The sequence below is a fragment of the Salvelinus sp. IW2-2015 genome, linkage group LG19 (assembly GCF_002910315.2).
Source record: "Salvelinus sp. IW2-2015 linkage group LG19, ASM291031v2, whole genome shotgun sequence".
NCBI classification, from domain to species: Eukaryota; Metazoa; Chordata; class Actinopteri; order Salmoniformes; family Salmonidae; genus Salvelinus; species Salvelinus sp. IW2-2015.
The window spans coordinates 9,061,661-9,133,639 of record NC_036859.1 but is presented as its reverse complement, the minus strand read 5'-3'; the positions used below and the strand labels follow the sequence as shown (position 1 = coordinate 9,133,639).

At 43.7% G+C, this 71,979-nt stretch overlaps 3 protein-coding genes across 7 annotated transcripts; 2 read left to right on the top strand and 1 right to left on the bottom strand.

The window, feature by feature from the left end:
• The first annotated feature begins 12,102 nt into the window (after positions 1-12,102).
• On the top strand, positions 12,103-14,826 carry LOC111978878 (somatostatin receptor type 5-like). The gene is made up of 2 exons (XM_024009117.2): positions 12,103-12,583; positions 12,666-14,826. The coding sequence occupies exons 1-2, from the start codon at positions 12,177-12,179 to the stop codon at positions 13,318-13,320; spliced, it is 1,062 nt and encodes a 353-aa protein (XP_023864885.1). The 5' UTR covers positions 12,103-12,176; the 3' UTR covers positions 13,321-14,826.
• Positions 14,827-19,569: 4,743 nt separating this feature from the next.
• LOC111979709 (GTP-binding protein REM 2) lies at positions 19,570-39,672 on the top strand. Of its 3 annotated transcripts, none has more exons than XM_024010380.2 (6): positions 19,570-20,062; positions 21,676-21,991; positions 22,661-22,734; positions 32,883-33,060; positions 35,972-36,328; positions 37,487-39,672. In XM_024010380.2, exons 1-5 carry the CDS (start codon positions 20,051-20,053, stop codon positions 36,295-36,297), a joined length of 906 nt encoding a protein of 301 aa, XP_023866148.1. In that variant the 5' UTR covers positions 19,570-20,050; the 3' UTR covers positions 36,298-36,328; positions 37,487-39,672. The 3 variants fall into 3 exon arrangements, with proteins under 3 accessions (XP_023866148.1, XP_023866149.1, XP_070305185.1); XM_024010381.2 differs by having other exon boundaries at positions 35,972-36,333; XM_070449084.1 differs by having other exon boundaries at positions 35,972-39,672.
• Positions 39,673-50,247: 10,575 nt separating this feature from the next.
• Positions 50,248-55,455, bottom strand: LOC111979587 (nucleolar protein 9). Of its 3 annotated transcripts, none has more exons than XM_024010180.2 (11): positions 55,378-55,455; positions 53,764-54,133; positions 53,406-53,642; positions 53,077-53,304; positions 52,886-52,993; positions 52,579-52,720; positions 52,006-52,198; positions 51,507-51,767; positions 51,134-51,346; positions 50,872-50,977; positions 50,248-50,479 (listed from the first exon to the last, which is right to left on the bottom strand). In XM_024010180.2, the coding sequence occupies exons 2-11, from the start codon at positions 54,077-54,079 to the stop codon at positions 50,325-50,327; spliced, it is 1,959 nt and encodes a 652-aa protein (XP_023865948.1). In that variant the 5' UTR covers positions 54,080-54,133; positions 55,378-55,455; the 3' UTR covers positions 50,248-50,324. The 3 variants fall into 3 exon arrangements, with proteins under 3 accessions (XP_023865948.1, XP_023865949.1, XP_023865951.1); XM_024010181.3 differs by having other exon boundaries at positions 53,764-54,129; positions 55,378-55,446; XM_024010183.3 differs by lacking the exon at positions 55,378-55,455 and adding an exon at positions 55,074-55,138 and having other exon boundaries at positions 53,764-54,129.
• Between the last annotated feature and the right edge of the window lie 16,524 nt (positions 55,456-71,979).

Below are 71,979 nucleotides of genomic sequence, written 5' to 3'. Positions count from 1 at the left end.
ATGACATAATAGCCAGGGATTGACCCAAAACAACAGGTGTAAAAGGTGAACGAAAAATCAAAAAGGAAATGGTCTCACTGTGGTTACCAGATACTGTGAGGGTAAAGGTAGTGTCTCACATCTGATACTGGGGAGAAGACTACCATCTAAGGCGAACATGGGCGTGGGTTCCCTAACTGTCTGAGAGGAATTGTCAGTTTCCGAGCCCATGCTTCGTCCATAAAACAACCCTAGCCCCAGAGTCTATCAAGGCACTGCAGGAAGCAGCCGAACCGGTCCAGCGTAGATGGACCGACAAGGTAGTACAGGATCTTGATGGAGAGACCTGAGTAGTAGCGGTCACCAGTAGCCCTCCGCTTACTGATGAGCTCTGGCTTTTACTGGACATGACATGACAAAATGTCCAGCAGAACCGCAATAGAGGCAAAGGCGGTTGGTGATCTCCGTCCCTCTCCTTAGTCGAGATGCGAATACCTCCCAGCTGCATGGGCTCAGTCTCTGAGCGGTGGGAGGAGATGGTTGAGATGCGGAGAGGGGAAACACCGTTAACGCGAGCTCTCTTCCACGAGCTCGGTACGAAATCTACCCGTCGTTCTATGCGGATGGCGAGTGCAATCAAAGAGTCCCGCTGAAGGAACCTCCCGGAGAGAATCTCATCCTTAACCTCAGCGTGGAGTCTCCGCAGCACGCCGTCTCAGAGAGCAGCAGCAGGCCAGGCAGATCCAGTCACTGGATGCAGCAAGAGTGCGAATCTAAAGTAATCCGTTATGGATCGATCACCTTGACATAGGAAACCAGGGCCCTGGAAGCCTCCTTCCCAAAAACTGAACGATCAAAAACCCGTATCATCTCCTCTTTAAAGCTCTGATAAACGTTAGAACACTCAGCCCTTGCCTCCCAGATAGCTGTGCCCCACTCCCGAGCCCGACCAGTAAGGAGTGATATGACGTAAGCGATCCGAGCTCTCTCTCTTGAGTACGTGTTGGGCTGGAGAGAGACACAATATCACACTGGGTGAAAGGAGCGACACTCAGTGGGCTGCCCAGAGTAAATGGTGGGTTATTAACCCTAGGTTCCGGAGACTCGGAAGACCAGGAAGTAGCTGGTGGCACGAGACGAAGACTCAGAAACTGTCCAGAGAGATCGGAGACCTGAGCGGCCAGGGTCTCAACGGCATGACGAGCAGCAAACAATTCCTGCTCGTGTCTGCCGAGCATTGCTCCCTGGAACTCGACGGCAGTGTTGAGAGAATCCATAGTCGCTGGGTCCATCTTGGTCGGATTCTTCTGTATTGCTGCGTGAATGAGGACCCAAAAGCGACGTAATAGAAACAGAGTCTTTATTCCAGTATCAAAAACAATGATTCTCCTGGATATATCAAAGTAAATCCAAAACAGGAAACTGAAATCCTCTCGTCAGTAGAGAGGAACGACTGGAGACGCGACCACAGACTGCAGGTCGCTTCAGGAAGGCACAGGCCGTAGCTGACATAGACACCTGCTCCACGCAGCATCTGAAGAAGGCAAAAACACGACAGGACGGACAAGGACACAGGACAGCAAACATCAAACAAGAATCCGACAAGGACAGAAGCGGAAAACAGAGGGAGAAATAGGGACTCTAATCAGAGGGCAAAATAGGGGACAGGTGTGAAAGAGTAAATGAGGTCGTTAGGAGAATGAGAAACAGCTGGGAGCAGGAACGGAACGATAGAGAGAGAGAGCGGGAGAGGGAGAGAGGGAGGAGGAGAGAGAGAGAGAGAAAGAGGGAAAGAACCTAATAAGACCAGCAGAGGGAAGCACAGGGACAAGACATGATGATCAAAGACAAAACATGACAACTCCTGCCAGTGGAGGGCTTTTTATTCTTGTTGAAATGTTTGCTTTCACATGTTGAAATGCACATGTGTTCAATCTACATGACATTTAATACTGAAATAATTGCTAGCGTTTCATCATTCCATCCCGTACATTTATTGCTTCAGGTGTGATACGTGTATGATACATTTTCATTTAGCCAACCATTACTTACCCTGCTCGGAGTGGACGCAATGTTTATAGTGCACATCAATGTTTGCAAGACTCATGAGGTAGAATTTCTGTTTATGTAATTCAATGTATGGTTTCCTTTGGTCATGTTTTCTGTTAGGACACACGGACCTCTGACATCTGTTAATTGTTTTGTGGGTAATAGGAGCGCAGGCCTCGGTGCGCATAGAACGCTTTGGCGTCAGAATGTTTAATAAGAGAATCATTGTCATGTATGAGTAGTGATGAAATGGCATTCAAAATAATGACGTCTGATTTAAGAGATGGAGCAATGGATGTGAGAATTGCCTTTTACATTGTAGAACCAGTTTATCGGTTGTAATTGTGTGGTCCTTGGGGCCAAGTGCTTATATTATGTAGGCCTAGTGGTTTGAGCTCATGTTGGACAGATTCGATTTGGTTTCTCACAGGGAAGCTGTACAGTCTTGCCCTTTAACTTTTTCCGATCAGATAGCCTCTCATGCTTAACATGTCTAAACTCATAAACTGAACAAGTTCCACAGGCATGTGATTAACAGAAATGGAATAATGTGTCCCTGAACAAAGGGGGGATCAAAATCAAAAGTAACAGTCAGTATCTGGTGTGGCCACCAGCTGCATTAAGTACTGCAGTGCATCTCCTCCTCATGGACTGCACCAGGGATATTCTCTTGAGTGTACGAATTTGACACTTTTGGGTGGGGGAGGGGTATGGAATATTTTTAGGAATTTAGTGAAGTATGTTGTCAAATATAAATCGTTAAGTACAGACACTCCAAAATAACTACTTTAGTTTTACTTTAAAGTATTTGTACTTAAGTACTTTACACCCCTGTGAAATCCCCTGGTGAAATGGTGTTCCTTGTAACATGTTAAATCTTGGCTCAGCAGTGCTGACATAGGATCAGTTTTGCCTTAGATATTTTTTAAGTACGAGCCCTGGTTCTGTAACTGGGTGTTGGAAGACTATTGGCAATTGCTATTCTTTAAAATGCTGAACAGTTGTCGTCTGTTTCAGGAGACCCTCAAACAGGAGCAGTCGAGGCTCCAGCACATCCTCTCCACCCAGAAGTTCACCCCTGCATACATTGAGTTGGTTAACTGAGACAAGGGAGCTGCATCAGACCAAGAGCCTGGAGCTGGCTCAGCAATACATGTGGAAAGAGATTGCTCTGGCCAAGGTCAAAGAGACGGGAAGTGAAGAGAATGTTAGAGTGGCTACTTAACTTGGGTGCATTCATTAGGACATGCTCCTGAAAGTTTTGCAACAGGAAATTCACAACTTTTTTCTCTTCCAATTTAGTCTGTTTTCCTGCCATTTGGTGCCTAATGAAAATGACCCTGGTGTTGCCCAATGCTTATACAAAATACGTAATCGGTATGATTTAATATTCTCCCATCTTGTTTAGGCTGAAGCGACGCTAACCGCGTACAACAAGCTGGCCTACAAACTGAAGCTCATAACTGACTTTGAGATCAGGACCATGACAGAATACAAGCCATCGACTATGGTTCAATACAGAACAGATTCAAGTGTGATTATTTTGCTCACTTTTTTACACCCCTTTTGGGCACTGCGTAGGACCAGAAGCTGTTTTGTTTATTTTACAGAATCCACTGTAGAAAATGATCACTGACCTGGAAGAAGAGTGTAGTCGGCTGACACTGACACTGTTCCGGAACAGTCTGTGGAACAGGTATGAGACCAGTCTGTAACATTTTTGGTTTAAGATGGAACATGCATGTTTCTTCTATTGGTCTGCTTTCAATTCATCTCTTTCTCAGTGCATCACTATCTTGTTATTGTTATTGGCACGAAGTCACTTTGTTTTGGTTTTGTGTTTACTGATCGGTAAGGGTTCGACTGACGGATTGAAGGTGTGTGGAGATGGAATACTGTAAAAATACAGCATGTGAGATGTATTTACATAGGTTGCTAGTCATTTATACCTCAAAATATTGCAACAATTCAGAATTAGAGGTGAGCTGCTGCATACACTTCGAGCTGGTTTTCCAGACCCAGATTAAGCCTAGACTAGTCCTTGACTAAAAATCCTTATTTAAAAAAAAAATGGAAAATCAGTATTGAAAGTGTTTATAGACCAGGATAAAGCTACATTTCGGTCTGGGAGACCAGTGAATATATGAGGTGCCCTACTGGCAGGGCCGGTAGAGCTACGTTGGCAAAACCGGGCAGGGTAATTCATATACCATTGTGTTATGTTTATGGGAAAACAAAACTGTGGGGCATAAATTCTATCTGGGGGGGTCCATGCCTGGCTTTGCCACCCCGTAGAGCCAGCTCTGATTAGACCTACTTCCTTTCAACACTAGAGTGGAAGCATTTAATATACACACACCCACACATGCCATGTTGGAAGCTTTACACATGCATGAGCCCATATAAACATGTGCACGAATGCACACACACACACACACACACCGCTGACATAAGGCAATTGACATAAAGTAGATACCACGTGCGCCCTGCACACACACACACACTCTAACGCACAAGCATGCATGCATGTGCACACACACAAAGAGAGAGTGGTGGGGGGTGACAGTGGCAGATGGGTTATATTGGCGAGGCACTTGACATGGTTGTGTAAACACCAGAAGGCTCATAATGAGTTTATATGACCCTGTGTACCACAGAGTACCATAGTGCGCTATCTCTCTCTCTCTCTCCCCTCCACACCTGGGTATGTTGTTTGTGTTCTTAAGGGTTTCCTTAACAACAGGTGAATCTCATGATCCCAGACTGCCACTGGATTAGTGAGGATCAAACAGAGGATAGAGAGAGGGAGTGATATGGAGATACAGGAAGGTCAGCAGTAGGAGGGGGGATGGAGGGAGAAAATCAAGTGAAACATAATCTGGGAAAGTGAGCGGTGAGAGACGGGAGATAGAAAGGTCAGTGTGTGGGGGGATGCAGGAAGGAATGGGGAAAAAGTAGAAGGGATAGAGAAAGAACAAAGGAGGTTTTCACAGTGGGTAAGATAGAGAGTAGAGAGAGGTGGACAACATGAAAATAGGAGATGGAGGACTATCCTCTCTCTCAGTAACTGTCAATGAAACTGTTAATATAATGTTTTATTGAGGTCAGACAGTGAGATATTGTACGTCAGATTCAGACCACTGCCTTCCCAACTAGCACATAACGTTCTGAGAGCTTGGTGAGAGCATGGTTTTCCTATGATTATTTATTGCATACAACCTTGCCACAAATATCTGGGAATGGTGCAGGCTAGCTGATTTGCTTTGGATTATTCTCTGCACATTTAACAAACCTGACAAAAAAAGTTGTTTAGCTCTTTCAGCTAGGGGGCACTATTTTTATGTTTGGAAAAATAACGTTCCCAAGGTAAACGGACTATTTCTCAGGCCCAGATGCTAGAATATGCATATAATTGACAGATTAGGATAGAAAACACTCTAAAGTTTCCAAAACTGTCAAAATATTTTCTGTGAGTATAACAGAACTGATTTTGCAGGCGAAAACCTGAGGAAATCCAACCCGGAAGTGCCTTTTATTTGGAAAAATCCCTGTTCCATTGCCTGCCCCTCCTCCATTTAAAGGGGTATCAACCAGATTCCTTTCCCAATGGCTTCCTCAGGCTGTGACCAGGCTTTAGACATAGTTTCAAGCTTTTATTTTGAAAAATGAGCGAGATTTATCAAAATGTGTCAGGTGTCCTTTGATTAGTTCATGCGCCCAAGAGTTGTAGCTCGACATTTTCTTTCTCTGTAGTATTGAATAGTTTACCGTCCGGTTGAAATATTATCGATTATGTATGTTAAAAACAACCTGAGGATTGATTATAAAAAACGTTTGACATGTTTCTACGAACATTACAGATACTTTTTGGAATTTTCGTCTGCCCTTCAGGACCGGAACGAGCCTGTGGTTTTCTGAACATAACGCGCAAACCAAATGGCGGTTTTTGGTTATAAAACTAATCTTTATCGAACAAAAATAACATTTATTGTGTAACTGGGAGTCTCGTGAGTGCAAACATCCGAAGATTATCAAAGGTAAGCGATTAATTGTATTGCTTTTCTGACTTTCGTGACCAAGCTAATTTGAGGCTAGCTGTTCTTACTGTTTTGTCTAGTGATTGATAAACTCACAAACGTTTGGATTGCTGTCACGCCCTGGCCTTAGTTATCTTTGTTTTCTTTATTATTTTAGTTAGGTCAGGGTGTGACATGGGATGTTTGTGTGTTTTTTGTCTAGTCTAGGGTGTGTGTATTGTCTAGGYGMTTTTGTAGAGTTCATGGGGTTGTGTTCAGTGTAGGTGTTTATGTAAGTCTATGGTTGCCTGGATTGGTTCTCAATTAGAGACAGCTGTCTATCGTTGTCTCTGATTGAGAGTCATATTTAGGCAGCCATAGGCATTAGGTAGGTTGTGGGTAATTGTCTATGTCTTGACGTTAGTTGCTTGTGTCTGCACTTTCGTATTATAGCTTCACGGTCGTTTTGTTGTTTTGTCTACTTTGTATTAGTGTTCGTTTCATCTTCTAATAAAAGAAGATGTATTTATATCACGCTGCGCCTTGGTCCTCTCTTTCACATAATGACGATCGTGACAATTGCTTTCGCTGTAAAGCATATTTTCAAAATCTGACACGATAGGTGGATTAACAACAAGCAAAGCTGTGTTTTGGTATATTTCACTTGTGATTTCATGATTATAAATATTTTTGGCGCTCTGCAATTCAGCGGTTGTTTACGAAAATTATCCCGCTAAAGGGATCCGTGTGTCAAGAGGTTAACTTGGTATTTCATTACTTTCACAGAATGTTTCCTAAAAGGTCAAACATGGTTCGAGGCAGTGGTGTAAAGTACTTAATAAGTAAAAATACTTTAAAGTACTACTTAAGTCATTTTTTGGGGTATCTGTACTTTAATTTACTATTTCTATTTTTGACAACTTTTACTTCACTACATTCCTAAAGAAAATATTTTACTTTTTACTCCATAGATTTTCCCTGACAACCCAAAGTACTCCTTACATTTTGAATGCTTAGCAGCACAGGAAAATTCACGCACTTATCAAGAGAACAAGTTGTCCTCCCTTCTGCCTATGTTCTGGCGGACTCACTAAACACATGCATCTTTTATAAATAATGTCTGAGTGTTGGAGTGTGAATCTGGCTATCCGTATGTTTTAAAAACAAGAACATGGTGCCGTCCGCTTTGCCTAATATAAGGAATTTTATACTTAAGTATATTTTAGCAATTACATTTACTTTTGATACTTAAGTATATTTTTTGGCCCTTCCTCTGACACCGCCTGGTATAGAGGTCCTGGATAGCAGGAAGCTTGGCCCCAGTGATGTACTGGGCCGGGCCGTACGCACTACCCTCTGTAGAGCCTTGTGGTTGGAGGCCGAGCAGTTGCCATACCAGGCGGTGATGCAACCAGTCAGGATGCTCTCGATGGTGCAGCTGTAGAACTTCTTGAGGATCTGAGGACCCATGCCAAAACTGAAGGGGAATAGGCGTTGTCGTGCCATCTTCACGACTGTCTTGGTGTGTTTGGACCATGATAGTTTTTTGGTGATGTGGACAGCAAGGAACTTGAAGCTCTCAACCTGCTCCACTACAGCCCAATCGATGAGAAGGGGGGCGTGCTCGGTCCTCCCTTTTCTGTAGTCCACAATAATCTCCTTTGTCTTGATCATGTTGAGGGAGAGGTTGTTATCCTGGTACCACACAGCCAGGTCTCTGACCTCCTCCCTATAGGCTGTCTCATCGTTGTCAGTGATCAGGCCTACCACTGTTGTGTCGTCGGAAAACTTAATGATGGTGTTAGAGTTGTGCTTGGCCATGCAGTCATGGGTGAACAGGGAGTACAGGAGGGGAATGAGATCTCACCCCTGAGGGGCCACCGTGTTGAGGGTCAGCGTGGCAGATGTGGTGTTACCTACCCTTACCACCTGGGGCAGCCCGTCAGGAGTCCAGGATCCAGTTGCAGAGGGAGGTGTTTAGTCCCAGGGTCCTTAACTTAGTGATGAGCTTTGAGGGCACTATGGTGTTGAACGCTGAGTTGTTGTCAATGAATAGCATTCTCACATATTTGTTCTTTTTGTCCAGGTGGGAAAGGGCAGTGTGGAGTGCAAGATAAATTGCATCATCTGTGGATCTGTTGGGGCGGTATGCAAATTGGAGTCGGTCTAATGTTTCAGGGATAATGGTGTTGATGTGAGCCATGACCAGCCTTTCAAAGCACTTCATGGCTACAGACGTGAGTGCTACGGGTCAGTAGTCATTTAGGCAGGTTACCTTAGTGTTCTTGGGCACAGGGACTATGGTGGTCTGCTTGAAACATGTAGGTATTACAGACTCGGTCAGGGACAGGTTGAAAATGTCAGTGAAGACACTTGCCAGTTGGTCAGCACATGCTCGGAGTACACGTCCTGGTAATCCGTCTGGTCCTGCGTCCTTGTGAATGTTGACCTGTTTACCTGTTCGGTTTCGATTATTTGGGTTGAATGGTGCAACAACACAGAATAAAATAATTAACAAAAGCCCCATGATGGTAGTGACTGTCCATTACTGCTTATCACTTATTAAGCCCAGAAAAGTAGATGCACAATTGATTATGGTGCTTAATTACTACATTTTATGCACTGAACTAATGTAGAATATTGGCCTGTTGGAAACTACAACTCCCTACTACATCGCACGGTTCAGACTGGATCTGATTTATCTCTAGAGAAACAGCGCAATGTGCACATCGAGCTCACAGAACAAAACCGAACGAAATGGAATTCAATAGCTGGAAAAATAACAGACATTTTGGTTAATCGCTCAGCACTAAAAAACATATCCGTTCCGTTCTCATCATCAGCAAAACTCACTCTATCCTCTATCTTGTTAAGTGTCCGGTGTGTATGACATGAGCCGTCCCCAGCTCGGATAGAAAGTCGCTGTGTGTAAAACCAGTCTATTAATGCCAAATAATACAGTCAGTCCACCCTCAAAACACTATCTTACTAGGGATTGTTTCGTTGTGCAGTGTACTATTTATAGCTATATACGGTATTTAGCTGCTATTTATACACTTTTTCTAAAAATTACACATCAAATAGCCCAACAATGAGAAAAGAAGTAGTCAGCCTGAGGATCAATTCAGCCACTACTTATTGTTGAACTCAGCGGGTTTTGTCTGGCTAATAGCATCCACTAATGGCCTGAAATATTCAACGTCAATTCAATTCAATCAAATTCAATCCAACTTGAGAGACTCCCCTGGTCTCCTGAAGGCCTCCTTTTTTTGTGTGCAAATGATTCACCACGGACTGTTTTCTATACTGAGTATTGCCAACCCAGACAGTCTTTCCTGAGACGTTGTGCATTATACTGTATGCCCATTGCTCTGCACACATTTAAACTCAGTCTTGAAGGATGCATGCCAAGATATACCAGAGATAAAGGACTGTTGAAATTGCGACCACACAACTCAAACACCGGTTCACCAGTATGAATGAAATCGCAAACCGCTTTTTTTCGTTCAAGCCTTCAAGAACTGTTGTCCACCAAAGATGATCATCTGTTTGCATCAGTATCCAGATGACCTGTCCCCAGAGCTTCCTATACACTTCATCTCTTTCCGTAACATGCTGAGGCCGGCAATTAAGAAGAACGGGGGTTTTAATTAAAGATGTTACGGAACTGCTGTATTTGAAGCATTAGGCTCTCGGTCTGACAAGCACGTTTGAACATCTGAGTGAGCTCCACTTATTGCACATGCGCCGTCGTACCCTTGACCGATATTTGTTCACCGATATCCCCTTATACCTTCAATCATAGAAAAAGGTCTAAGGCACTTTTTCAGTCACATTCCTGACACCCAAGAAACAAACACTTAGCTTCCTAGTACATATTGACATGAAAAAAGGTATATTAATTACTTTTTAGAGTGTTACTGTCAAAATGATTGATTAAATAAATAGAAAATAGACATCGATTGCAGGCACACGGGCCCCCAGAGCTCGTGTGCCCCCCTCCCCCCACCCCTTTTGGTGGGGAGTGTGTGTGTGTGTGTGTGAGAGAGAGATAGTGGGAAGCGAGTGAGGGAGGATGTAGGGCAGGACGCAGGTGTGTGCCCTCTTCTCTCTCTCTCTCTCTCTGTCTCTTTATGCAGCAAAGCCACTGATGGTGAAAGGATGACTTCTCCCTGGAGCAGGACCCTGGCCACAGTGAGTGTGACACACGTCTTTAAAGAAAGGTTTTCTCTGCTTACTGCTGCTGTCCTTCACTGACCCCTTTTCTGTTTAGCAATCTTCCTACTGTCGTTTCAGTATGCAGACTCTTGTCTTAATATTCAGTTAAGTTTCCAGCTAGGGCGTTATAGTGATTGAAGACATAATTATATAATGTCATGTAATGGTTAGGGAATTTAATAAGAGCCAATTCCCCTTGGATTATTGGTGCAAAGTGTTAAAGAAACAATCCTGGATAAATGTATGACATTATGAACATGGATACTAAGAGGATTTAATAGCAGGCCATACATTTCTGTAATTCGGTTCAGCTGGAGGTCAATGTGTCTAAAATAATGCACAATTAGTTTATCCTTCTGTTTCCCATTAGCTACGTTTATATTGCTCGTAAATTCTCATGTGCTGCTGTCTTCGTCCCTCTTTTCACCTCATTCCATGTCTTCTCTGTCCTATATTTGGCCACTTCTGTCTCTCTTTCCTTCACTCTCTCTGTAATGTTTGCAGTGTGTTTCACACATTGGTTGAATGGGGAAAGGTACGTATTAAATATGATATAGACACATTCACAGTATTTTTGTCAGCAGCTGCATCCCAGTGTAACGTTCAGATTGAGGCGCTGTAATGATTATTTTCTCTGAGGTGGTTCAGCATCATTTACTAGCATCTCTTTAATGTACATTTATTCAAGCAGAGATACAATGTATCTGTATGTATGGATCTGCCTACAGCGTATCATCGTTATTGAATGTACATGGAGGTTGAATTTGGATTTCATTGTGCCAACATATGGAACAAATACATTTAGGCCTGATCTTTTGACACATCATATCTACAGAAGGGTGATGATAAGGTGTATTCAGAATAGATAAGAATAGAGGTGTGGAGTCGGCAGGGCCACTAAAAGTATTTGTATAAATGACTGGTGTGGATGGAAAGCTCTGTATGAGCTATTTACTTTGGGCTATTTTTTGGACTTTTATTTCCATTTTAGTCATTTAGCAGACACTCTTATCTAGAGCATTTAGGGTTAAATGTCTCCCTCAATGGCACATGGATAGACTTTTTACCGGGTCGGCTCGGGGATTCGAACCAGAGACCTGTCGGTTACTGGCCCAACCGCTCTTAATCGCTAGGCTACCTGCCACCCAACAAACAACAACTTTCCAAATGTCAAGCCCTAGATAGAGTAGTTCACTTCACCCGTCAAGCTGACAAGGTGGTGTACCACAGTCACAGTCTGTTCCCAGCGGTCAGCTCGTTCCTGTTCCCTTCCTCACCTTGCATCTCATTCAGACAGACAATGCTGTGATGCTGATGAGGGGTCTGAACACTGTGTGTCAGTGCTGTTGCTGCACTGCTGCTTCCCCTGAGAGCAGATGTGATGTCTTTTTCAGTTTGTGTGACGACGTGTGCTGGCCTGTGTTGAATCTATGCTCTTAAGGTGTGCTCTCCCCAGAGAGAAAGAGAGAGAGAGAGATAGAGACAGAGTACATGTCGCCACACAAAATGACATCATGTCTGCTCTCAGGGGAAGCGGCACAGGACTGACACAGACTGTTCAGACTACCCATCAGCGTTGTGTGTCTGAACGAGATGACTTGGCCTGCCAGCCTGGTTCTGAGTCATCCCAGCCTGGTTCTGAGTCATCACAGCTGCCAGTTTAAGGGGAGGCCCAGTGAATTATGCAGGCAGGTGATTCACCAACTCAGCACCAGACAAACATAAACTATTAATAGATTAATAATAAAAGGGATATAATAACATAAATTATTAAAACATCTTATTCATCCCTCAAATCAATTTGTGTGCCTTTCTAATTATGTGCATCCCTCTTTCCCACCTTCCTCTCTCAGTCCATCCCCAACGGGAGCAGCTAGATCATACTTCTGTTTCCTCCATCCCTCTCCCACCACCATGCCGGCCATAGTGAACCTGCTCTTCAATACGGTGTCTACCAACACCACCATCTCCTTCTCCCTGGTGCTGCCTCTGGTCAGCGTCCTCTCCCTCCTGGTGGGGGTCGGAGGTCACCTACTCATGTGGCTGGTGCTGATGCGTAACCCTCGGCGACGCTCCAAACCTAGCTCCGTGCTGCTCCTCAACTTGAGCCTGGCTGACATGGGCGCCCTGCTCACCCTGCCCTGCGTCCTACTCAGCGCCAGCTCCCAGGACTGGCAGCTAGGGGGCGGTATCTGTGTGCTGCTGGGCTTCATGACCTCCCTGACGGCCGGAGTGGATATATTTAGTCTGGCAGCCTTGTCGGTGCTCAGGTACCGCATAGTGGCCCCACCTGCTAGACCGCCCGCCAGTCCCACACAAGTGTGAGTACGGAATTAAACCATTCATCTGCACACATTTAGGCCCACCTCAGCTATGTAACCTCCTCTCTCCCCCCTCTCTCAGAGCCGGCATCGTGGCAGTGATCTGGTTAGTCTCTGTCACCATGGCCCTTCCCAAGGTCACATACATCCAGTTTGACAGTGGCTGTACATGGTCTGTGGGGCGTGGCCAGTGGCTGGGCTTCCTGGTGCCAGCCTTCCTGGTCTACTACGTGGCTCCGCTCCTCTGCATTGCCCTCAACTGTGGCCTCATCATCACCCATCTCCACCGCTGCCGGGGTACGCTGACCGCAGACCGCCGCAACAAGAAGGCCACGGCGCTCCTGATTGGCTCCACACTGGTCTTCGCCATCAGCTGGCTGCCCTACTACGCCCTGGAGTTTGTCAATGTCATGTTCCCTTACGTCAGCTTCGTTGCCTCGCCTATCAGTCAACAACCCTCCTCCTCCCTCAACTCGTCCGCGTCCCTGTCCCCACCCACAGAGGGGGACACGGAGGTGTCTCTCCTCTGGGAGGTGGCATCCCTGTCGGCCATCTTGTTGGTGTGTTTGGCGCCCTGCTGGAACCCGCCCCTCTACTTCCTGTTGTCTCGCCCGGCGGTGCGTCAGCTCCGTGCCCTCCTGCCGTCGCTGAGGAAATGCTTGGGAAGCCTGCGACCACCTATCACCCCCGCGCCACCACAACGTTTTCCTCACCTCCGCCCTCTTCCTACTTTGTAACTACACACCACACCTTGCCACTCAGGCTGATCCAGTGAGATGAACACGCACGCACAAACGCACACACGCAATTATTCAACAGATTGTGATTACATACACTCAGTGTACAAAACATTAGGAACACCTGCTCTTTCCATGACATAGACTGACCAGGTGAATCGAGGTGAAAGTTATGGTCCCTTATTGATGTCACTTGTCAAATCCACTTCAGTCAGTGTAGAAGGGGAATGGGAGGAGACAGGTTAAAGCGTCATAAATGTGAAGGTGTGTCATAAAAGCAGAGGCTTAGAATCTTACAATCTTAGGTTTCGCCTTGCAAGTGTCACTTAGCAACTCATACTCCTCACACATAGAGGAATCAAATAAAATCAAATTGTATTGGTATCATACAAATGGTTAGCAGATGTTTAATGTGAGTGTAGAGAAATGCTTGTGCGTCTAGTTCCGACAGTGCAGTAATATCTAACAAGTAATCTAACAAGGAGAGACTAGGTGGGGGGCTGGCAGAGAGACGGAGAGGATAAGAAAAGGAAGAGAGCATAACCAAGACACAGATTCAAGGGTCCTGATCAAGCGGCGTGTGTGTGTGTGTGTGTGTGTGTGTGTGTGTGTGGGGAAAAAATTACATTAATGAAGGCAAAAGGGGGTGAAATATTGTTAGTGTTTCTCCCACAGAGAAAACAACAACATGATTGACAGGTGAGACCCATTTATGCCATTAGTAATTGAACAACATGGTTAATATTCTAAACATGCCTCCCAAATAGGGGAGAGTGAGGTATGTTGAGCCATTTTTTACACTCAGCATCACTACATCAATGGAAATGTAGTATTCCTTCAACAACAAAAAATACCTATATATTTCAGAATGTTGTCTATCCCTGGAAATAATCATGTACACATAACAGTTTTAAAAACATAGCTTGCCCTAAAAATAGGGACAGGGTAAGCCTTGGGGTAAGTGGGTGATGTTGTCTTGTGACAGTGGGTGGTAGTGGTAGGCCTGGTAAGTTTCATTCTTGGAATGAGGGTGTGGTATATTGTATATCTTAAACGTACGCCTACATTCAGATATAGATGCCTCTGTTCAATATCACTTACTCTCCCATATCTTTTCCAGTTGTCGGGGACAGGGATGATGTTTCGATGTGCCAATTCGTAGGCATGTTCTCTGCATTTGAGACTACTAAGCCCATGAAACTGGTGTGCAAAATACTCGATACGTTTAAGCAATCTCAGACTCCAGGTCATCAGATAAGACCTTGTGTGCTACTCTATCGTAGCCTCTCTTTCGAAGAGGTACATGTTTGTTTTTTTTGCAGTAACTTCTTTGTGGTTGTAATATTGCAAATGGCCGTGGCAGTTTCAGAACGAAGGACGTCGTCTTCAATTGCATGCTGTGCATAATCTTAAGGGGAAAATATTGTGTTTTAATTTACAGTATAAGAGTTAAGAGCTATGAATCCAGTGTTCATGTGACTGTTCAATACGTAAACAAAAGGAAAAATAAAATGTGCCTTTGAATGTATTATTGACTAAATAAACTATTCTAAATCTGTTTGAAATGTTACTTTCGAGACTGGCTTGCACATAACACATATTTGTCATGCTTTATACATTGGAGTTCTCTCTAAACCAATCCAGGCCAGTAACCTTTTGGCCATTCCACTAGAACAGTGTTCTCTCTGGGGATTTGAACCAGCAACCCACTGTAACAGCTCATTTCCCCTCCACTCCATCTCACTTCAGGGACCTACACTGCCCAATATATAGGCATGACCTATCCAAGCACTGCATATAGAATCAACTGAAATCCCTGTGGAGCTTTCAATGAACACAGAACAAGATGGCAGTAAAGTGAGCAGTGGATAAGGAAGATATACAGCATATAGCACAGGAGGCCCCTTAATTAGGGAGGACGGGCTAGTTGCAATGGCCGGAGCGGAATCAGTGGAATGGTATCAAGTACATTAAACACACGGTTTCCATGGTTTCCAGCTGTTTGATGTCATTCCATTCACTCCATTCCATACATTATCATGAGCCGTCCTCCCCTCAGCAGCCTCCTGTGGTATAGAGAGTGAGGTTGGTGTTCAGAATAAAATAAGAACTCCCCTCTAGTAGCTAGGTTCTGTATTACATCATATCCACTGGTTTACTGCAGGAAATATAGACCCATAACCCCATTACTAAGCCCTATGACAGACAGGCAACACACAGAGGACAGACACACACACATAAGCACTTACACGCACACAAGCAAGAACGCGCATGCACACACAAACAGCATGTCATATAGGCTATTTGAGGGCTTTCAGTCGGCATGGTAACCTTGATGAAAGACTACCTCGACTTATGAGTGCTGATAGAAAGTGTCTTGTTTTTATCTGGAGCTTGAACAAAATCACCTGTATTTTCCAGGGACAGGAGGAGCAATCCGATCAACACGCGTGGGTCTGTTCTAATAACACAGCACAAAGGGCATCCCATCTATTTAAAGTGGCTTGGTTTGACAAACAGAGGTAATTGGATTTGAATGTTAGGCAATTCATATGGAGAGACAGCAAAAGTCTGTTAACATTCATTGGGAAGTTCAAATTCATTGGGGAAGATTGGAATCACTTGAACTCCCGGCTGATTAGATAGGCTAATCGGTTGTTTTGCATCAGGCTGAGAGAGTGCGTGTGTGTGTGCGTGTGTGTGTGCGTGTGTGCGTGTGTGCATCAGTGTACGCGTGTGTGCGCTTGGCGTGCGTGTTTCAGTTGCACTGAAATTCAGTCTAACAGCGCAATGACATGGAAAACGTACTTACAAACAGGGCCAGCTCCAGGCATAAGCGACATAAGCTCAGTCGGGGTCTTACTGTTGAGAGTTAGAATAGTAGAATACACAAGGTGCAAGTTCAAAATTCGGTTGTGTATTAGCAGTTTTTCAGCAGTCACTCAATTAGCCATGTCAGCTAACAATTTCTAGATGGGTAAATTAGTCTAGCCAGTTATCTAAACTTGTTGCAATCATGGACGAATAGCGACCGGGCCCAGGGGCCCTGACCTCCAGGGGTCCTGACCTCCAGGGGTCCCCTGTTGATTTTGTTATCTCTCATTCAGATATCATTCATTCAATCAATAAAATGTATTTATATAGCCATTTTTACATCAGCAGATGTCACAAAGTGCTTATACAGAAACCCAGACTAAAACCCCAAACAGCAAGTAATACAAATGTAAAAGCATGGTGGCTAGGAAAAACTCCCAAGAAAGGCAGGAACCTAGGTTGAAACCTAGAGAGGAACCAGGCTCTGATGGGTGGCCAGTCCTCTTCTTGCTGTGCCGGATGGAGATTATAAGAGTACACAGCCATTAAGGCCAGATTGTTCTTAAAGATGTTTAAATGTTCTTAGATGACCAGCAGGGTCAAATAATACTCAAAGTGGTTGTAGACGGTGCAACAGGTCAGTACCTCAGGAGTAAATGTCAGTTGGCTTTTCATAGCCGAGCATTCAGAGGTCGAGACAGCAGGTACGGTAGAGAGAGAGAGAGAGAGAGAGAGAGAGAGAGAGAGAGAGAGAGAGAGAGAGAGGGAGAGTTGAAAACAGCAGGTCAGGGACAAGGTAGCACGTCCATTGAACAGGTCAGGTTTCCATAGCCGCAGGCAGAACAGTTGAAATTGGAGCAGCAGCACGAACAGGAGTCATCAGGCCAGGTAGTCCTGATGCATGGACCTAGGGCTCAGGTCCTCCAGGAGGGGAGGGAGAGAGGGAGAGAGGGAGGATACTTAAATTCACACAGGACACCAGATAAGACAGGAGAATTACACCAGATATAACAGACTGACCCTAGCCCCCCGACACATAGACTATTACAGCATAGATACTGTAGGCTGAGGCTGAGACGGGGGGGGGGGGGCACACACTGTGGCCCCGTCCGACGATACTCCCAGACATGGCCAACCAGGCAGGATATAACCCCACTCACGTTACCAAAGAACAGACCACCAACTTACTACCCTGAGACAAGGCTGAGTATAGTCCACAAATATCTCCTCCACCACATGAGCCCGAGGGGGCGCAAAACCAGACAGGAAGATCACATCTGTGACTCAACCCACTCAAGTGACGCACACCTCCTAGGGACGGCATGGAAGAGCACTAGTAAGCCAGTGACTCAGCCCCCGTAATAGGGTCAGGTGCAGAGAATCCCAGTGGAGAGAGGGAGGCCGGCCAGGCAGAGACAGCAAGGGCGGTTCGCCGCTCCAGCGCCTTGCCGTTCACCTTCCTACCCCGGGGACAGACTACACTCAATCATAGCACATACTGAAGAGATGAGTCTTCAGTAAAGACTTAAAGGTCGAAACGGAGTCTGTGTCTCTCACATTGATAGGCAGACCATTCCCCCAAAATGGAGATCTATAGGAGAAAGCCCTGCCTCCAGCTGTTTGCTTAGAAATTCTAGGGACAATAAGCAGGCCTACTTCTTGTGACCATAGCGTACGTGTAGGTATGTACTGCAGGACCAAATCGGAGAGATAGGAAGGAGCAAGTCCATGTAATGCTTTGTAGGTTAACAGTAAAACCTTGAAATCAGCCATATCCTTAACAGGAAACCGTTGTGGAAAGGCTAGCACTGGGGTAATAAGATCAACTTTGTTGGTTCTAGTCAAGATTCTAGCAGCCATGTTTTGCACTAAATTAAGTTTATTTAGTGCTTTATCCGGGTAGCCGGAAAGTAGAGCATTGCAGTAGTCTAATCTAGAAGCGACAAAAGCATGGATTCACTTTTCTGCATCATTTTTTAACAAAGAGTTTCTGATTTTTGCAATGTTACGAAGATGGTAAAAAGCTGCCCTTGAAATATTCTTGATAATTTCGTCAAAGCAGAGATCAAGGTCCAGAGTAACGCCAAGGTCCTTCACAGTTTTATTTGAGACAACTGTATAACCATCCAGATGAATTGTCAGATCCAACAGCAGATCTCTTTGTTTCTTGGGACCTCGAACTAGCATCTCTGTTTTAAAAGTAAAACATCTGCACCCATCCACTTCCATAATGTTCAATCACCAATCTGAATTGTGACCACCATCCAACAAACTCACCATGAGAAAAATAGATTGGCGAGCTGGGATGAACAGAGAAAATTGCAGTCATTTCAGTTTAGTCACAAATCTGCCCAATTTGTCACTTGACCCCTCTAACCTATTTCAGCTGGAAACATGCTGTACGCTATTGATAATCCGAGCAGCCCATTAATATGGAGCAGGCAGAATTTTGTCAGGCTGAGCTTGCCGTTAATGAGTGCAGTTATCTCAGTGATCCGTCTGCACTGTGATTCTCTCACACACACGGCTCTCGCTCTGATTGCTTGATGAGACTTAATTAAAGTCTGCAGATTAAAGCTCAGCTCCACAGGCCCATTGAGGAGTGCTAGCTCGTCTCCCAGTCCCCATTCAGTCCTCATTCAGTCCCCATTCAGTCCCCATTCAGTCCCCATTCAGTCCTCATTCAGTCCTCATTCAGTCCTCATTCAGTCCGCATCAGTCTTCCTCTAACCAGTACATGCTACCTAGCTGCCACTGAGGTTGGGGCCCAGACAGAGAGATAGACAGATACAGGAAATGTCTTTATCAGCAACGTGAGTATGTAACAATCAACCACAAGGAGCGACTAGGGCTCTTGTTCATTATCCCCGGGGTGTAGTGAGTGTGTTGGAGGTGGTTCAGTGAAACGTTGTTCATGTGATGAGTAACTTAACCTCACCTGAGACCTATACAGACCTGTGTTAGCTCCCAGAGAAAATGCCTGCAGGCTTTAGCTTAGTGGGCTAATACAGTCTTAAGGTACATAGACAACCCGGTCTAATAACCAGCCAGATACAGGATCATCACAGATACAGGGTGAGTCATGGGAGTACAAACCACTATAAGGTTATAAGGTCATGGACAGACCCTTGTAGTTAAGCCCCTGAATGACACAGTCATAAATACTATGATCGTAAATTGATGCAGCTTCTAACATCCAACGGATGAGAACCAATAGGTTCATATGATTTCACAGTCACCATATCAGAGCAATTCCCTACATTCAGATGTTGCTTGGAGCATGAAAACGCTATTCCATTTCCATCACAAACATTCTTCAGAAAATTGTACTTTGCCTCCCTCTAGCGGCTCGAGCAATCAACGGCTGCAGATTGTTTTGGGAGAGCGGTCAGGTTGTGCCTGCTTTTTTATGCATGAGTAATGCCGGCAGTGACAGCCAAGACTTTAGTCAAGGACGCGGCCCTGATGCATATTTATTATAGTAAAATAGAGAAAGAGGAGAGAGAGAGAGCAACTCAGGTACACACTGGAGCGCATTATTGGGCGTGGGACAAGAGGAGGGGATGAGGAGGGGGCGTGCTAAAGGTTTTTTTTGGTGCGCGAGAAAAGCCGCTTATTCATAACACCCACAGAAGCAGGTGTAGGGCAGGCCACCTAGACACATGCGTTGCATTGTTCTTAAATTAAAATCTACACATCGAGACCAAGGGGTTTCCGGAGGAATTAATTGCACCGGGAAATGGTTTCGCAATGTTAATTGACATTAGATGCGCTTCTTTTGTTCACCCGCATCTATACTTCCCGTTGTGACTGTCGAGACACACTAGTTAGGTGCGATCGCAAATGACTTGACATAGATAGTGGTGGTCGCAGTTAAACACTTTCTTTCTGAAAAATAGAGGAAGAATTGAACACGATGACTGACCAGGTAAGGTGACATACCTTTTTCTTCCAGCATCACCTCGCTGTTTACGTGCGCCAAACGTTTTCTTTAAGTTCAGTAGGAGATATTGAATTATTACACACAATTGCGGTGTAGGCTACACATCCTCTTTAGTGGAAAGACTCAAGAAAAGAGCCTCGCAATAAGTAGGCTAGCATTCTAGTAGCACGCTGGCACTTTGTTTATGTTCACAACTCACTCCATCCCCCTCGTCTGTCGTCTTCAAAACATGCGGACACTCAGTTGTGAAATGTACAGTATGTAGGACCTACATCAATTAGTCTTTTTTTTCTGTTTTTTAGAATAAATGTATCTAATTAGTGTTATTATTATTATTATGTTGCAGTATAATTACTCTAAATGTGAAATTCCAACACTGCAATTGAAATGTGAACACCAGTGGGTGAAATAATAGTGGGCCTAATTTATTGCACTTTAGGGGAAACACCATAGCAGCCTAGAAGCAAGAGTAGGCTAATTGATGTTCTACAGTGATAATATTAATATAGAAATATAGCAACACAGCATTGCCTTTACTGTACTGTAATAATTGTTATTGCCTCGTTGTCTGTGTTTTACTGTTTACCCTAGTTATCACCTGTCAGTCAGTCCGGGTGAGATTAACTGATGACATGCTCCCCTCACCCTTGTCACACAATCTTCTGTGTCTTTCTTTATCCCTCCCCTGCTTCTCCTTGACCATGATTAATTAATTAGACCCTTTCAATTAGTCTAATTGGTTATGTGGCTGAGTCCAGCAGTACACTCTCTCTCCCTGTGTGTCACTGAGAGGAGTGGAGCTTCTCACTCAGCCACAGGCACACCTGCTCCTGGCTGGTTGCTGGCTCAGTGTGAGTGCTCCACCTAGACTAATTGCTGTATTAATATTGATGGAGGTCATCTGACTGACCTGGTGCTGTATACACACAGAGCGCTCCCAGCAATGCTTTTGTTTAAGGCGGACTGTTGGCAGTGTTCTCCTAAGTGTTATTGTTGAAATCAGAGGGCAGTGAAGTCTCTATACTGTGTGTGTGTGTGTGTGTGTGTGTGTGTGTGTGTGTGTGTGTGTGTGTGTGTGTGTGTGTGTGTGTGTGTGTGTGTGTGTGTGTGTGTGGCATGCAAGGATGGGAGGGAGGAGGGGTCATAGACATTCATGTTTTGACCTATTTTCTGCTAATGCATCCCAGAGTCCCGTCAGTCACTAAGCTGCACAGCAGGGTTTCCTACCGCTACACAGATGATTCAAATAATTAAAGGTGGGTTATTTGAATCAGCTGTGAAGTCATAGGGGATGGCGTATGGGAAGTCCTGCTGTACAGTACCACCCCTTTTACATAGTATATTACCTCTCTCTCTGATCTCTCTCTGTCTCTTGCTTCATCTCTCTCCCTCTCACACACACACTCTCTCTTTCTCTCTCTCCCAGTCCTTGTCTCCGTAGTAGAAGGCCTACTGTATCAACTATTTTTGTCACATGTAACACTTCCTCTCCTGTGTTAACATGCTCTCAGCTTCATTCGCATGAGGGTCATGTCCATTGGGGTGCGTACTCACTACCTTTCCTGTCTTTTACTCACTGCCATTCTTGTCTCTCTCAGTACAGTATGTTTCTCACCACCGCTCCCCCTCTGAGAAGAGGAAGCACACCTCTACCAATCAAGCACCAGCTGAGGCGGGAGGAGGCTGTATCAGAGGACCATGACTGGATACCAGGGATTGACGAACCGGCCACGCTGCCAATCAGTGACGCACTTTGCCGGGATGAATCATTTAGTCAAGCGCCGGAGGGGTATCATGGGAGTGCTATAAGGATCGTACTACTTGGGCAGAATGGGGTTGGAAAATCAGCACTCTCTCTGGCCCTGGCTGGACTGTCAGACAGCTCACTATCTGTGGACTCTGAAACAGCCTGTGGTAAAGTTATTCTGTGGTGTGTGTGTGTCGTGCGTGCTTGCGCGTTGGAGTGTGTGTGCAGTGTGCACATTGTATCTACTTTATGTCAATTACCTAATGTCAGCTGCCACAAAAGAGCAACACCAATCTGAGTCGTGATATTGAAAGTTACTTTTCCCATTTGAGTGCACTCAAGGCTGAGCGATAACAAGACCAACCACCATTCGTCAGCACTGTGTGTCATTATGCTGTCTTGAAGGTCAGGGTAATGATAACACCAGTCTTGGGCCAAATACTCAATCAATCAATCAATGCACCAGAAAAGTGATGGGCACACTGCTCTGTAGGAGGTGCTGCCAGAGACATGTCATGAAGAGGCAGTCCACACAGGATGTAGATCCTAGGCTGCTTGGAGAGTCGAGTTGTTTTCTAGTGTTTACCTCTTTCTGTAACCTCAATGTTTTTATGTGGGCCACCCTACTGTAGTCTACAATAACCTTGTTCCAGATCTGGGACAACTCCTCAGGCTGTCATTGTGTAATACCAGGTATGGGCCCAGGTTAACTGGACCAGTCAAAATGGGCTGAATGACTCCCTGTACTGTATATTCACCTCAAAGCATTTATGAGCTTGTGTTTTGAGTGTCACTATGTTGACGTGTGTGTTTGTGACGAGCATGTTTGTTTCCAGGAGAAGGCTACGAGCGCACGGTGTCAGTTGACGATGAGGAGAGTTCAGTCATCATTTATGACAACTGGAAACAGGTGAGCTATTTGTGGCACACTACACTGCCTGACTTTCTATTCATGTGTATGTGTTGTACCACCTCTCCATACTGTCTTGTCTTGGTCGGTCTGTCTCTTTCTCTCCGAATGCAATTCACTTTGCCTGTATTCCTGTTCACGCTGCTGTATTTTAAATGGAAAAGTCGTTTTTTCGAGATCTTTCAAATGCCAGGAAGAGTGTGTGGGTGCGTGCGTAGGGTTGCAGAATTCCGGGAACTTTAAATGAAAATCCTTGGGCTTCCAGAAATGCTGGTTGGAGGGTACCGGATTTCCAATTTATTCCCTCCTTATTCTGGGAATTTATTGAAAGTTGAAAGAATTTTCCAACCCTACTTGTGTGTGTGGCCACCTTGAGGCAGTGGCAGACAGGTTTTTATATTATCCCTTTTTATTTAAAAAATGGTAACTTTTACAAAAATGTTTAATTGCTTTCATTCCTGTGATTTGATGCAGATATTTGTAGGGCGGTCATGCCAGTTCTCTTCATTTACCTATTACAAACGGCATGAATGTGTGCAATCCTCTCTATAGGCACAATTTGAATGAGATGTTTTGTCGTATTCAGTGAATTTTAATGAGGCCAGAGGAGCACAGCTGCTCTAAGGCTCATCTGTGTTATGTGGTGTGTGTGTGTCACTGAGGATTTCATTATGATGAAGTACACTGTAATAGTTTAATATTAACCATGTAATGGCCTTCTGTGATGATGGTACAGTCAGTGCAGTGCTATGTATACAGCCACGTGACCTAGGGCTCAATTCAATCCGTATCGTGGAAGTTCCGCGCTATAGCACGATTGGAATTTTAAAGGTAATTTCTGTCATATGTAGCGTTTACCGTGAATGCAGACTCTGCGAACGCGGGAACATTGCCTTTACATTTCAATTGCGCTATAGCACTGAACTTCTGCGAATACGGATTGAATCGAGCCCCTAGTCTGTCTCTCTACCAGAAGTCCAGAGCCCTATGGTTTGAGGAGTTAGCTACGTAACTTTTGTCAACTCGGGATAGCAGGTCTAGCTCAGGGCTGACTCCATTTATCCTGAATGAAGTTGTCTGAGCCGAGAGTTGAGCGCCAATAAAATCAGATTCCGTCCCTCTCGCGAAGATTGCGCCATCTTCCCCTTCATTTGAGGAAGACGAGCGATTACATATTTTATTAATCACACGTTTTAAATTTTTTTTTAATAGTGTTGTTAAAATGCCTATCACATTACACATTTAGTAAAGACAGAATGCATTTGAAACTTCATGCACAGTACAACTTTTGTATGACTTAATACAACTATTGTATCGATGGGAAGAAAGAGAGGGGAAGGTGCATTGCTAAGCACACAAGACGGCATTAACCTTTTGACTGCAGTGGGCTAAATCAGGGTCACACAGAGTGATTCTTGGTAGTCTTAAAAAATCTACTTTGGAACAAAAGTATACGCCTCACTCACATGGTTATGGGCTTTAAAAAAAGAAACCTGTACCATGTCAGATCTAGAGTTTAAATATTACATTTTGAATCCCAATATGACACGTTATATACATCACAGAAGACTGGAATATGACAAAACTGTTTGACATAGAAACACTAGATTTGATTAACTATGCAATTATGAAAAGTATTCATGACATTCCACCCATGAGGCCACTAGATGGCGCGTTTGGTCATTGACTGCAGGAAAGGGATCTACCAATAAGTAATAAAATAAAGAAGGCCCTTAAAGCCTGTTTCACACACTAGCCTGCTGAATTTGCAAGATCATTGTTCTTTCACTTAGATTTTGGCACTGACTCGCTCATGGATTGAAGGTTCAGCATTGTCTCAATGAAGAGTTTGGCGTTCAACTAGCCACGTGCGACATGCACACGCAGCTACAAGCGATAGGTGGATGAGCAATATCCACCATCGTAATATGGATGAAGCCTTAGCTGGAATGTGAAGCTAACTGAAGCTGACTACCTTTACAAAAACCCTCAGTAGATCTAGCTTGCATTGTAGGATACCCCTCAGGAGTCCTCCTTGGTTTACTGAGTCTGAATTATTTAAACCTAGCTCAGGGGAACTCCATTTAAAGGCATTTCTCAATATCTTTCACTTCTTTATAACTGTCTGATCTCCCTTTCTCCAGTACCTCTCTCTCTTTCTCCTCACTATCTCTTCCCAAGTTGACCTCTTTCCTACAGCTGTGTTGTCATCTCAAAATCCATCTCCCCCTCTTTTCTCACGCCCCCCTCTCTTTCGTGTTCTCCCTGTCATACTCAGAACTGACCCCTTTTTTGTTCAAGTTAACTCTCTCTGAAAGTCAATTACATTTGTTATTCTCTGCGTGCTAATGCAAGTGCTGGTATTAAGCCATGGCAACATAAGCAAGCCAGCGGGATTTGGAGCCGCTCCAGCCCAGCAGCAGCAGAGAGCGAGAGGGGACTGGACCAGCTCCCTCTCCCCCAACACACACTCATAGACACGTACGCACGCACACACACACACGCGCACTGTCACTCAAACACACCCACCCACACCCTCCTTTCCCTGCTTATGCTTGCGCCACGACAAGCTGCCCATCAAATCAAATGACCCTTGACACTGACAGGAGCAGCAGAGTAGAGCAGTGTGTGTGTGCAGTGTGCAATGACCCCAGAGGATTTTGACTAGCTCCCGAGTCCCTAGCTAGTCCCCTTATCCATGGGTGCCCCACCCTCCCCAGGTTACCATGGTGACCAGTGGACTGAACAAATCCCCCCTCATGGGTCAAATCATGTAGAAGCATTGGGCTACAAAGCTTCTGGCTCCCCGGGGAAAACACTGGTTTTATTATAGCTTCATGTACAGTACCTCTTCATAACCAAGCTAATTATAGTCAACAAATAGATAACTACTGTATATTGTTCCTTGATTCCCAGCTGATTCACACCAGCTGCTACTCAAGTTGCAGCTTCCATGTCAAAGCAACCGAGTCTCACACTAGGCAGCCCTCACAGCCACATCATCACAGAAGATTTTACTGCGTACACACACACACACACAGCGGCTCTCCGAGTTTCTCTTCAGCTAGCCATGGGACTTGGAGTGCTGTTGACGTCAGGCAGAAGAATGGCTTAAATAAGTCATCCAGCTTCCTAAAATAGCCAGCGCATGCTTGGCTGTGACCTGACCGGCCGAGGATTTCCTCTGTACATGTTACATTTATTGTACCGTTGGTCGTTCTGTGTACACCACAGCCAATCAGCCACCATCTATCATGGTCAATGGGAGGAGCCAAGGTGTTTTGATGGCTCTGGGTTGACTCTCTAGGACTTCCTCTCTCTAATAACAGGCTAGTTTCACCTGTATTCACCACCAGGCTTTCTCCATGCTGGAGGGCTGAGCCAGCTGTGAGTGAATGGATCTCAGTGTGGAGCCATTAATTACTACACAAGTCAGCCTCTCAAAATACACTGTCTGTCTGCAGGAGGTGTCCATAATTATTTAATAACTATTAAATAGTTATACTAGAAAATCCTGGATGGACTCTGAGGTCAGTTGTAGTAAGCCAGTATTTACGCTACATTACCAAAAGTATGTGGACACCTGCTAGTTGAACATTTCATTCCAAAATCATGGGCATTAATATGGAATTAATTTGCTGATATAACTGCCTCCACTCTTCTGGGAAGATTTTCCACTAAATGTTGGAACACTGCTGCGGGGACTTGCTTCCATTCAGCCACGAGCATTAGTGAGGTTGGGCACTGATGTTGGGCGATTAGGTCTGGCTCGCAGTCGGCGTTCCAATTCATCCCAAAGGTGTTTGATGGGGTTCAGGTCAGATCTCTGTGCAGGCCAGTCAAGTTCTTCCACACCGATCTCGACAAACCATTTCTGTTTGGACCTCGCTTTGTGCACGGGGGCATTCCAACTTGTAAGTCGCTCTGGATAAGAGCGTCTGCTAAATGACTTAAATGTAAATGTAATTGTCATACTGAAACAGGAAAGGAAGTTAGAAGCACAGAATCGTCTGCAATGTCGTTGTATGCTGTAGCGTTAAGATTTCCCTTCACTGGAACTAAGGGGCCTAGCCCGAACCATGAAAAACATCCCCAGACCATTATTCCTCTTCCACCAAACTTTACAGTTGGCACTATGTATTAGGGCAGGTAGCATTCTACTGGCATCCTCCAAAACCAGATGGTGAAGCGTGATTCATCACTCCAGAGAACGCATTTCCACTGCTCCAGCCGACACTTCGCATTGTGCATGGTGATCTTAGGCCTGTGTGCGGCTGCTCGGCCATGGAAACCCATTTTATGAAGCTCCTGACAAACATTTATTGTGTTGACGATGCTTCCAGAGGCAGTTTGGAACTCGGTAGTGAGTGTTGCAACCGAGGCCATAAAATGTGTATGCGGTTCAGCACTCGGTGGTTCCGTTCTGTGAGCTTGTGTGGCCTACCTCTTCACGGCTGAGATGTTGTTGCTCCTAGCCGTTCCCACTTCACAATCACAGCACCTAAAGTTGACTGAGGCAGCTCTAGCAGGGCAGAACTGACTTGTTGGAAAGGTGGCAACCTATGACGGTGCCACGTTGAAAGTCACTGAGCTCTTCAGTAAGGCCAATGTTTGTCTGTGGAGATTGCATGGCTGTGTGCTCGATTTTATACGTCTGTCAGCAATAGGTGTGGCTGAAATAGCCAAATCCACTAATTTGAAGGGGTGTCCACATACTTTTGTATATATAGTGTATTAGCGGTTTTGTACGGAGACGAGGATGTGTGTGGTTTTTAGATGGTGTGTTTATTTGTGGAGGGCTTTTTGGTGTGTAAAATTGTATTTTCTAGTAAGAATTTTGGGATGTGTTTTATGTCTATATTGAGAGGTCAGTGTACAGTGGTGTGTACAGGTATTTGTGTGGATATATTTGTCTTTACAGTGGTGTGTATATTTGTTAGACTGCACTGTTGTGTATTTATGTAGACAGGTCATTCTGTTGTTCTTTGTGTGTGTGTGTAGACTGGTTGTTGTGACCGGCTGTTGTGCATTTGTGTAGACTGGTCATTCTGCATTTGTTTTTGTTTGTGTAGAGAAGTCGGTCTGCATCGTTGTGTATATTTATCAGTCTCTTGTTGTGCGTATTTGTGTAGTGAAAGATCAGTCTATATCGTTGTGTATTTGTGAAGGGAGGCGGCAGTTCTGCGGTGTTGTGTGACGAGGTCAGTTTGTGGCGTTGTATATTTGTGTATGTAGAGCAGTCTTATGTGTGTCTGTATAGAGCGGTCGGTATCTATTGTTGTGTGTGTGTGTACGGCCGGAGCTGGCCTCTATAATGTCAGCCCGGAGGGGTGTGGTGCCTCTGCAGCCCCAAGAAACCAACTCAGCTCCACTAAAGAGTTACATCCAATTATCAGATTTTGACTCCTCAACCAGAGGAAGGTCTCTGGGCCAATCTATCTCCGCTCCTCTCTCTCTCCCGCTCCATTCATCTTTCTCTTGATCTATTTAATTCTGTCACTATTCTCTTGTGGTGCTGGACGATCTGGACCCTGGACTGATTCTTTTTTTCGTCTTCTTTAAAGAACGACTGAACTTTCTAATTTGGCCTTGTTTCCAAGCTTGGTCATTAAGAAATGCTAGCGGCCATAACTGAAGCCAGAGAGGAAGAGGCGAAGCGAGAGGGTTTACTCCGCCCCAAAATCCTGTTGAGCAGATCATGAATTATTAAGCAAGTGAGGAGTTTTTATATGGGCGGCAATGAGAAAGTCGAATTTAGTCACGCTTACGTCAGGCTTATTTGATCTAATAGAATTTTCGTAATGCTTAGGTTGTTACGAGGGTATTGACATAAGTGTGATGCACATGACATCCCGGCGACCTTGAGGAAAAAACACTTTATCAGAGTTGTCCCTGTTGAAATTCGAGAAGGTCTATCCATATTCATGAGGCTAGCATAGCATCTCACTCTCCGTTGAATACAGGTGGTTGATGTCAACACCCCCCTCATCAAATATTCAAAAAAGTATTCAAATAACGAGATGTGTCAACCAATCCAAAAGAGAGGAATTGGCGGGAGCTTGAGAAGCATCTAGTCATTATATCCAATGTCACTGCTGAAGCCAAACGAGTTGTCTTACGGGTGTTTGATGTGGGTGTTTCTTGGGTTTGTCGTTGCCATTAAATCACAACAAACAAGGACGGTAGTGAGTACAGTGAGGTAAGGTAATCTAAGATAGCTTTGTTATGGAGAGAACAAAGTTTTGAAGTTGAGGACCTTTCCCCTCCTTACTATCTCGCCATCTCAAGATGGTCAGCTACATTTGAATCATTTATCTGATTATCCTGAGCAATTAGCATTAAGTGCCTTACTCAAGAGCACATCAACAGTATTTTGACCTAGTCGGCTCAGGGATTGAAGCCTTGGGTTACTGGCCCAACGCTCTTAACCGCTCATCTACCTGCCGCCCTAATTCAGTTCTATTTGTAGGCTAAAGCCTGCGCTGACTTGGTGTTTAGCCAAGCTGACAGCAGCTAGCTAGCATAGCTTGATGATAGCTGCAGGGTCAAAAGCTTCAAGTTCCTAAGCGTGCACATCACTGAGGACCTGAAATGGTCTCGCCACACCGACATTGTGGTGAAGAAGGTGCAACAGCGCCTCTACAACCTCAGGCGACTAAATAAATGAGTCATGGCCCCTAAGACCCTCTGCAGACGCACCATTGAGGGCATTCTGTCGGGCTGCATCACCCCCTAGTATGGCAACTAGTATTTTTGTTACACTGTTTATACACACACCGCATATGTAAACTCAGCAAAAAAGGAAATGTCCATTTTTCAGGGCCCTGTCTTTGAAAGATAATTCGTAAAAATCCAAATAACTTCACAGATCTTCATTGTAAAGGGTTTAAACACTGTTTCCCATGCTTGTTCAATGAACCATAACCAATTAATGAACATGCACCTGTGGAGTGGTCGTTAAGACACTAACAGCTTACAGACGGTAGGCAATTAAGGTCACAGTTATGAAAACTTAGGACACTAAAGAAGCCTTTCTACTGACTCTGAAAAACACCAAAAGAAATATGCTCAGGGTCCCTGCTAATCTGCGTGAACGTGCCTTAGGCATGCTGCAAGGAGGCATGAGGACTGCAGATGTGGCCAGGGCAATAAATTGCAATGTCCGTACTGTGAGACGCCTAAGACAGAGCTACAGGACGGACAGCTCAATGTCCTCAAAGTGGCAGACCACATGTAACACCTGCACAGGATCGGTACATCCAAACATCACATCTGCAGGACAGGTACAGGATGGCAACAACTGCCAGAGTTACACCAGGAACGCACAATCCCTCCATCGGTGCTCAGACTGTCTGCAATAGGCTGAGAGAAGTTGGACTGAGGGCTTGTAGGCCTGTTGTAAGGCAGGTCCTCACCAGACATCACCGGCAACAACGTCCCCTATGGGCACAAACCCACCGTCGTTGGACCAGACAGGACTGGCAAAAAGTGCTCTTCAATGACGAGTCACGGTTTTGTCTCACCAGGGGTGATGGTCGGATTCGCGTTTATCGTCGAAGGAATGAGCGTTACACCGAGGCCTGTACTCTGGAGTGGGATCGATTTGGAGGTGGAGGGTGCATCATGGTCTGGGGCGGTATGTCACAGCATCATCAAACTGAGCTTGTCATTACAGGCAATCGCAATGCTGTGCGTTACAGGGAAGACAACCTCCTCCCTCATGTGGTACCCTTTCTGCAGGCTCATCCTGACATGACCAGCATGACAATGCCACCAGCCATACTGCTCGTTCTGTGTGTGATTTCCTGCAAGAATGGAATGTCAGTGTTCTGCCATGGCCAGTGAAGAGCCTGGATGTCAATCCCATTGAGCACGTTTGGGACCTGTTGGATCGAAGGGTGTGGGCTAGGGCCATTCCCCCCAGAAATGTCGGGGGAACTTGCAGGTGCCTTGGTGGAAGAGTGGGGTAAAATCTCACAGCAAGAACTGGCAAATCTGGTGCAGTCCATGAGGAGGAGAAACACTGCAGTACTTAATGCAGCTGGTGGCCAGACTGTTACTTTTGATTTTGATCCCCCCCCCCCCTTGTTCAGGGACACATTATTCCATTTCTTTTAGTCACATGTCTGTGGAACTTGTTCAGTTTGTCTCAGTTGTTGAATCTTATGTTCATACAAATATTTACGCATGTTAAGTTTGCTGAAAATAAACGCAGTTGACAGTGAGAGGATGTTTTTTTTTTCTGAGTTTATTTATATACTGGATTCTTGACAGCTCTCTCTAATATAACTACTGCTGTACATACCATTCTTAGTTTATCTTGTGTAAATCCCCCTGGTGTCATATGTATAGATTGCATTTTGATACTGCTGCTATTTGGATTTGTTAATTGGATTTGTTCCTGCCATTCTTGATTTCTTGCCTTTTTTTCTTTGTAATTTTCTTTACATTTTAATTGTTTGACATTTGACTGCATTGTTAGGAGCTAGTAACATAAGCATTTCACTGCACGACTTTAACACCTGCTAAACTGTGTACGGGACCAATACACTTTGATTTGTAAAGACATGTTACTGTGGAAACGGTATCAACTGCCAGTTAAATGCCCGGTCTTGAGTCAGCGCAGCTGTCCTACAACACAATATGCTATAACTGGCTAGTTTGGTCTCGAGACTGACTTCATGACCAAAATGATCCTATATACACTTTGTAGTAAATGTTTACACACCAATAAATGTTTCTGACTCATCCATGCCACATAGACCATTTTCAAGAGGAAAAGTTGGTTTTTAGGGTTAGTTTCTCTTTAATCCCAGTCCCTGTTTGTGTTCCGGGAAAGGGTGTGTGTGTGTTTTAGATGTTATGAGATGAGATTTCTGAACTGATTTCCAAGTTCAGGCTGTAAGCTGCTCTACTTTGAGCTCTGATAACTCATCTTGTTTTTTGTAAAGAAGTGGCTTTAGGGCAAATAGATTTATAGTGCTACAGAGTTTATAGTTTGACACAGGAGGAGAATACAGGCAATGACACTGTCTGGGAGGCATTTATAAAGCAATTACATTATATTATACATGTCACGTTGCTGTTGACGGCTTTTACTCAGGAGTTGAATAATATATGGTGACATACGCTAAGTGACAAGTTAACTGACTCTCACAAGCTCGCCTAATGTTTATGGGTGTGTGCATGTGAGAGGGTAGTACACGTGTGTGTACTCGCACGTGTGTGTGAGGCGAAGGCTGTGTGCCCTGACAGATGGCCTGGGCCGCAGCAGTGAAACAGAAGAGAGAGGAGCTGACTGACTAAAGGAGGACAAACAGTGTTGAGTTAGCAAGCATCCCTCTGATGGAAAGCCCTTTTACGTTGTCACAGTTACTCTGGAGTGCTCTCCGTCATGACGCCGCCAATCGATCTGTGACGTGGCCGTGTTTCTCTTCGCTGCTTACAAAGATTAGTGTCTGTCTCTCCCTCCACAAAGCCTGGTAGTTCTGCTCCCCCTCCCCCTCCTCGTCCCCCGCGCCCAGCCCAGAAGGTGACAGGTGGCCAGGCTCACTTCCGCGCCACTAGCTCCCCTCTCCTCCAGAGAGAGATGGAGTGGGTTCCGGAGACCATGGATTTCCTGCTGTGGGGGTGCAATCCTCTTTGGCTCGTGGGGAGCTGTGAATTTTTCAGGCGGAGACTCTCCAGAGGGCTGAAATTCGTCTTCAGGGTCGTGTGGATGTAGGGCACACAGACAGAAACAGACACAGGCAGACATGGCTGGCTATGGTGGGTTAGGAGAGGGGGGAAGGCAGCTCCTCTCCTGTGTGCCTGAATGAATCTGAGAGGCCTTTCCTTCAGAGCCAAAGCATACTATAAAGGCCATGACTAGAGGGAGGGAGACATTAATGGAAGCCCAGTGAAACAGTGTTTCAGTGGGAAGAGGACACTGCTAAAAGGGTCAGAAGCCAGTTCACAAGGGCAACGTGTTGTTTTGGAATTGGGACAAAGCCCCTGTCAGTCCACTCAGCAGAGTACGTAAATACAAAAATGCACACTGAAAAGTTTCTGTTTTGGAGATGAGGTTTTCATCCGACAGTGACGAAGTGTGTATCATTGTCATTAATGTCTCTCTCTGTGTGTGTGTGTGTGTGTTTTGGTGTTTGTAGGACCTGTCCACTCTGCAGTGTGAGGTGGTTGTCCTGGTGTTCTCTGTGACAGACAGGAGAAGTTTCCACCGCACCGCCCAGCTCCGCCTCATCCTCAGGGAGTCGCTGCCCCACACTCCCATCATCCTCGTGGGCAACAAGAGTGACCTCGTCCGCTCTCGGGAGATCAGCACAGAGGGTAGGGAGGACGCCCTCGTTATACTGTAAAACACACTCCATTGTCACTCGGGAGCCCAGAGTGTTTTATAATGTACCTCCTATCAATCTACTGGTCTCTCCTTTCCACCTTGAACCACCATTCTCATGGGGATCTTGTACAATGCATAGAGATGCAGTATTGCATAAAAATGGATGCAGTACATACTTAGTCGATGCAATGAACACGCCCCCCTCCCCCACCCTTTCCCAACCATTTTCATTTTAAAACCGGCAGTGCCTCGTAACACTCAGCACAGCATGGCTCCCTCGCTTTCCTATGAATATTGGTTTCTGCTTTCTACCCTTTTCCTCTGTCTGTCTTTTGTCATGGCCCACCTAATCTGGGCCTCTGTATTATGCCATTTGTCACCTATAACTATGTTTCCATTTGAGAGCCAGAGCCAGTTTATCTGTGATCACCAAAAATCAATTCCTGGCTGCTGTGAGGAGCATTATGGGAAGATAAATGTTTTCCATTGCAATCTCCTTGTGGGAGAAAAATGGACCCATGTAATTGTTACCGAATGAAACCATAAGCACCAGTTTGGCGCGGCGATTCACTGCGAAATGGCTTCCAGTGGATTGAAAAGCACACATTCTCTAGGGCCAGGGAATTAGGTTGGCTACCTTTTTTTTTTTTTTTTTTTTTTTTTTTTGTTTCTGCGAACCATTGTTCCATTCTGACATGATGCACAAAGTTGATTCTGGAACTACATGAATCTATTCTAGTGTAAATGCCTATGTCTATATCTCTGTAACCTCGTCCGTAATTAGAATGCAAAACTCATAGTCACATAGCCTACAGTAATCAACAGAAAATAGGACACCGACCCCCCCCCAGTTGTTGTTTTCCTTTTATTATTATTATTATTATCCCATCATACCTGTTCACAATTAAAGCAGTGACCTCTAACTACTTTTATAAACTGGGTGGTTCAAGCCCGAATGCTGATTGGCCCACTGAACCCGAATGCTGATTGGCCCACAGCCATGGTATATCGGATCGTATACCATGGGTATGACAAAACATTTGATTTTTACTGCTCTAATTACATTGGCAACCAGTTTATAATAGCAATAAGGCACCTCGGGCAACTCCGCATTGCGTTGTGCGTAAGAACAGCCCTTGCCGTGGTATATTGGCGATATTGCACACCTCCTCGGGCCTTATTGCTCAAGTATACGTGTTTATGGACACGTAGCTCTCCCTCCTATCTCATCCCCTGCAGGGTTACTTCAGCTGTGTGCCTCGCCTCCTGTTCTGTGTTGTTTTTGGAGGCTTCCCCCACTTTATTTGGATGATCTCTCTAGCGCACAGGGCTATCACTATCTTAACGTGTGTGTGTGTGTGTGTGCACGCCTTTCACGTGTACCTCTGCCAGCACGCACACACACACACACACACACACACACACACACACACACACACAGACTCGCACTTAAAAGTACCAGCCGGCAACCACATTCTCACACCTCTCCCTACCCTCTGGGTGGTGTGGGTGACACTGCTTGTGCTGTGTGGAAAGCTGTGATGAGGGGGATGAACCGGGAGGAGAAATGCCTGGAGAAATGTCCATGCTACAAGGGCTGGTGCAGGAGTATGTGAATAAAAGTGATTGAGTGGGGATGGTTGTGTGTGTTTTGTGTGGGGGTGAGACCTATTGTTTTGGGTGAAATCTTAATTTTTTTTTCAGTATAGGTTGTCTAGCCCACCATAAGACGTGGAAGGGTGTCTGTGTTGTGCATGAACTCATGCTCAGTCATGGGTTCAGCATGCAGTCAGAGAGATCGACAGAGATAAATAGAGAGAGAGGGGAAAGGAGAGAGGAGGGTTGTTCTTAGGATACTGCTCCTTACCCATGTACTCAGCATATTCCCCATCTGAGAGAACTGCAATAGTAAAAATGCTACATCTCTCTTACCCTTGCATTCTGACAGGCCTTTGGTATCCATCTATCTATGGTATTCTGAGTCCTGACTCCCTGGCTGATATTTAAGCATGAGTAAGGAAGTGAACTTGCCTGGCTGGTGGACAACTCATCATTCATATTCTGTTTGCGGTTGAGATTGGTGCCGGTCATAAAATGTATTGATGGAATCGCGGTGACATTTCTTTCTCCTGTCACAGTACACAGTATGTTATTCATTCATTTTCCAAGTGAGGGTGAAGCCGTACCGTCTTTGATTACACAATGTCGTTGATTGATATCTGATCGAGCTGCTCTTTGCATGTCGTCGTTGACTCATGACAACCTCGTCTCCAAAACAGAACATTTTCAGGAAATGTAACCTCAGAAGCTATTGTAAATACATGTTATTGGTCAATAAATGTCAAACAAAAAAACGAAAATTGGCACCAAAAAAATTGTTACGAGGTTGTCATCATACTGTGTGCTGTTTAGTCTGTATTCTCTTCCTCCTTTGAGTGCAGGGACAATCTTATTCTCTCGCGCTCCCTCTCCACCCCCTCTCTCCCGCTTTGTCGCTGCACCTCTCTCCCCCTCTCTCGCTCACCTTACCTTGTCGCATCCCTGCTCTGGGAGTCTGCTGTTGGAGTGCTGTGAGGGACACAGAAGCCCTGCTGAGTCATAGAGAACAGTGGCCAACCCTCACATCTCCTCCTCCACGCCAGCCAGCCACTGCCACCGCTACACTATGTTCTCATGTTGCTCTCATCTCATTGTGGCTCATCCCTGCCTCAGCTCAGCTCCAATTCAATGTTATTTTCATTTCACTCTCATCAGGTTGAGACTCCATTCAATCAGTTATATGTAGTAGATATTAGGATAAGCCCAGCTGATCTGATCAGATTTGTTCCTTTCCACTAAACATGACTTATCATGGTATCTCTATTCTCTACATCCCCACCCCTCTATCTCTCCCTGTTCCAGAGGCCCACTCCAGTGCCATGATGTATGAATGCCAGTATCTGGAGCTGTCTGCCTCCCTGGACCATGGTACCACCGAGCTGCTGGAGGGAGCGGTGAGGGCTGCCAGGGGAGACTGCGTTGGGCCGGGCTGGACGGAGGGGGACCCTGGGGCGGGGCGCAGGGAGAGTCTGACCAGCAAGGCCAAGCGCTTTCTGGCTGGCCTGGTGCCGCGGTCCTACGGCCGAGGAGACCGGGACAGGGGTCAGTACAGAGAGATGAGCAGACACCGGGGCAGCAAGATCCTCCGACAGAAATCACGCTCCTGCCATGACCTCAGTGCCATGTGACACATCAGACGGACCGAGATAGAGAGAGGAGGTGAGGTGTGTGAAAAGGGGAGGGGGAAAAATTGAGGAAAACAGAGATGAGTTATGGAGGGAAAAACTGGGACGGGGGATGGTGAGAAGTGTAGCAATGGAGAGGGAGGGGCCGTTAGAAATGAAGCTGCACCTTAGGGAGCGAGAGTGCGAGAGGTGAAGTCATTAGAATAGCAGGATGAGATGAATACTAGTCGACTCATTATGCAATGTAGAGGGGGGGGAAACAGTCACATTGGAGAAAGAATCAAGAAAAAGGGGTTTGGAAAATGATTGTGCAAGCAGGAAAATAATGAGTGTCAAATAAACACACACACACACGAGGCACGCACTGTCTAATTATGTAGAGACTGATAGAGATCTAACGTAGACCTAGGGCTGTATTCAATCTGGATCGCTGGAGCGTTTCAGATTGCGCGCTACAAAATGTATTGGTCATTTCCGATTGAGCCGACAGATGCAGCGCTTACCGTGAATGCAGTCTCCGCTAACGCGATACGGATTGAATAGAGCCGACTTATATAGTCCCTGTTTTAAAAGCATGTTGTTACACAGTGAATAGAGTTGCAGAGAGAGAGGACTTGCCCCCGTAGGCTCATATAATAATAACAATGTCTTGTATTCCCATATTGGCCGGTAGCTACAGTATACTGACCCCCCCCTGTGATCTCCAATGCAAGGCCCTTTATAAAAGCCTCATCCATACACTTTTTATACTGTGGGTTCAGAACAGATTTCATGTCGCTGCATAATCCCTTTAAATCAGGTATAGATTTGGGATATTTTTTTTCTACAGCAACCCCACAGAGAAGAGAACTTGGTTGGAGCGGGTCATGTTACAGTAGTTATTCTGAAAGTAAATGTAGACTCAGGTCTTGCGGTTATATGAAATCTGGCCACCTATCCCACTACACTCACCTTTACACTGACTCCATGGTAAACATCCCTGCACTCAGTTATGATCCTATAATAGGGTCTGGAGTTTTTCCTCACCAGGAAAAACTCCAGGCCCTACCTATATATGCAGCTACTGCAGAGCCTAGCGATAAGTAAATAGCTCTAAATGAAAAGAAGCAATACTTGTAACTAGGGCCCAGAGTTTTTCCTGTTCACATGACTTGAAAACCTAACCAGGGAAAACTCTGGTCCCTATGTGCAGACACAGACTGGCAGAACCCACTCAACTAACTCCTGGCTGAGTCCGAGCACGTTGGGTTGCTACAGGAAGACCGACAAAGATGAGGGTTGAGGAGATGACGAGAGACTCAACTACCTGTGGCTGTTTCATGTTATATTGTTTTTTTTTTACCTGCTGAAATTGTATACACACACTACATACATACAGGACATTTGCATATACGGATAACTACCAAAATAAAGGAAACACCAAGATAATAGTGTCTTAATAGGGCATTGGGCCACCACGAGCCGCTAGAACAGCGTAAATGCGCCTTGACATAGACTCTACAAGTGTCTGGAACTCTATTGGAGGGATGTCACATCGTTCTTCTACGAGGAATTCCATAATTTGGTGTTTTGTTGATGGTGGTGGAAAACGCTGTATCACTGATCTTGGTAGCCAAAATAATAGTAGCCAAAATAATGGTCATGTATAAAAATGTGCATTTTTATACTAGCCCAATGTTGTAGTTGAGTCACTAAACCTGTGAGGTCGAGTCTTGAGTCCCTATGGCTGAATTCGAGTCCGAGTCACCAATGGTCGAGTTACGTCCAATTTATAATAGGTCTTATTATGCAAGTATTTCTAGTCACCACCAGATGGCAGTATATTGCCACTCCCTCATGTGGAAACCCAACTAATGTACTATTCATCACTACCTCACAATTTCTACTCAATACCTGTGTTTCACTACTTATTTACTACATAAATGAATGGTATGTCAGGCTCTCAACTACTTTTTTTGTTATCGCCCACTGACATTTGTGTAGGTTTTTTTATTGCAGAGTGAACTGAAGGGAGACTGGCTATGGGATACAGGGCGGAATTTGAGAGGGTAGAGCAAGATGACAAATTCAAAGACGGCCTACGTTTCTATAGTCTAGGAGAGAGAGAGACAAAGAGCTGGACTGTTTTACTATTAAACTCAATACTATTGTTTTCAATTTGGTAAAGCAGACAGAGCTAAATAGTAGGCTGGTGGTTACAGGGAAGCAAGAGACACTTGCGCGATGTGTAGCCTATGAGCGGAGCCTGAGCGGAGCCAGAGCGGAGCCTGACTGCCCACAAACATCGCTTGCTCCCCCGCAGCTCACAAGCTGATGCCTCCCACTGCTAGAGAGCAGAATCCTCGCTGCTCTGCACACCTAGTGCCACTTATATTCTGCTTCTCATAGTAGCCTATCCAGTCCAAGTGCAAAGTTACAAGAAGGCGAGTCCAAGTCAACAATGGCATCCTGGTCTCAGATCATTTTGTGTTATTCTATATGTAAATCTGAGACTCCCCATTTAGTATGCTATGTTACGTTTCATATGGTATGTATTAATTTTTGGATGCCCATCCAATTCATATGATATGTTACGAATTCCAATTTGTTGTGGCTAATGTTAGCTAGCTGGCTAATGTTAGCTAGGCTATGAGTTAGGGTAAGGGTTGGGTTAAAGGGTTAAGGCTATGGGAAGGGTTAGTTAACATGCAAAGTAGCAAGTCGTTCAAGTTGCTAAAATGCTAAAGTTGTCCATGATGAGATTCGAACACACAATCTTTGAATTGCCAGACTTTTGCGTTATGCACCCACCCATCCACCCCGACCAATCACCGTCCTTTCATTTTTGCCTTAAGTAACCTTCTGTCTCATGTAACCATACCTAACATATCATACTAATTTGAGTGTCTCAAATTTACGTTTACTTTGTTACGTCTAGTCTATGAGACCAGGCTGCCAATGGTCGAGAAGTTGAGTCCAAGTCCGAGTCACCAATGGTCGAGTCCAAGTTGAGTCACAAGTCATGAAAATCGGACTCGAGTACTACAACACTGACCCTAAGCATGATGGGGGATATTAATTGCATAATTAACTCAGGAACCACACCTGTGTGGAAGCACCTGATTTCAATATACTTTGTATCCCTCATTTATGTAAGAGTTTCCTTTTATTTTGGTAGTTACCTGTACATGAACTACCATAGAACAGAGCATTACTGTGGGGGCTGGCCACACAGGCAAACACAACAATAAGCGTTCTGGAAACGTTGCTTGGATGTCTTGTCAGCGTGTGGCAACTACATTGACATACATTAGCTACATATGCTCACTCATTTGTCACTGTCTATTATTACACACTCTTGTCTTTCGAAAGATAATAAATTCATTTTGTTTGACGTCATTGATGAGTGTTATATGTTCTTGTCTCATTTGTTTCACACAATAGTGTTAAACTAACGCAGGGATGGGCAACTTTGATTGGGGTGGGGTCCACAAAAAAGATGAACTCATCTTGCGGAACTAAATGAATTATACCAGTAGCCAGACATAGTCTTTTAGGGGCCCTAAGCGAGATTTGGTTGGTTCCCCCCCCTATACCTCGCTGGCAAAACATTTTACTGGCCCCCGTCTTGAAGGCGGAGAGTTAATGTCTACACATTTGCCATGGGGCTTTGAGAAAATGTTGCATCTTTAAAGCAAATGTTGCATCTTTTTTTGTATTCTACACATTTTGCCATAGGGTGGAGATTATTTTCTCTCTCAATTTATACCAAATTTCATGCTATTCTACTAATTTTGCCATGGGGCAGACAGAAGTATTAACGTTTTACAGAAAATCTTCTGCAATTTTATAAATTTTTACAATTTTAAAACTAATTTTGTGAAATTCTACACATTTTGCCATAACTTATGCAACGTTTATATGATAACTGAGTGAGGGTGACTAACAAAATCAATGGGGTCAGGAGGTCAGGGCCCTGGTCGGTATTCGGAATATGATTACTACAAGTGTAGCTAGCTGGCTATACTAACTTACCAATGTAAATCATTTTTGCTGACATGGTTATTTGAGTGACTGTCAGTGACTAACTGACAATTGAAAAACCGCTGATCCACAACCAAATTTCAAAATTACACCTTGTGTATTCTACTGTTCTAACTCTCAACAGTAAGTTGAGACCCCGACTGAGCCGCCAGTTGCCCATCCCTGATCTAATGTTTAGTAATGTCTTTGTAAAATAAAGTCATCCTAAAAGCGTATTCTGTAAATATTATAAAAAGGCTATTGAGGGCAGGTATGTGCCCTAGTTACATTTTCTGCTGTGTCAGTTCTTCAAGCAAAAGTACAACCTCAGCACTTTGGGAGATAACTCCAATGTCAAAATGTTGTACTCCTCCAGAACTTTATTGGCCCATTAGTCTTCATCAAGGACAAGTGTCTTGGCATTTGCCACTGTCCCATGGTGTACCAACACTTACAAAAGCAGTGGAGTGTCTCAGAATTGAACAGGGCTTTCTGCTTTACCCTTGTTTGTGGGCAAAAATAACATCATACATCATGTCCCCTTTCCGAGGGGAGTACACAGCCAAAGTCACAGACACAGATCTATTGGTGAAAGATAAGTTAGCTACTGATGTTCATGGATGCTAGCTGGAGTATTTCAATTAGCTACAGATGTTCATGGATGCTAGCTGGAGTATTTCAATTAGCTACTGATGTTCATGGATGCCAGCTGGAGTAGATCCAGGTGAACTCTTGATGGAGTGGGAAGATGGGGGAGGGGAGATGGGGATGGAGGAGTGACGGTTGCTTGGAGACTGTTGTCAAGGAGACAAGGAGTCCCAGAGTCCTATGGCATCTGTCTTTTTATTTGTTTTAGCATCTTTTGGAGTAGGTTGTTTGTTGTCTTTCTAGAAGACAGAGGGACAGGAATAGCTAGCAGTGAGGTGCAGTCTGTGGTAAAGTAAAAGTAGGCAGGAAAAGGATAAGCACATTTTCAGCCTAGGGCTAATGAGAGCTTTTTAAATACACACATCTCTCTCAAACATTGACTGTGCACACACGCCTGAACACATTCAGAAATATACACTTGTGAAACATCACATATACATTAACATATCAAAATCACACCAACTTAAAAATACCTGTGGATCCACCGTCACACTGAACACACACGGCATAATGATAACCTGCAATTTTAGACTACACGGGTGAAGCTCAGAGGGGAAATAAAAAATGAGACATGATTCTTCACTGAAGCCCTGCTCAGTCTCAAATCGTGACCGATGCCAGATACCTTCTCTCCCTCCTCTGCTGACTCATTCTCCGGGCATAGCCCGAAACAAACTGGGCAAATGAGCAGGAGGGATGGGGAGAGAGAGGTGTAGTACTATCTATGCCAGAGATCATTTTCATTCTGACTAATCTTAACAAGTAAACAACTTTTTAGTCAATTGGAGTACTTCTAAACACGCTATGCATATGTGTGTGTGCTTGTGTGTTATGAAAGAGGTCATTTAGCACGAGGGGGATGGATTACAGATGAAGGCAGCTGTACTATGCAACTAATAGCTGCCATGTACTGAAGTAACCAAGACATTGAGTAGCATTGAGTGATGCAACACAGAATCCCAGGGGAATGGGTGGGATTTAAATGCACGGAGCACTGCCTCATTGTACCCCAAAGGTCAGTGTTCTGCCGTCTCTCATCAGTGCATATAGAGCTGATTTAGGAATACACACTAATAAACAACACAGAGCTCCTGAGGATAGAGGAACACACCACTAAACCCAGTGCACTGTGGCTGAAACAGGTTATTCTTATTCGTGCAGATGTMGTTGCATAAGAATCGTGCCCCACAGAGTAGAAACAGCTCATCAGGCTAAGTGATTGCATTGTGGGAGCAACAGTGGCAAATCAACCTCAGTATAGTCTGAATGCCCACTAAATGGCCACTAAACCCCCTTAATGTTGATTAATAGCAGGTCAAGAGGAAAGAGTACAGCCACGTGGTTCTTAAGCTCTTTTTGGCTAGAGAATTCAGAATGGGTTTACGACATTAGTACTGATTTGAATGGTTGGACATTTGTTGGGAAAAAATSGTACGCAATATGAAGGGAATGAACTAAACTGGCCGTATTTATGTAACCAGGTCAACATTACAGTTCATTGTTTGAAACTAGTCCAGGACCTCCATCATAGAGAACAAAGCTTTGAGTTCAAAGTCAATAACATATCATTTATTTTACCGCCAATGCCATCAGCCTATAAGCCCAATAGTAGACGAAAATGAACTCACAGTTACATGATGTACACAGTATTATCCATACAGATATGTGCTTTAGGAGCTGATTAATGGTGACGTCAATGCATGATCTGATTATTTGCTATCACACTGCCATCTAGGGGAGAGTATAGAACATTGTGTGGTCATATTGTTCTATTCTTCAAATGCTGAGCTGGAAAGAAGAGGCCCTTTTTACCAGACCTCCATAAAACAATCAGGTAAGTGCTCCCAGTTCCAGTTGCAATACCATTATGACAGGTGCTTCCAGTTGGAATACCATTATGACAGGTGCTTCCAGTTGCAATACCATTATGACAGGTGCTTCCAGTTGCAATACCATTATGACAGGTGCTTCCAGTTGCAATACCATTATGACAGGTGCTTCCAGTTGCAATACCATTATGACAGGTGCTTCCAGTTGCAATACCATTATGACAGGTGCTTCCAGTTGCAATACCATTATGACAGGTGCTTCCAGTTGCAATACCATTATGACAGGTGCTTCCAGTTGCAATACCATTATGACAGGTGCTTCAAGTTGCAATACCATTATGACCAAGCACATAGTGGAACATCATTAGAATGACAATGGTGGAGGGAATGAAATTGATTAACCAAAACATTTATTGATTCTTAACAAAAATACATTTAAATAAGCATGACATCCTTTTCGTGCAGATTTGATGCAAGTATAATGCATTCACATGAATCATGCAGTATTTCTTTGCAATTAAAAAGCTCCTTCAAAGAGGTGCTTCCATAGATAGTTAAATCTAATCAAACGTGCAGTAAGTCAAATCAATTGCCTATTTTAGGGAAACACTGGGTGAAATAAAAAGTTTAGTGTTCAATCAATCTCAAGTGACAAAACAGTCCTTTCCTTCATGCCTTATCGACATGAGTTTGCAGATGGCTCTTCAGCTGATCTCTCTTGACAAAACCTTTTCCACYTCACACTGGTGTGGCCTCTCCCCAGACGGAGTCTTCTCATGCCTTCTGAGGTGTATCAGATGGGTGAAGGTCTTCCCACATTGGGTACAGATGTGTTCCCTCTCRAGTGTGGCCCAGCTGGTGGCTAGTTAGAAGGACTCTCCACATTGAGCAGTGGTAGGGCTTCTCCRCACTGTGGTGCTATTGGACCTTCTTCAGGTACGCTACTGAACTGAAACTCTTCTCGCAGTCAGGGCAATCGTACAGCCTTCTTTCACTTTGGTGATWCCGGACATGGAGTTTGAGGTTGTTGGTGAGCTAAGGGTTTTCCCGAGGTATGGACATTTGTACTCTTTGGAACCGGAGTGGAAGTCTTGGTGTTTCTTGAAAGTGTATTTTCTAGTGAAGGTCTTGCCACACTCACCACAGTGAAATGGTCCCTCCTGTGGAGTGAACGATCTGATGTGATTTCAGAGTACTAGGAGTTTTAAAAACGATCCCACGGTAATCACAGCTGTAAAGTCTCTGGTTGGCATGACTTTTCTCGTATCATTTGAGGCTGTCAAGCCGTTTTGAAGGTCTTTCCATACTGCAGAAAACAGAAGGGCCTGTCCTCGGAGTGAGTTTTCCGATGGCTCTTCAGAGTGGTTGAGTTTCGGAAACTCTTCTCACATATGGGGCGGCAGGTAGCCTTGAGTTTAGAGCGTTGGACTAGTAACCGAAAGGTTGCAAGATCGAATCCCTGAGCTGACAAGGTAAAAATCTGTRGTTCTGCCCCTGAGCAAGGSAGTTAACCCACTGTTCCTAGGCCGTCATTGAAAATAAGCATTTGCCTAGTTAAATAAAGGTCAAATATGGAACACCTGTATGGTTTCTCCTTGGTGTGGCTATGGAGGTGTATCGCCAGAGCAGCTAAATCTGTGGTGGTTTTTGAGAGAGCTGAACATCTTCTCACATAGCTTCTCTCCGGTGTGAGTTCTCATGTGTGATGTGAGATGAGAAGGTGGAAAGCTTTCTCACATTCAGAGCACTGAAACGCTCTGTCTTRAAAGTGTAACATCTGATGTGTAACAAGCTCATGTATTCTTGTGAGGTCCTTGCCAAATMTTTAACAGTGGAAGGGTCTTTGTCCAGCATGTTTGCACATATGATACTCAAGGTTGGACTTTCTGTTGAATGTTGTGTCACACAGAATGCAGGAATACAGACTTTCTCTAGTGTGAAGAAATGTCTGCTCCTTCAGATGGGTTACAATTTAGGCACTGATGAGGTTTGCATCCACTGTGGGCTCGCTCGTGGTTTTTCAAGCCACTCTCTTGGTGAAGCCCTTTCCACATAAAGTGCTGTGATACGGCTTCTCACCTGTGTGSCTTCGACCATGATACAACAAGGCACTTTTCTTTGTGAAGCCTCACACTGTAAGCAAGGAAACAGCTTCTAACCAGTATGTCGCACAATGAAGCACAAGGTCATCCTTATTAGCATAGCTCCTCCCACATGTGGTACAATGATGAGGCGTATTGCGTTCATGGGTGCGTTTGTGAGCCTTAAGCTCACTTGTGCTTCCAAAGCTTCTCCCACACTGAGCACACGTTTCTGACTGGATGTGTCTTATCTGGTCTYGTGTCTGGATACAGCTGACCTTTGGTGACTGAGATTCTCAGTAGTCTGGACCTGTGCTTGTTGCATCTTCYTAACTTGCTGTATGGGGCTGGTTGAGGTTTTGGTAATAACAGGGGAGTTGGAACACTTACGGATCTTTTTTAGGCCAACTTCTGCCCCTTGTTCCATCTTAATCAGACTAGAAGAGAAGAGAATAAAGAGATGTCATAGACAAGACCAGTAAAATGCTAAACATAGAGAACAATGTAGGAAGAGGAGACATATCCTACTTCGACGATATTAAGAGTAAATATCCACAAACAACATCTGTGATGTTTGTGAGAAAAAAAACCAGAGGATATACAGTACCAGTCAAAAGTTTGGACACACCTACTCATTCAAAGATTTTTCTTAATTTTTTTACTATTTTCTACATTGTAGAGTAATAGTGAAGACATCAAAACTGAAAAATCATATGGAATCATTTAGTAACCAAAAAAGTGTTAAACAAATCKAAATATATTTTATATTTGAGATTCTTCAAAGCCTCCCTTTGCCTTGYTGACAGCTTTGCACACTGCTGGCATTCACGCAACCAGCTTCATGAGCTAGTCACCTGGAATGCATTTCAATTAACAAACGACCTTGTTAATTTGTGGAATTTCTTTCCTTCTTAATGCGTTTGAGCCAATCAGTTGTGTTGTGACAAGGTAGGGGTGGTATACAGAAGATAGKCCTATTTGGTAAAAGACCAAGTCCATATTATGGCAAGAACAGGTCAAATAAGCAAAGAGAAACGACAGTCCATCACTACTTTAAGACATAAGGTCAGTCAATCCGGAAAATTTCAAGAACTTTGAAAGTTGCAAAAACCATCAAGCGCTATGATGAAACTGGCTCTCATGAGGACCGCCAAAGGAAAGGAAGACCCAGAGTTACCTCTGCTGCAGAGGATAAGCTCATGAGAGTTAACTGCACCTCAGATTGCAGCCCAAATAAATGCTTCACAGAGTTCAAGTAACAGACACATCTCAACATCAACTGTTCAGAGGAGACTGCATGAATCAGGCCTTCATGGTTGAATTGCTGCAAAGAATCCACTACTAAAYMACACCAATAAGKAGAAGAGACTTGCTTMGGRCWAGAAACATGAGCAATGGACATTATAACGGTGGAAATCTGTCCTTTGGTCTGATGAGTAAAATGTTTCGATTTTTGGTTCCAACTGCCGTGTCTTTGTGAGACGCAGAGTAGTTGAACGGATAGTCGCCTGTGTGGTTCCCACCGTGAAGCATGGAGGAGTGAGGTTTCTTTGCTGGTGACACTGTCTGTGATTTATTTAGAATTCAAGGCACACTTATTAACCAGCATGGCTACTACAGCTTCTACAGTGATATGTGTCACGTTCCTGACCTTATTTCCTTTGTTTTGTCTTTATTTAGTTGGTCAGGACGTGAGCTGGGTGGGTAAAGTCTATGTTCTATGTTTCTAGGAGGTTTGTGTTATTGGCCTGATATGGTTCTCAATCAGAGGCAGGTGTTTTACTTGTCTCTGATTGGGAACCATATTTAGGTTGCCTGTTTTCACTTTGGTTGTGGGTGATTGTTCCTGTTCGTGCGTTCATGTGTTCTATGTTCACTAGTTCAGGACTGAGCTTCTTGGTTTTCGTCTGTTTATTGTTTTTGTTCGTATTGAAAAAGTATTCCAATAAATATGGAAACGTACCACGCTGGCTTTGGTCCTCCTCTCTTTTCACCGACGAAAGTCATTACAATATGCCATCCCATCTGGTTTGCATCTTACATTTAACATTTTACGTCATTTAGCAGACGCTCTTATCCAGACGACTTACAGTAGAGTGCATACATTTTATTACATTATTTTTTTTTTTACATACTGAGACAAGGATATCCCTACGGCCAAACCTCCTACCGGCCGGCCAAACCCTCCCTAACCCGGACGACGCTATGCCAATGTGCGTCGCCCCACGGATCTCCCGGTTGCGGCCGGCTGCGACAGAGCCTGGGCGCGTAACCCCAGCCCCAGCCCTGGGCGCGAAAACCCCCAGAGACTTCTGGTGGGCAGCTAGCACTGCGATCAGTGCCCTAGACCACTGCGCCACCGGGAGATACACTTAGTCCCACTATCATTTACTTTTCAACAGAACAATGACCAACACACCTCCAGGCTGTGTAAGGGCTATTTGACAAGAAGGGAGAGTGATGGAGTGCTCTGCATCACATGACCTGGCCCTCACAGCCCCGACTTAACAATTGAGATGGTTTGGGATGAGTTGGACCGCAGAGTGAAGAAAAAGCAGCCAGCAAGTGCTCACATATTGTGGGAACTCCTTCAACGCTGTATGGAGAAAAACATTCCAGGTGAAGCTGGTTAGAGAATGCCAAGAGGTGGCAAAAAATAACAAAAGTTTTATGCTCAACCAAACATCTTGAGGATTATGTTACTTGATAGAGGACCAGTCTGGCTCTAACCTCGATGGTGATAGGCCTCAGCTCTATCCTCACACTTAATCCCATCAGTCATGATAGAGGAAGCTGATATCTCCTCTTCAACTGGCTCAGTTTTCACCTTTACCATCGGACAACTCTGGACTTTTTACTTTGGCAACAGGCGATCAGGATAGCTGTCTTCTTTTAAATCTTTATAACCCGTGTCCTCAAACTTTGTCATGTTGTTGGTAAAGCTTCTTAGGGCTGTTGCATTTACAAAACAAAACTCGTTTCAAAGAAACTTAACATTCAAGGGAGGCTGAGCTTCTCCAGTGATGATGCAAGCAGTCCTTGCAAAAGCTGTGGCCAGACCTTAAATTTGATCTCCAAATCCAAGCCCTCATTTACTGTCAATAGCTAAATATTTGATGGAGAGCCTTATAGTTGTTTTCCAACTTTCACCTCCTTTGACAAACAACCAGAGAACCTTTTAATGAGGTGCCATCAACACACCTGCTGCTCAGGGCCACAATTTCCTGTTTGTTTATATTATCAAGAGGAAATTACCTAATTAGTATTTTATTACAGTTTTTATGGTAGTTTGCATAAAGGATTTTGGTAACAAAAGACCCCTTTTAAGGGTCCATAATAAACCATTTATAAGGCATTTACAAACTGTCTACTCACCATTTATTAATCATTACTCCCATATTTGTAAATGTTAGTAAACTAGCTATTTACACGTGTGTGTATATATATATTTAAATAATCATCCTGTGTTGAGTGCTTATTCTTTTACCGGGTACTACAGGATTGTATACCAATGGCATGCCCATCTTTTTGTGGGAAATTACACTGGTCCCTCATACATTTATAAATATACAGTGCCTTAGGAAAGTATTCAGACCTCTTGTCTTTTTCCACATTTGGTTACATTACATCTTTATTCTAAAATTGATTCTTTTTTTCATCCTCAGAAATCTACACCCAATACCCCATAATGACAAAGCAAAAACTGTTTTTTTAGACATTTCTGCACATTTATTAAAAATAAAAAAACATACCTTATGTACATAAGTATTCAGACCCTTTGCTATGAGACTCAAAACTGAGCTCAGGTGCATCCTGTTTCCATTGATCATCCTTGATTGGAGTCCACCTGTGGTAAATTCAATTGATTGGACATGATTTGGAAAGGCACACACCTGTCTATATAAGGTCCCAGTTGACAGTGCATGTCAGAGCACAAACTAAGCCATGAGCTCAATTGTCCGTAGAGCTCCGAGACAGCATTGTGTCGAGGCACAGATCTGGGGAAGGGTACCAAAACATTTCTGCAGCATTGAAGGTCCCCAAGAACACAATGGTCTCCATCATTCTTAAATAGAAATAGTTTGGAACCACCAAGACTCTTCCTAGAGCTAGCCGCCCGGCCAAACTGAGCAATCGGGGGAGAAGGYCCTTGTTCAGGGAGGTGACCAAGAACCCAATGGTCACTCTGACAGWGCTCTAGAGTTCCTCTGTGGAGATGGCAGAACRTTCTCTGCAGCACTCAACCAATCAGGCCTTTATGGTAGAGTGGCCCGAAGGAAGCCATTCCTCAGTAAAAGGCACATGACAGCACACTTGGAGTTTGCCAAAAGGCACCTAAAGACTCTCAGACCATGAGAAACAACATTCTCTGGTCTGATAAAACCAAGATTGAACTCTTTGGCCTGAATGTCAAGCGTCATGTCTGGAAGAAACCTAGCACCATCCCTACGGTGAAGCATGGTGGTGGCAGCATCATGCTGTGGGGTTATTTTTCAGTGGCAGGGATTGGGAAGCAAAGATTAACAGAGATCCTTGATGAAACCTGCTCCAGAGCACTCAGGTCCTCAGACTGGGTCGAAGGTTCACCTTCCAACAGGACAATGACCCTAAGCACACAGCCAAGACAACGCAAGAGTGGCTTCGGGACAAGTCTCTGAATGTCCTAGCCAGAGCCCGGACTTGAACCCGATCAAACATTTCTGGAGACCTGAAAATAGCTGTGCAACAACGTTCCCCATCCAACCTGACAGAGCTTGAGAGGATCTGCAGAGAAGAATGGGAGAAACTCCCCAAATACAGGTGTGCCAAACTTGTAGCTAAACCAACACTAGAAGACTTGAGGCTGTAATTGCTGCCAAAGGTGCTTCAACAAAGTACTGAGTAAAGGGTCTGAATACTTATATAAATGTAATATTTCAGTTTTAAGTTTTTATATATTAGCAAAAATGTCTAAACCTGTTTTTGCTTTGTCATTATGGGGTATTGTGTAGAGGATGCTTTAAAAAAAAAAAAAGGGAAAAAAAGCTATTTTAGAATAAGGCTAATGCAAAAATAATGTGGAAAGTCAAGGAGTCTGAATAGTTTCTGAAGGCACTGTAAATAGCACTCACTTTAGATGAGTGACTGCAACAATACTAATGATTAGTAAATGATTTATTCATGAAAGTAATGATTGATAAATGGTAAACACACAATTTATAAATGCCTTATTACAGACCCCTAAAATAGTGTTGGTTTAGTAAAAAATGTGTCTGGATTTTCATACTAAAATGCTYGAAAAATATACTGCAATTCTATACAATTCAGTATGACTTCTGTGAATCTTAATGTGAGATTTGGAAATTAGTGTACTTTAGTATCACTCCTAACCATGCATACAAATGAAGAGTGGATGTTTCTATACTTTTTATTTGATTGCGTAGAAAAATCACATTGAAATTCCATAGAAGACAATTCCCAGCACAATTTCTCACTCCAGAATGTCACTAAAGAGCTTCCTCTTCTTCGATTCGCCCGTCTGCACTTCCTGCCACTGGGCCCTCCTCTTCACAAAGTGGGTCAGTGCAAATTTGGCCCAAACGTGACGAGAAAACTGGCCTGATCTAAGCTGTGTCTCACAAGGCACTGAGAGAGAAAAAGAGAGAAAGAGCACGAATGACATTAAAAACAAAACACATGGTCTAAAACAGCGTTTCCCAAACTCGGTCCTGGGAACCCCAATTGGTGCACACTTTGTTTTTTTGCTCTAGCACTACACAGTTGATTCAAACAATCAAAGCTTGAAGACAAATTATTTTAGGGCAAAAACCAAAACATGTACCCCTTGGGGTCCCCAGGACCGAGTTTGGGAAACGTTGGTCTATGTGATCCAACCTAAGACAGAATTTGATTATATGCTTGCCACAACCCACAACACAATMAAATCAACACTAACCAGTAAACTAGTGAGTAGCTACTAGCAGACCCATTCTTGGGTGACAACTTCAGCAACACGAACACATTTGTGTAGATTTTACCTAATTCCTTAGCGATGCTTTGTCTCTGGGGGACAGTGGCGCTGTTCCAGACTGCCTCCAACACACGGCTGCCATACCTGGAGCAGGCCATCTGGACATACTGGCCCTGGGAATCAAGTAAGGACATGGCAGGGAGAGGAAACAGGGGATTAGGAGATATGGGGACTGCTGTGAGAATGTGATCAACAAAACAGTCAGCTTTGGACCATGACAATGAGAGGAAGTACTCCGTTTAGGTTATCATCTCTCCAGCAAGTACTACCTCCAGTCTCCTCAGGATCTTTCCCCTCCCCTTATCGCTGGAGGATGTCACCAGGAGCTGCAGAACGTGGCTGCCRGATTGGTCGGTTCCCAGGGTCAGGTGGTCAGCGGGGGTCAGAGAGCGTAGGCTGTTCAGGAGCAGGGAGCGGTCTTTGAACTTGGCCAGTGACTGGACCAGACGCGAGCCATGGTAACAGATAGAGGATAGGGGGCGCTAGGGAGGGAAGAGGGAATACAAAAGACGACAGTGTTGGTCTTTTTATGGATAGACACACAATATGCTTGGTGTCAATAAGCCTTGGTGTCAGATCCAAAGTCGGGTGGGTGGGTGCATTCAGAACATCAGGTTCATTTGGGGACTTTGAGAGCAATACCTCTGTTTGTGTGTTGCCCTCTGCTGCCTCTGAGCTGTAGTACACCTCGTGTGTGAGCAGGGACAGGAAAAGAGGCAGGCAGGCGGTGTGTCGAGAGGCAGGTTCAGCACAGTGAAAAGCATTAAGGAGGCGTTGCATCATCTCTCCCTGTTTCTCCTCCCGCTCTGCACAGCTGTCTGTCAGCTGGACGATCACACCCATGTGACCTGCTGCCAAGATGGCCTCCAAACCCTCGACTAGCTCATCAAACACCTTCAGGAACTGTGAAGGAGAGAGGGAGGAAGGAAGAGACAAATAGTGGAGGTAGAGTTACCACTGTCATTGTAAACTTTTGTTCTGTTTTATCATGCACCCTGATAAATACAGATTACATTCATCAGTATCTACCATCTTATGGATTTCAGGACTAACAGTATGGTATCTGTATGAATYACACTTAAGTAACCATGATGCATACATATAACTTAATCACAGCAATAACTATAGGGGGTATACATACCACTTTGTAATTGGTGGAGGCMGCTGTCAGTCTCTGTATGGGGAAGTTGGCGATTGGATGGATGGCCAGGGTTACCAGCTGACCCTGGAGGTGGTTCTTATAMAGGTCCCGGAGCAAGGCCTTGTGGGATAACTGGAGGACTATTTCAATTAGCCGACTAGAGGCCTGGTCCTTCAGAAAGACCAAGAGAGGACTAAGAGAAAGAGGCAAAAAGAGAGACAAAGACAAGATATCCAAAAGTATAAAAAGTAGGGCCGGGACGATACCAGTACAGCGATACTCGTTAGTATTGTGGCAAGGAAACCAAATACTAAGTGGATTTAACTTCTTCAGGAAAACAGCCCTAATGTTTTAAACAAACATCATTATGATGTCATCCAGTCACATTTATTTATTTTCCCCAGCTACAGCAAACAATATTTTACATACAGCAGGTTTTTAAACAAACAAAGAGACTACTTTGTGTTTTCATTTTTGGCATGGAAATATATTGCAATACTGGTATCGTCCGGGCCRTAATAYAAAAAGGGCAAAGATACATTGACTCAAATGTCTAGAGGAAATCTCACTGACCTGACTCCAGGAGCAGAGCTGAGTGATGTCAGGTACTCCACGATACCTTTGGTGAGCAGCTTGCAGAGCTTGGGTCGGTTTCTGTGACTCACCGTCAACATGGTCTGGAACACTGTACTAGCCACTGCATCAGTCACACACACTGATGGGAGAGATGGAAGAGGAGAGAGAGGTCATGTAACGCCATTGTGACTTGCTTGCAAGAAACATCTCCAATAGTATGTACTGCGAAGATCTACTATGAAGATGTACTGCGAAGTGCAATGAGGGGTTTCAATGTACTGTAGCTTGATGACAGAAGARTTACCATTGACATTATCCATCAAGGAGGTAGACAGGGTTTTTAGTTCCCACCAAAATGATGTGGGCGCCTCAAAGTAGGTCAGCTGAGTGGTGACATTCCTGTCCTTTACACCTGGAACAAAATACACAGACAAGATAAGTTATTGTGTGTATGAGTCTGTTTGGATAATTGTGTGCGTGTGTGTGTGTGTGTACCTGGGCGTGCTGTGTCGGTGCGGGCTGGACCAAGGCAGCCTGCCAGTACGTGTATGAGCGTGCGGGCCACGTGGGAGCCGTGTGTGTGTCTGATGAACTCTGCACAGTGCTCCATCACCACGTGACACAGGGACAGAACCTGGGCCTCTAGTATCCCACAATCCTCCCCTTCCATCTCGGAATCTCCTTCTGTGGTAGCTGTCTTTTCCTCCTCTGATGAGCTCTTTTCTAAAAGACAATATAAAGGAGATTTATTTCATGTCATTCTATTATATCTTGACATTTCAGGTGCTAGGAATTGTTTTCAGACTGGTCACAATCAGACTCACCTCTCCATCTGGGCATCTGTCTGAGGGCGCTCTCCAAGACATGACCCCCACATTTGTCACATGACACTGTCTTAAAATCGGAACCCGATTCTCCACCAAGCTCAGCCAGCACCTCCCCCACCTGGACGGTGCTAGCCAATGGGAGCAGACGCTGGAGGGTGACACTTCCTGTCACATCCATGGCAACCAGGGCAGCCTGCCCTTTGACCTCCGTCAGCACGTTCTCCACAAAGAGAACTATAGGGGAGGAAGAAATTAAGATGTGAAGCTATGTTGTAAAGGTCACAGCATTGTATACTCATGCAAACATTTATGCACATAATTGACACAATCTCCTTCCCRGTGCAAGGGCTCTCACCTCTCTCCTCGTCCTCTGTGAAGCCTTCGCTGAGTCTTTCTCCCACTCTGCGGAAGTATCCCACACTCAAGGCATCTAGACGCTTCTTGGCACCTCCTCCTTCACCTCCTCCTCTTCCACCCGCTCCTCCTCTCTTTCCCTCTCCATCTTCTCCTCGTTCACCTGCTTCTCTTCCTCTATTTCTGCCTTCATCTTCTCCTCTTTTACCCGCTCCTCCTCTTCCACCCACTTCTCTCATTCTCTCTCTATCTTCAGGATACTTCCTCTTCATTCCTGCCTCTCTCCACTGGTTGTTTTCCTCCATCTTCGCCAGCATTTTAAAGTAAGGACACCAACGCAACTTGATTACTTGGGTACTGGTGTCTTCTATCTGGAAAAAACAGTGTGCATGTTGTTGAATAAGATGAAAAGRAGATGCTTACCCCCTGGTCACTCTTAAACTAACGTAAACTCACCCCATTCCGTACAAATGTGTGCAACCGCAACATTCAAACGAGGCTACAAAGAAAACTAATGGGACTGTGTTGACTTCAAAATCGGGGGTGTGAACTAGGTTTCTATTCAAGCTTTGATCGACATGGTAATGGATCTATAGTATTGGAGAAAAGTTGAAAAAACGGACCCTCCATTACATCGTGACGTGTCGTAATGTACAGCACGCATAAAGCAACTATTTCTGTCTTACAATCTCTCTCCACCAGGTGTAGCACTTCTCTCATKGTTTAAAAACAAGAAATGGACAGTGACGGGGGTAAGGGGGGGATACCTAGTCATTTTTTGCGGCATCATTGCATGCGATCATCATTCTCAAAGCTGCTGTTTACTTCTAAGATCACTTTAGCKCCGCCCTAAAAACCTGATTCAAATTCGACACAAACCTTCAAATAMGTATAATGACACATTATATAAACTCTTTATAGTGTTTTATTTACATTTTAGAGGCGATAAGGTGATAAGTTGGACAGATTGAGTGAAAAAAAAAATCTCTCCTCCTCACTATCACGCATTAGTTTCGCTTCCCCACCCGCCATTTTTAAAAAGACCAGACGGGGCTCATTGCCTGCTTGAATTATGCAGAAACGGGCAGCGTTTAGGTCATGTAATTGATAATGTTGGAAAGGGGAGAAATTGTGCTTTACAATGGTATTGACATTACAGTTGATCTGGAAGTATTACGTTTTTGGGGCGCTAAAATAAGAGCAATTGTACGGACCAAGGCGATGTACGAGTTTACGTTAATACGGACCAGCCATGAATATGAGACAAAATATTTGTCAGTTGAAAGTACACTTTTGATTATTAAGAACAACCTAKATTTAAGGAGCTGTCAATACATTAACACTCGGGATCTTCTTCGGTTTAGRTAGCTAGCTAACAACAAGAATAAACTGTTTTGGTTTAGCTGACGTTAGCTCGCTAACAAGAATAACCCATGGAATAAATAGCTAACAAGCTAGATCACTGCGACCGTTCTCTTCCAGTTCAAATCGTCTGTATTTTTGACTGTCTCATAACTTATAAACTAGCTATGTGAATGGACTCAAAAACAAGACACATAATAACATAAAAAAAGTTAGAAAATGTAACACCAAGCTAGCTAATAGAACAACTCACATGTGAAACGATGGTCTGTTGTTGGCGCGTGAAGATGACGTCAATTTCCAAAGGTCAATTTCGTGCATATTTTTCATCAACCAGCAGGGGGCTCTTGGCTTTGCTTCATTATCCACAGGGCAACGGAACGAATCATGAATTGTGGTTGCTGGTTGACATACAGTAGGACTGACTGTATGAATGGGCTCTTTAATTGATTAAATAAAAATATCATTGTCACAGTGTCTAATTTCTCCTGAGTCCAGATATTTCATCACATTACAGTAAAACCAGTGGTGAAAAGGACTCAAGTAAAAGTACTTTAAGTACTAAAGTAGTTTTTTGAGTATCTGTACTTTACTATTTATATTTTTGACAAATTGTACTTTTACTCCGCTACATTCCTAAAGAAAAGAYTGTTCTTTTTACTCCATACTTTTTCCCTGACACTTGTTACTTTTTGAATGCTTAGCAGGACAGTCAAATTGTCCAATTCACACACTTATCAAGAYAACATCCCTGGTCATCCCTACTGCCTCTGATCTGGCGGACTCACTAAACACAAATGCTTCATTTGTAAATTATGTCTGTGTTGGAGTGTGCCCCTGGCTATCCGTAAATTTAAAAAACAAATTGTGCTTTCTGGTTTGCTTAATATAGGGAATTTTAAGTTATTCATATTTTTACTTTTGATTCTTACGTATATTTTAGCACTTACATTTACTTTTGATACTTACGCTACCGGTCAAAAGTTTTAGAACACCTACTCATTCAAGGGTTTTTCTTTATTTTTACTATTATCTACATKAATAATAGTGAAGACATCAAACTATTAAATAACACATATGGAATCATGTAGTAACCAAAAAACTCAAACAAATCAAAATATATTTTGCATTTGAGATTCTTCAAATAGCCACTCTTTGCTTTGATGACAGCTTGGCACACTCTTGGCATTCTCTCAACCAGCTTCACCTGGAAATATTTTCCAACAGTCTTGAAGGAGTTCTCACATACAGTATGCTGAGCACTTGTTGGCTGCTTTTCCTTCACTGCAGTTTGACTCATCCCAAACCATCTCAATTGAGTTGAGGCTGGGGAATTGCGGAGGCCAGGTCATCTGATGCAGCACTCCATCACTCGTCCTTCGGGTAAAATAGCCCTTACACAGCCTGGAGGTGTGTTGGGTCATGTTCTGTTGAAAAACAAATGATAGTCCCATTAATCCCAAACCAGATGGGATGGCGTATCGCTGCAAACTGCTGTGGTAGCCATGCTGTGTGCCTTGAATTCAAATAAATCACAGACAGTGTCACCAGCAAATCACCCCACACCATAACCTCTCCTCCTCCATGCTTTACGGTGGGAAATACACATGCAGAGATCATCCGTTCACCCACACCGCGTCTCACAAAGACATGGCGGTTGGAACCAAAAATCTCCAATTTGGACTCCAGACCAAAGGACAAATTTCCATCGGTCTAATGTCCAGCAATTCGACGATGAAGACCTGATTAACACAGTCTCCTCTGAACAGGGATGTTGAGATGTGTCTGTTACTTGAACTCTGTGAAGAATTTATGCTGGAAACTCTAATGAACTTATCGTCTGCAGCAGAGGTAACTCTGGTCTTCCTTTCCTGAGGCAGTCCTCATGAGAGCCAGTTTCATCATAGCGCTTGATGGTTTTTGCGACTGCACTTGAAGAAACTTCAAAGTTCTTGAAATTTTCCATGTTGACTGACCTTCATGTCTTAAAGTAGTGATGGACTGTCGTTTTTCTTTGCTTATTTGACCTGTTCTTGCTATAATATGGACATGGTCTTTACCAAATAGGGCTATATTCTGTATACCACCCCTACCTTGTCACAACACAACTGATTAGCTCAAACACATTAAGAAGGAAAGAAATTCCACAAATTAACTTTTAACAAGGCACACCTGTTAATTGAAATGCATTCCAGGTGACTAGCTCATGAAGTTGGTTGAGAGCATGCCAACAGTGTGCTAAGCTGTCATCAAGGCAAAGGGTGGCTACTTTGAAGAATCTCAAATATAAAATTATTATTTTGATTTGTTAACACTTTTTTTGTTACTGCAGGATTCCATATGTGTTATTTCATAGTTTTTGATGTTTCATCATTATTCTACAATGTAGAAAATAGTTTTAAAAATAAAGAAAAATCCTTGAATGAGTAGGTGTTCTAAAACTTTTGACCGGTAGTGTATGTATATTTCAAACAAAATGCTTTTTAAACTTTTACTCAAGTCATTTACTGGGTGACTTCACTTTTACTTGAGTTGTTTTCTATGAAGTCATCTTTTCTTTACTCAAGTATGAAAATTGGGTACTTTTCACCACTGTGTTAAAGCACACAGTGAGGACAATGCCCTCATGATGTCACCAGATCATTATCAGAACTCTTAAATGCACTCAAACCCTCAGACACAGGAAAGACATGACACAGTAAAACATGTATTTGCAAAACATGCACACAGATGATCTGTTTCTCTCATAATTCCCTCACTCCCTCCCTGTCCACATTAATGTTGCTCTACTCATCTATAGGCTCTCTGGGCTATCTTCAATATATATTTTTATTCCATACACTTTCCGATGTCCACTTAGCTGCCTGTCAACATTATTATCGCTCTCGTTTTCTCGTTTCCTGTCAGTCAAAGACTTCCTACTGAATGTTCTCAATTGTGATGCTTTGCTTTCTAAAAGCCCAACATACAATAAGTCACTATATTAAACATTGTTTGCCCATTTCATTTCAGGCCTCGGGAACATATGGCTAAAATACCCACGCTCTTCAATATGCTCTATTGAAATATTGGGGAATTGTGTGACTATATAATCTCATTCAGATTGTAATAAAAATTTAAATAAATATAAGTAATGGGTTGTGGTCAATGTTATAAAAATCGGCCCTGACTAAACCCATATCCTGTCAGAAAAACATAATGAAAATCCAGTGATTATATGGAATCAATACCTAAAATACCTGCCGCTGCCCACCGAAAAAGTCACTTCACTTTCCTTACACCTAAGTTGAAGTAGTAAACCCCTCAACAGGAATGGGAGAGGTCTGAATAACTCAGTTATTGTTTAACAAAGAGGTGTTACTAAGGCACATACCAATCCTGACTCTTGACCCTCAGCCTCAAACACAAGAACTCTCTGTATTCTAGACTGTGTTCGCTGTACTGTAATAGGTCGAGACGCATTTCACGCAGTATACATATGCAATTTGAAGAATGAGTCGCTTTGTGAGCTTTTGTAGGACAAACTTTTTGTATTTTCCTTTACCAGTATTCTCCTCCAATCATAATAATGGATCGTATTGGGACTCTATTCAGTGCATCCAGATTTCTATCTTCATCATCACATTTAATCACATCATCATGGTTAAAGGTTATTTATATAAATAAATAGAGGTGAACACTCTATACAGTGTATTCAGAAGCATTCAGACCGCTTGACTTTTTCCACATTTTGTTACGTTACAGCCTTATTTTAAAATTATTAAATCGTTTTTTTCCTCATCAATCTACACACAATACCCCATAATGACATAGAAAAAATAGTATTTTAGAAAAAGAAAATAAACTTAAATATAACATTTACATAAGTATTCCGACCCTTTACTCAGTACTTTGTTGAAGCACCTATAGCAGCGATTACAGCCTCAAGTCTTCTTGGGTATGACGCTACAATCTTGGCACACCTATATTTGGGGAGTTTCTCTCATTCTTCTCTTCAGATCCTCTCAGCTCTGTCAGGTTGGATGGGGAGCGTCACTGCATAGCTATTTTCAGGTCTCTCCAGAGTGTTCGATCGGGTTCAAGCGGGCTCTGGCTGGACCACTCAAGGACATTCAGAGACTGTCCCGAAGCCAGTCCTGCGTTATCTTGGCTGTGTGCTTAGGGTCGTTGTCCTGTTGGCAGGTGAACCTTTAACCCAGTCTGAGATCCTGAGCACTCTGGAGCAGGTTTTCACAAGAATCTCTCTGTACTTTGCTCCGTTCATCTTTCCCTCGATCCTGACTAGTCTCCCAGGCCCGGCAGCTTAAAAGCATCCCCACAGCATGATACTGCCACCACCATGCTTCACCGCAGGGTTGGTGCCAGGTTTCCTCCAGACGTGACACTTGTCATTCAGGCCAAAGAGTTCAATCTTGGTTTCATCAGACCAGAGAATCTTGTTTCTCATGATCTGAGTCCTTTAGCTGCCTTTTGGCAAACTCCAATCTGTCTGTCATGTGCCTTTTCCTGAGGAGTGGCTTCCATCTGGGCACTCTTCCATCTGGGCACAGCAAGTGGTACCAGTGCATCAAGTCTGACACCAACAGGCTCCTGAACAGCTTCTATCCCAATGAAATAATACTGCTAAATGGCAAAATGGACTATCTGAGTTTACCTTTGTAGTTCATTCCTTTTTTTCCCACTGTCTCTATGCACACTCAAAGYGCCCTACACACTACGCACACTGATACTCCAACACACATACAAACACACATACGACACACATACAAACACTCCATKATTTGCTCACACACACATATTATGCGGACTACAAAGGGAAACCCAGACACGAGCTGCCCAGTGACATGAGCCTACCAGACATGGTAAATGCCTTTTATGCTCGCTTCGAGGCAAGCAACACTGAAGCACACATGAGAGCACCAGCTGTTCCGGACAACTGAGTGATCACGGTCTCCGTAGCTGATGTGAGCAAGACCTTTAAACAGGTCAATATTCACAAGGCCGCGGGGCCAGACGGATTACCAGGACGTGTACTCAGACCATGGGCGGACCAACTGGCAAGTGTCTTCACTGACATTTTCAACCTCTCCCTGACCGAGTCTGTAATACCTACATGTTTCAAGCAGACGACCATAGTCCCTGTCCCCAAGAAAGTGAAGGTAACCTGCCTAAATGACTACCTCCCTGTAGCACTCATGTCAGTAGCCATGAAGTGCTTTGAAAGGCTGGTCATGGCTCACATCAACACCATCATRCCGGAAACCCTAGACCCACTCCAATTCGCATACCGCCCCAACAGATCCACAGATGACGCAATCTCAATCGAACTACACACTGCCCTTTCCCACCTGGACAAAATGAACACCTATGTGAGATGTTTTTCATTGACTACAGCTCAGTGTACAACACCATAGTGCCCACAAAGCTCATCAATAAGCTAAGGACCCTGGGACTAAACACCTCCCTCTGCAACTGGATCCTGGACATCCTGACGGGCCGCCCCCAGGTGGTAAGGGTAGGCAACCGTTTCAAGTTCCTTGGTTTCCACGTCACCAACAAACTATCATGGTCCAAACACACCAAGAAAGTTGTGAAGAGGGCACTACAAGGCTTTTTACCCCTCAGGAGAGATTGGAAATATTTGGCATGGGTCCCCAGATCCTCAAAAAGTCTATAGCTGCACCAACAAGAGCATCCTGACCGGTTGCATCACCGCCTGGTATGGCAACTGCTCGGCATCTGACCGTAAGGTGCTACAGATGGTAGTGCGTACAGCCKAATACATCACTGGGGACAAGCTTCCTGCCATCCAGGACCTATTTACTAGGTGGTGTCAGAGGAAGGCCCAAAAAATTGTCAAAGACTCCAGTCACCCAAGTCATAGACTGTTCTCTCTGCTACTGCATGGCAAGCGATACTGGAGTGCCAAGTCTATGTCCAAAAGACTCCTTAACAGCTTCTTCCCCAATCCATAAGACTGCTGAACAATTAATCAAATGACCACCCAGACTATTTGCATTGACACCCCCCCTTTGTTTTCACACTGCTGCTACTCTCTGTTTATTATCTATGCATAGTCACTTTACCCTTACCTACATGTACAAATTACCTTGACTAACCTGAACCCCCGTACATTGACTCAGTACCATTACCCCCTGTATGTAGCCTCATTATTGTTATTGTAATTTTATTGTGTGATACATTTTTTTCAACTTTAGTTAATTTAGTAAATATTTTCATAATTCTAACTCTACATTTGATTTGATTTGCACATACATTTTTACTGACGCGACACACACACACACACACACACACACTCACATACAATCACATACAATCATCATATACGCTGCTCCTACTTACCTTACCCATATACAAATCTACCTCTATTGATCCAGTATCCCTGCACATTGTAAATAATGGTACTGGAACTGACCCTGGATATACAGTAGTATGCTTATTTACTTTATCGTGTTCTTCTTATTTTTATATCTTGTGTGTTTTTGTTCTATCTTATTTTTAGCATTAAATTGTTATTGATTACTGCATTGTTGGGGTTAGAGCTTGCAATAAAGGCATTTRACTGTGCTTGTCCATGTGACATTAAAAACTGAGACTAAATACATTTTGAAAATGTTTTTTTAAAACAATGTTTTATTAACTAGATAAGCTACAGTAGGCCACTGTGTGTATTGTAATTAGCTGCTATCTAGGTGAAATGTCATCAGCTAGCTAACTTCATATTATCTTGTGTCGGGACTTTACTTTCATTAATCTGATGACTGTTATTTATCGAATCAACTAACTATGCTTAATTGTTACCCYATTAAATTAATCATGTAACAATTAACTCATTAAGAATTTGGGTCACCACGATAGCGGATGGTTAAAGAGTTACCATCTCCCAAATTAAACTGTAAATGTCTTTACCTATCACATCCATAAAACAGTTAACATATTAATCATAACGTCTTATCATATCATCATTCTGAACAGTCATTACCTCCTGCATCAGCAAAAACCCCAGCCTTACTTATGATTCAGTACTACACAAATTGGTGTAATTATTTATTTACTAGCTAACTAAATAATAACACAGAATAAACATACACACTTAATACATTAGGAAAAGGTCCCTAGCGGACTGARACAATATGATGACTTTTTACACAACGAGGGAGAGAGAGAGAAAGAGAGGAAGAGAGAAAGAGACACTTATCGTTGAAACATTTTAGAAACTATTCTCACAGTAATCATATACTTTGCACACGTACCGCCGCTCGTTTGGAGTAAGAAATCATGAATGTACTTACATGAATGCCTTCGTTCGACATTCATCTCTGTCGGAACTTCTTCTCCTTCTTAGGAAGGATGTGGGCCTTTCAGCGGTGTGGGGGCTGTGCTTTGGCAAAGTGGTTGGGGTTATATACTGCCTGTTTGGCCCTGTCCGGGGGTATCGTTGGATGGGGCCACAGTGTCTCCTGACCCCTCCTGTCTCAGCCTCCAGTATTTATGCTGCAGTAGTTTATGTGTCGGGGGGCTAGGGTTAGTCTGTTATATCTGTAGTGTTTCTCCTGTCTTATCCGGTGTCCCGTGTGAATTTAAGTATGCTCTCTCTAATTCTCTCTTTCTTTCTTTCTCTCTCTCGGAGGACCTGAGCCCTAGGACCATGCCTCAGGACTACCTGGCATGATGACTCCTTGCTGTCCCCAGTCCACCTGGCCATGCTGCTGCTCCAGTTTCAACTGTTCTGCCTGCGGCTATGGAACCCTGACCTGTTCACCGGATGTGCTACCTGTCCCAGACCTGCTGCTTTCAACTCTCTAGAGACAGCAGGAGCCGTAGAGGTACTCTCAATCATCGGCTATGAAAAGCCAACTAAGATTTACTCCTGAGGTGCTGACCTGTTGCACCCTCGACAACTACTGTGATTATTATTTTTTGACCATGCTGGTCATTTATGAACATTTGAACATCTCGGCCATGTTCTGTTGTAATCTCCACCCAGCACAGTCAGAAGAGGACTGGCCACCCCTCATAGCCTGGTTCCTCTCTAGGTTTCTTCCTAGGTTTTGGCCTTTCCAGGGAGTTTTTCCTAGCCACCGTGCTTCTACACCTGCATTGCTTGCTGTTTGGGGTGTTAGGCTGGGTTTCTGTACAGCACTTTGAGATATCAGCTGATGTAAGAAGGGCTATATAAATTGATTTGATTTTATTTGATTTCAGCGGCATGCTTGTAAAGCTCTGATTGTCCAAAAGGGTCCTCCCTTTCCCGTCTTCTACTGTTGTTCACTCTGGAAGATGCTCCTTGGAAGATAGGCTAGCCTGCCGTGTTTATGGTTCCCATTGGTGATGAGAGTCGTAGAATACGGTGATTTGAGAAGAATAGGATGGTTTGAAGAGTAGTAGAATGGTCCCACTTAAATTAGCTTTTCTAGATATTTGACTTAGMACAGCTAATCAGCCGTACCATGCTTTTCTGGTCTCCATGTTAATTTCTATKCCAATCCTTTTATGCACTCTGGTCGACAGGGACGGTTCCATCAGGCTGACACGCTCTCTGACCTCACTCGSGGCGTGGCTACTTACTGTGCATTTCACAATTATTCATATTTCATAAGAAACGTTAAGGATGGAGACTTCGTACATGTAGTATATATACTTTTCAAGTTACAGTATTTCCTTTATAACACTTTTAATGACATCACAAAATAAAAACCAATATGACATACATTTTCTATAGCTCACCACTGACCATTTCCCACGTTCTCTGTTAGGATTATTTTTCTAGTATTCGCTTTAGAATGAGTTTCGGCGGGAAACCTCTGTGTAGACAAAGCACTTTCATCTGTGAAATTTGGAGAGGGAGGTTKTGTAAGGATCTGGGTGTAGCTGGTGCAGAGGAGTCAGGTGCAGGACAGCAGAGATGAGTAACAAAAGGAACTTTACCCAAAATATCCAAATACATGAAGTCATACCAAGCCCACAAACATCGGACCGAACTTACAAAAAACAATCACGCACAAAAACCATGGGGAAAACAGAGGTTTAAATAATGAACATGTAATTGGGGAATTGAAACCAGGTGTGTAAAACAAAGTCAAAACAAATGGAAAATGAAAAGTGGATCGGCGAAGGCCAGTGACGTTGACCGCCGAAAGCCYCCCGAACAAGAAGATGGACCGACTTCGGCGGAAGTCGTGACATGTTCTCTCTCCTTGATTTACAACAGGGCGTGAGGTGTCAACCCCCCACCAGCTCCCTCCTCCCCCCTCTGTGGGTGAGAGAGGGTCTGGTTACTGTCATCCACTGCCAAGTTGAGCAGACCCATTCAGATTCTCACAGGACAGTCATGACACTTGTTATTTTGATATAGGCCTATTAARCATTGTAAATTAAATACGTATACTCCAAATGCGTTTGRAGATAACAGAAATGGAAGAGGGTGAAAGGATATTCTGCTCCAGCTGTCAGAAAAGGGAGTAGGTATACTAGCTAGTTAGATATGGCAGGTTGTGGGATGATATTCTGAAAATATTCTCCCATTCTAGTCCTAGATAGGAAGACTATGAAGACAGAGAGATAATAGTCAGAGCTGTCTAATTGTAATAATGAAGCTCGTTCCTTTGTGATGTTGTCTATCCTCAGATATGGAGAGCTGCGAAAGCCTGTCWGCAGATGAAGAGGTCCCAGTGAATGTCCCAAGAGACTACTGGCACATCCTTGTATGCCATGGGTCGTATGTGTACTTATGTTAGCAAATGTTCTATACAACAATACAGTTCAAAATCACACACAACGTAGGCTACAAACCGGAGCAGGCCAATCCAACAGAAGATTTTCAAGCAAACATCTGTTCCTCACCTGATTGGTTAACAGGAGTGGTGACCGCGTGCCATTTGCATAAAGTAGAGCAGAGCTGAACTGCAGAGCTGGACACTGCTTACTGGTGTAGCTAGCTAGCAAGGAGGACTCCGGGAGGCTGGYGCAAAATAACGAATATAATACTTTTATTTCCCTTTTGACCCACATTCAAAAGTGTCACAAGCATGAAGATGCCATGAGGGACACAAAAAGATCCCTCATGGCGAACGATTAAATGTTGTGTCGTCATTAATACAATTGTAGTGAAACGTCCTGTTTCCATCACCACTGTCGTGATTTTGTTTTATATGGTATGACTTAACTTGAATAAAAACGTGGTTAGTATGACGTATTTTTATAACGTCTTATTCTGGTCGCCAACTGGTTGAAAAGTATATTTTTTTAACGTCTTTTTCTGACGACCATATGACCAGTTGATCATAATTGTGACCTCTATCTGACCAGCTAGTCATAATTCTGACCACTACATTATGTGCTATATTATGTAGGCTACTGGTCATAGWTAAGACCTCATCATAACCTGGTAATGACCACCTGACTACAGCTCATTAACCACACTCTTAGAAAAAACGATTCCAAAGGACACTTCGGCTGTCCCCATAGGACAACCCTTTTTGGTTCCAGGGAGAAGCCTTTTTGGTTCCATGTAGAACTACAATATTCTGTGGAAAGGGTCCTACATAGAACCCAAAAGGGTTATACCTGGTACCAAAAAGGGTTCTTCAAAGGGTTCTCCTATGAGGACAGCCAAATAACCCTTTTAGGTTCTAGATACCACCTTTTTTTCAAAGAGTGTACTGTAAAAAGTATTGCAGAGGATAAAGTTGGATATTGAAATCATTGTTCATTACATTTCTATTTGTTTCCATAGTCACCAATMAAAGTTATTCTTCAACATATTCTTACATTTAAAATAGATCAAGCAATGGCCAAAACAAATCTACATTAAACATTGTAGCACATCTGCARACAGTAATTGTTTCATAATTCACCCACAGACATTACATGCATAGAAATACTGGGAGTATATAAAGGCKCYTTGTTGTATTTMATMAATGATTAATAAYAGTGGTGTGATGGCATAGATCCTCATCAAGGACCTCTGYGCACAGAAGGCGATCTGGAGCGTTGTGGCCCTCTTGAAGAGTTGTGTGATTGGTCAGATCTGCATTGAAGAGAATCAGCGCATTCCGACTGATCAATTTTAGATATATACGCAAACTAGAAAAGGACATTCTTGAAGAAACTTTGTGGACTTAGCTGGCTAAAGGTATTTCCATGGTACTACATGAAGAATTCTGTGGCAGTTATAGGTTAGAGATGTCTTCAGTAAGGAGCAACTTACTCATATGCARACTTTGTGTCCTCCCCCACGGTGGTCAGGGAAATATTATAGGACTTCCCAGAGGGCCAGCAACAAACCAACATCCGGAGTTTCTGGCTTTTCATGACACTTCAATCTGTCATATCATTATCTGTCATGTCAGTCCTGCAACAAACATTGTTAGAAATGGGTGTAACTGGCTAATCTCTTCCTCTTCTTTYTAATTGTGCACATGTGAATTAGAGTGAGCGACAGGGAGAATGAGCAAGAGAGAAATGGGAGAAACTTTACATGACTCACCAAGGGAGGTGTCTGTTGAATCAGGACGCAAGGGGTTTGCTTTACAAACTTATATTACTGTAGTTCTACCTGGAACCAAAGGGTTTTTTATTTAATTTTTTTATTCACCTTTATTTAACCAGGTAAGCTAGTTGAGAACAAGTTCTCATTTACAACTGCGACCTGGCCAAGATAAAGCAAAGCAGTGCGACAGAAACAACAACACAGAGTTACACATGGAATAAACAAGCGTACAGTCAATAACACAATAGAAAAAAAGAAAGCGCAAATGCTGGGTAATGGCTTTGGGGATGACCAGTGAGATATACCTGCTTGAGCGCGTGCTATGGGTTGGTGTTGTTATCGTGACCAGTGAGCTGAGATGGGGCGGAGCTTTACCTAGCATAAACTTATAGATGACCTGGAGCCAGTGGGTCTGCGCGAATATGTAGTGAGGGCCAGCCCACTAGAGCATAATCGGTCGCAGTGGTGGGTGGTATAAGGGGCTTTGGTCAAAACGGATGGCACTGTGATAGACTGCATCCGTTTGCTGAGTAGAGTATTGGAAGATATTTTGTAGATGCATCGCCGAAGTCGAGGATCAGTAGGATAGTCACTTTTACTAGGGTAAGTTTGGCGGCGTGAATGAAGGAGGCTTTGTTGCGAAATAGGAAGCCGATTCTAGATTCATTTTGGATTAGAGATGTTTAATGTGAGTCTGGAAGGAGAGTTTACAGTCTAGCCAGACACCTAGGTATTTGTAGTTGTCCACATATTCTAGGTCAGAACCGTCCAGAGTAGTGATGCTAGTCGGGCGGGCGGGTGCGGGGCAGCGAACGGTTGAAAGCATGCATTTGGTTTACTAGCGTTTAAGAGCAGTTGGAGGCCACGGAGGAGAGTTGTATGGCATCGAAGCTCGTTTGGAGGTTAGTTAACACAGTGTCCAAAGAAGGGCCAGATGTGGTGTCGTCTGCGTAGAGGTGGATCAGGGAATCACCTGCAGCAAGAGTGACATCGTTATATATACAGAGAAAAGAGTCTGCCCAAGAATTGAACCTTGTGGTACCCCATAGAGACTGCCAGAGGTCCGGGCAACAGGCCCTCCAATTTGACACACTGAACTCTGTCTGCAAAGTGTTGGTGAACCAGGCGAGGCAGTCATTTGAAAACCAAGGCTATTGAGTCTGCCGATAAGAATACGGTGATTGACAGAGTCGAAAGCCTTGCCCAGGTCGATGAGACGGCTGCACAGTACTGTCTTATCAATGGTGGTTATGATATCGTTTAGTACCTTGAGCGTGGCTGAGGTGCACCCATGACCAGCTCGGAACCGGATTGCACAGCGGAGAGGATCTGGGGACCCATGCCAAATTTTTTCAGTCTCCTGAGGGGGAAATGCAGGCACCGTGCCAGGATTTTTTGTGTCCCGGGGCTAGGGGGGGGCTTACAATAACTGGGTAGAAAAATAGTTGATTTTCATGACTTCAGAGTTATAAGGAAGTTCTAATTTTTTCAATAAAAGCAGATATGGCACACAGCCATTCGATATAAATTTAGTTTTTTAATTGAATTGGCCAAGAATATTCAACAAAATAGCTATAAGCCTAATCAAGTGACCACAAGGCAATGACAAAAACGTCTTTCACCTGCAAAGGTAAAAGACGCACTGAAGTCTTCAGCAATAACAACACAAAACACCAAAATGCGACAACAACAAGAAGTGCTTTTATTCTATATGCATAATCAAACAACTGTGCATTGGTAATAATGTTTCGGATTAAATGGCTATCACACGCTCAGAAACTAAATTAATAATATCCAAAGTGCAGCCACAACGAGAAGTGCAATGCGTTTAGCCTATACCTGTTTAACTGTGCACACACTTGTAAAACGAACTGGCTATCATCACAATCTTAGTGATTGTATTTCTATTGCAAAAATACTTGTAGACTGACTGGCCATCAGCGCGATTCAATCATGTTCGCACCAACGGACAGGCGCTKTGTCAATAAATAAAAGGCCTTTCAGTTGCAAATTCATAATAATAGATGAGGCTACGACAGGCGCACAATATACAAAATTACCCAACTTAATACCACATAATAATATCCTATGGCATATTTATAATTAATTAATCAGTTACTCACCAAGCCTTGTTTTATAGAAGGACGATGCGTCTGTTGTTGTGGTTCAGTGCAAATGAGTCTATAATATTCTGGACATCCAGCCTTGGTTCTTTCTGCGTGTATGGACAGGCAGGCAAGGTTGCTGAGTCGAGGGTTTGCCATTCTGTTTCTCAGGTAGGTTTTAATACGCCGCATGCAGGAAAAACTGCACTCACATGACAAGGACGTTACTGGCAGTGTGAAAGATATGCGTAAAWGTTTATAGATGTCCACGAAGGAGTCTTTGTAAGGTTTAAGCATGGACAGGAACTCCAGTGTGCTGCTAACTATTTTGGCCTGTTGTTTTTTTCTTTCCAAGAGCCGGCGCACTTGGTGCATCTCGGCCAGCCGATTGTCKTCTCTTATTCCATAGTGCTGTGCCATGGGCACTAGGCTCTCCTTTTGCAGGAATGTGGCARGCTTGGGGTTGAGGGCTGGCGTTCCCATGAGAACTGTACCTGCTTCTGTGGAAAAGCGTTGGGTAATTTCATTCAACAGTCGGTCAATGACAGGGTAGAAGGAGGACGTTCGGAGTTCATCCGGAGAGGACATGGATGGATATTAGGTTTGAATTGGAGCTTCAACTATAAATTCCTGTAGATGGCGAGGCTGTTGCGATTGTCTCTTCTCTTGTGGGGGCGGCGGTAGTTTACCTTGCTACATATGGGTCTCCAAGAGTCCTCCATGCACTTTTCTTTTACGCTAGTGATGACCGAGTGTGCGAGGTCAGTGGCAGTCTCGAGGAAACGATCAGGGGACTGACATGAACTTTGTTGTGCTGAACAGATCCTCAAACAGGATAAGGTGGAGGATGAATTCAGCATCAATGAGTGAGAGTAGTGACCGCYCGTCAGTCGATCTGCCTGAATTTGGCTGCGACTTAATGTCCTTTAAAGTTGCAATGATGGCTGGGAGGGTTTTTTGCGCTGCCCACAGCGAGTAGTACTGGCAGGACCATCGTGTATCAGACAGTTTCTTGAGTTCAATGGGCTGCTGTGAAGGCTCAAGTTCCCTTTGCATCTTAAACCTCTTGTCACTATAGGGGGTGCTGTTTCAACTTGGACATTTATCGTTCCCAAATTAAACTGCCTCGTACTCAATTCTTGCTCGTACAATATGCATATTATTATTACTATTGGATAGAAAACAATCTCTAGTTTCTAAAACCGTTTGAATTATGTCTGTGGGTGAACCAGAACTCTTTCTGCAGCGAAATTCATGACAGGAACTGCGAAGGTCTGAAAACGAGGCTCTGTTCTCAGATCAGTTTAAAGCTCTGTATGTATCCTATGGGTCGACATGAACTGCACCCGCCTTCCCCTGGATGTCAGTAACCAATGAGAATTGGAATGGAGTTTCTACGTAGATCTCAGACCTTATAAAAGGCCAAGGAACGAAGGGAGCTCTCTTTTCGACGTTCGTCATTACGCAAAGCAAGACCTCAGGATGGCATTTTGAAACGCTCAGTTATCGGCCTTAGATATATCCGTCTGTAATTTAATTCGATATAGGTGTTAGAAACATCATAACGAAGTTATTTTAAACCGAGTTATATCAGTTTATGCGAGTATATTGCTATTTTCGGAATTTCCTTAGTATTGCGTTTTGAACATTTGGGCATGTTGTGGCCACATAGCTATTGTTAGCTGCTAATTCCGAAGTTGAAGACGACGTTTTACAACCAAGCAACGATTCTTTTGGACAACTTGCCCAAGATTCTGATGGAAGCTCGTCCAAAAGTAAGAGCTATTTATGATGTTATTCCGTATTTATGTGGAAAAATGTAAACGGATTTGTCCGCCATTATTGCGGCACTGGTCTGGCTGTAACGCACACTGTATGTCTAGTAACGTTAATTTTAAAAATCTAACACAGCGGTTGCATTAATAACTAATGCATCTTTCATTTGCTGTCCAACCTGTATTTTTTAGTCAAGTTTACGATTATTTATTGATTAGATTAGGTGCGCCTCCAAGACTGTCTCTTATACACATCTAGATGTGTATAAGAGACAGGTGTAATATGATGTTACAGGACTGTCATCTGATGAAGTATATCAAGGTTAGTCAAAAATTATATATCTTTTGCTGGATTGTCACGATCGCTAACATTTGCTGCTGGTAAATGCGGTTGTGTTTCTGGCTATTGTGGTAAGCTAATATAATGCTATATTGTGTTTTCGCTGTAAAACATTTAAAAAATCTGACATATTGGCTGGATTCACAAGATGTTGGGCTTTCATTTGCTGTACGCTGTGTATTTTTCAGAAATGATTTATGATGAGTAATTAGGTATTTGACGTTGGTCTCTGTAATTATTCTGGCTGCATCGACGCTATTTCAGATTGCAGCTGCAATGTAGAACTGTGATTTATACCTGAAATATGCACATTTTTCTAACAAAACATATGCTATACAATAAATATGTTATCAGACTGTCATCTGATGAAGTTTTTTCTTGGTTAGTGGCTATTTATATCTTTATTTGGTCGAATTAGTGATGGCTACTGATGGAGTAAAAAACTGGTGGAGTAAAAAAAGTTGTCTTTTGCTAACGTGGTTAGCTAATAGATTTACATATTGTGTCTTCCCTGTAAAACATTTTAAAAATCAGAAATGATGGCTGGGTTCACAAGATCTGTATCTTTCATCTGGTGTCTTGGACTTGTGATTTCATGAACATTTGATTATATGATATCCCTGTGGCTTTAGGCTAGGCTATACTAGTCAGCTTGTTTGATGGGGGGGATCCCGGATCCGGGGTTGTGACTCGTTAGAGGTTAAGGACAACAAAGTCAAGTTATTGGAGTGGCCATCACAAAGCCCTGACCTGAATTTGTGGGCAGAACTGAAAAAGCGTGTACGAGCAAGGAGGCCTACAAACCTGACTCAGTTACACCAGCTCTGTCAGAAGGAATGGGCCAAAATTCACCCAACTTTTTGTGGGAAGCTTGTCAAAGTCTACTCGAAAGGTTTGACCCAAGTTAAACAATTTAAAGGCAATGCTACCATATACAAATTGAGTGTATGTAAACTTCTGACCCACTGGGAATGTGATGAAAGAAATAAAAGCTGAAATAAATCATTATCTCTACTATTATTCTGACATTTCACATTCTTAAAATAAAGTGGTGATCCTAACTGACCTAAGACAGGGAATTTTTACTAGGATTAAATGTCAGGATTTGTGAAAAACGGAGTTT

Bases quoted from the DNA above. Each gene is read 5' to 3' on its own strand.
- LOC111978878 (XM_024009117.2), top strand. From the start codon at position 12,177: ATGCCGGCCATAGTGAACCTGCTCTTCAATACGGTGTCTACCAACACC. The intron at 12,584-12,665 runs GTGAGTACGGAA...CCCCTCTCTCAG, and splicing joins CCCGCCAGTCCCACACAAGT to AGCCGGCATCGTGGCAGTGA.
- LOC111979709 (XM_024010380.2), top strand. The intron at 22,735-32,882 runs GTGAGCTATTTG...TGGTGTTTGTAG, and splicing joins TTTATGACAACTGGAAACAG to GACCTGTCCACTCTGCAGTG. The intron at 33,061-35,971 runs GTAGGGAGGACG...TCCCTGTTCCAG, and splicing joins TCGGGAGATCAGCACAGAGG to AGGCCCACTCCAGTGCCATG.